This window comes from Corapipo altera, unplaced genomic scaffold, assembly GCF_003945725.1.
Source record: "Corapipo altera isolate COAL_440 unplaced genomic scaffold, ASM394572v1 22, whole genome shotgun sequence".
Classification (NCBI taxonomy): Eukaryota; Metazoa; Chordata; class Aves; order Passeriformes; family Pipridae; genus Corapipo; species Corapipo altera.
Window position 1 is genome coordinate 50,960 of NW_020884886.1, and position 71,681 is coordinate 122,640.

The following is a 71,681-nucleotide window of genomic DNA, read 5'->3' on the forward strand; positions in this document are numbered from 1 at the left end:
TGTTAGCAGCATGACAACTCATTCCATGAAGCAGTCATTCCTGATGTTCAGTAATTTTGTCTTGGCTTCTTGTGACATTTAGTGGGTAACTAAACCTCCCACTGTTTTTGTCTCTGCTTTTGTAACATTTCTGACTGCTTTTAGCTTGGCCACTCAGTTCCTGCATGTTTCAATGTGATGGCTCATGCATTTCTCATTAACACTGTCTTGAATGTAAAGAAGGTAAATGTACTCCCTTAATAATGTTGGATAAACTTACCTTTTTATTAATTTTCAAAAAAAATATAAAATTTTAGCTGCAGATACCAGTTTCATTCTGAGCTCTCTTACTGGTTTCTTGGTTTTTGAATACATATGCATACCAAAAACCAATGGACCTCCAGACTGGAGGAAATCTTTTCTTGGTCAAGAAGACTTGTTTTAATTAAAAAAACCTTCATTTTTTTCACTTTTTGGAAGGTGTCTCAATAAAAAGAGGTAACTTGTTCCACATCAGCATTTTTGCTCCCATAATTTTAGATCTGAGATGCTCGGCTTGCATATGAGGGGTTTGTTTTCTTAAGTACCTACTCTGGAAACATAGCATAGGGGGTATGTAGGAGAAGTTGTGTGGTTTCTTGTTTGTATTTGCTTTAGCAATTATTTGAAATTATTTTTTTGCCTTTGAAAAAAGCTAGCTGAAGACAATGGCTTTGCAGTAATCCCCTTGTCTCTAAACTGAGCAATTGGTAATACTGTGGGTGTATAAATCTGAAGGGTGCTCTTTTGTACTGAAGAAGGCTCCAGTCAGAGTTTATGGTTTGATGGCAGGGCAGAAATATTTTCTGACCTCTGTCAATACAACAAACAAGACGTGGGGGGGTCCTATGTTAAACAGACCACTTTTTATCATGGTCTTTAGAGAAGTATTAGAGATATTAATATCTGACAGCAGTGGGTGGAAAACTGGAGGGCAAAAAGAGGTTAGCAAAAACATGTGGAAGGTGGAACAGAGGCGTGAGGTAAAATGATATCTGAAATCCTGGAGCTCAACCGCTGCTCAAGAAGGAGGAAAGTAAAGAATAATATAATTGACTTTATTTCCACTTTCCCACTGTTTTTAATCTAATGCTTTTTCTTCAAGTTGGTGTGATCTAGGGCTCTTCATTGTCACGGGCTTGAATTTGTGTGTTGTCTTAACTTTACTCTTGATTTAATATCTTCAGATAATGCTCTATGAGAACAGTTGGGGCTTGTAAAAGTCACTTCACTGCTGCCTGGTGTGGTCTCTGTAACACTGGAGTAGAGGAGATCTGGGAGATTTCTGTTGGAGTTATAACCTGGGGCAGGAAGGAAGCTGCTGCAGTGGAATAGCTGAGTGGCTTTTGGAGGCTTGCTGTGGAATACTCTTCCTGGTTAATACTGCATATTTTTCTGAGTAGCATTGTATTCAACTTTCAAAAGACAAAAATCTTTTAATTGTTTCAATTCACAGTAGAAGTTTAAAAGCTAATTACAAACAATCAAATGCTGAAGGAAAAACGTAATTTTGCTTATGAATTTTCTGTGTTCCTGTATCAATTCTTTCACCTCAAAGTTGCTACTGGAAGAGCTACTGTGCAAAAGTTTAAAATCCATAAATTGCAAAATTTACATCTGTAGAACTTCTGTTACAAAAGAAAAGGAGTTTTCCATTTCTGCAATTTTTTAGTCATTGAAGTTTCAAAAGCTGTTTTATCAACCCTCGAATACAGGGGAAGTTTTTGTGTCATTTTTGTAACAGTCTTCTAGCATTAAACTCAGCTATTGTCACCAACCCATTATTGATTTTTTCCAGGTTTCACTAAATGGTACACAGTTTACAGACAGTACTGTTGGATCAGAGTTCACAGGTGTTTCTCAGGTAAGTACAGGCAAATTTTGTGGGTGTATATGATTGCAGAATTATTTACTAATGGGAAAAGATACCAAACAGTATTAAACATACTAGAACAAACTCTTCAGAAAGAATTCTGTTTGAGATTGGGACTTTGCCAACTGAAGTTAGTTTCTGATAATTTCAGTAATCAAACTTTAAAAAGCAGTGAAAGCTTTTTTTAAAAAAAAAGTAAAATTTTATTGTTATAATATGCTTGAAATTGCACACGGATGATAAAAAAAAAATCTGTGTGGTTTTATGGTAATAAAGTTATTCTTGGAAATAAATCTAAATACATAGCAGAGATGCAGTTATTTCTGTTCCAATTTGTCCTACTTCCAGCTTTCATTTATGAATGTTATATCTGAACATGTTTCAGAGAGAAAGTGAGACTGGGTGTTTTCTTCTAGAGAGGCAGCCCACATTTTTTGAAGCTTGACTAGTGGAAAAATATCTCGCTTTTCTCAAAATGTACACTTTGCTCTCATTGCACTGAAGACACATACAAATGTGTATGTGACCTAATTCCAAGCTCATCTAATCCAGGAAGAGTTTACTGCCCCTGCTCCTGGTGAAATGATCACATGAACAGTCACTGCATTCATCATCTTTTAAATAACTAAGAAACTGCAATTCATAGCTTCATTTTAGTATGAAAGAGCTATAGCAGGTATCTGAGATGCTTATGATCTAGATTTTGTCAAAGTTCCAACTGTCAATTTTGTTAGGAATAAACTACTTAAGTTTCATTCATGATGTGCATTGTGCTCTAGGAACCAAGTGCTTTAGTTTAAACTTCATATCTGTCATAAATATGGGCCCAGTGGGGAAATAGTTAGGGTTTTCCTGAGTCTGTGAGTTGGTCAGAATGGAGATTGTTGTTCCTTCTGTGTTTGCCATGGCTTTTATAATAATTGTGGTGCAGCTTTAAGCAAATTATACACCATCATCTTAACTTCTAGGAGTCCTTGCAGTATGTCTGGGGTGCATTTGCCATGACCTTAACCTTTGCAAAAGAGTGTCAGGTTGTCTCAGCTTGTGAACTTTCATGTTTTGTCCTCTGCTGTTCCTGCTTGTTGGAAGATGTCCTTGGATGATGTTCATAAGGGTTTGCCTGCGATAGCTATAACCATCATTCCAACAGGGACTTAATTTGGCTTCAAAAAAAATTTAGGAAGGAAACTTTCAGGGTTTTCATGAGCAACCATGGCCTCCTGCATGCAGGGTTTTTAGGCATTAATAAGATCTGCAGTTGAGTGCAGGGCAACCAAGAGGAATGTTTAACTTGAGAAATCTGTTCGTGCTTGTAGAGCCAACAAAGGATTTGGTCAGTCCTAGCCTTTCAGGAGGCAGAGTGAATGTTCCCAAATAAGGTGGTTTTCTGCAAACCTGCAGGAGACTCCTGGAGAGATTGTGTTCTTTTTCCTGCCCTAGGTGTGAATTCTAGGAGTGGCATCAATAAGTAAAGGGATTAGCTGTTTTTACTAAGTCTGTTAAATTTCTCATGAACTTCTGAAAGATAGGAGGATACTTGTGGAGATGAATTCAGTGTGTCTTTTTTTATGTCTAGAATCATTAGTTTTTCTTTCCATATTGCCGAGTCTGTCAGTTTTACAAATGTGAAGAACACAAAAATCAGAGTTTGTAGTGCTCTGCCGTTTTTCATTAGATGTCAGCAATAGGGAATTGATTTGTTGTTGCTGTGAAGAAGAGAGGTGGTGATTTAATTCTCTTTTAGCTTGAACTAGTCCTTTGACCTAAAGAGAACTGTTCACCTGTGCTTGTGCAGTTCAGCCCTACAAGATCTTTAAAGCAATATTTTTGTTAGTATTAAGGTTTGAGCAGTATTGAGAAGGATGTTTGAATTACTTATTTAAATTTTGCTTTATCTTTGAGAAAGAATTTAATAATGTTGAGGCTTACACAGATGATGTAATTAAGGCAGAGCTGGTAGCTGCAATATAATGGGACAAATCTGTGATTCTGCCACTTTTTTATTCCTTTCATCTCAGTTTCACTTATGTCCAGTAAAGTTGGGTTCTCTTTGTCTTGAGCAGCCCAACTTGATTTCACTGTCAGTCTTGGTGGATAATCAGCATTTCATGGCTGAACTACAGAGAGACAGAGAGAGAGTTTAGGTTTTGAACTGTCTCTGTCCCCCTGAGTTACTGAGTCTACTCTATTCAATAGATGATAGTGGATTTTAAGATCCTCCTGATTGGTTTTGTTTAAACTGATTTATACTTTTATTTTGTAAAAAGCGTAGCTGAAAGTGTCTCTTTTCACATAGTATTAGGAAGGAGGTTACACAGAACTTCAAAGAGCAGTTATTTTTCTTTTTATCTGTAATGATGACAACAGTAAAAGGAATTGTACTATCCCTTTTTAATTTCACTTACTAGATTATTGCATCTAGGCTGAATTGTTTTAGAGGGAAAGGCTGTGGTCCATGCTCCCTGAAAACAATGAATATATTCATAGTCTGACTTCTTTGCCTCATGGATATTGAGACTGATGTGTTTGATCTTGGGACACACTAAATATTCACCATTTAATAATGACTAGCAAAATATGTGCATTGTTCTTGGGGGGGGGGCTGTTTGTTTGTTTCAAATCTGAGAATAAGTTTTTCTGGTGTGTATTCTCTCAATAACCAGTTACCTATCAACATATTTGTTTGCAGACACCATTTACCTTTGGCTTGGGCCAAAGGGCACCATATACAACTGGCGAGCATTGTCTTCTTTGTAGAAGTGAACGAAAAGATACTTCGCTTTCAGAGAGCGGAATAAAAAATTCTAGCAAAACAGCACTTTCCACATCTCCTAAAGCAAACAATATGCTGCATCTTCCACTGTGGGTGTGTCCAGACTGTCGAAGAACAGTTGAAAAGGAGGAGAGGCACGCTACAATAGAGCAATCTCTTGTGGTAAGTTCAAGTACTTCCGTTCCTTCGACTGAGATGATGTGTTGTTGTGGGCTGAATGGCGCTTTGTGCGTTGGAATCACTTAAACTGTAAACGCTCAGGAAGCATTCTAGGAGATCTTGAGTTGGTTTTCCTGTGAGGTAAACTGAACCAGCTAGGTGTTTCAGAAATGAGGAGTTCTGAATCTGAGTTTTGGATTTTCGAGTAGAGCAAGGTTTAGATCTGTTTCTTACTGGGTTTTTTGCCTTTTAATTCGCCAGATCTTGAACTTTGTCCTTACTCCCTTTAATTAAATTCATCTTCTTCTACTCTTACAAGTGTGACCTTAGTCATTACACTCTTTTCTATACTGTCTGCTCATGGTGTGCTTTTCCCTCTGTGTGAGGTAAAGTATCTGAGTTTTCCTTATTCTTTTAGCAGTGTTCTGGAGTCACTATACTTGCACTGACACTTCCCTGTGTCTCTGAGTTTTACAGTCTTTTCTTTCCTGTATTGTTTTAATAAGGAAGCACAACTTCGCCTAGTATGCATATAACAATTTCTTAACTGCAAACACCAATTTAATACATGGTGCTAATATTTCAAGTCGTGAATTCAGCCTCATGTGAGAACTGTGCTCAGTGTAGCAGAAAGATACTAAAAGTTCATTGACAGGTCCAGCAAAACGTCATTAGAAGTAAACTATGGTATACTGCAGAACCAAATCATCTGGCTGATGTGGGAAGCCACACACTTGGGATAATTGGAAGTATTATAGATTCCAGCTGACATCTCCTTGCAGAGAACTAACAGGCTGTGCACATGCCCATAGGCACATACAGATTTTTATTTCAGTAAATCAACGTGAAGAAAGATTGTCTTTGTATAGTATATGTTGTTAAGCTCATGTTAAAAGCACACTTAACATAGTTTTTTGTGAGGAAAAGTTAAGAGTATGTTTAACAGATATCCTTGCTATTAGCAAGGGTAGTAAAATTAACCAAGAGATTATATCTGAGAAAATTATGCTGGTAGTAAGATGGTAAACACATCCTAGAGAGTTCAAAGCACAGCAAGACTGAGGCACATTATTGTTCAATTTAGTCAAAATTTTTGACTTATTTAAGCTCTGCTAGTGAATTAGTAAAGAAATTAAGTGTTCTACAAGTACAGGAAAAGCAGGAATTGCTTCCTAAACATTTTAAGTTATAGATACTCCAGATGAAATAAAAATCTAAGGCATTTTTTTTTAATTTGGTGACTGTTTTCTTTTTTAAAGAGGAATTTTTAAAAGCAAACAGCAAAAGTGGTTTCTAAGTATGGAAGCTTGACTTAAAAAAGACCCAAGTGGATTTGGTAACTAGCCAAATTTGAGAAACCAGCTGGGAAAAAAAGCCAAAATTATCTAAAAAAAAATTTGTTAGCAGTCACTGCAGGCCAGAGTACAGGTGGTTTGCTATAGATGCTCCTGTGTTCAGGTTGCTGTTGCTCTCCTTACCTTGCTTGGTAGCAAATGCGTGCAGGTTTGTTTTAACTCGTCTGCATCCCAATCCAGGCTCCGGGGTACAAAAATACCTCTTCAGTCATGCTACGCCTGTGGCAGAGGTCCCTGCCTGGTGCCACAGAAAGCTTGTGGCAACCTTGGGAGGGTGCAGGAGGGAAGGATGGCATGTGCTGGGGCTGGAGCACAGAGAAGGGAGAGAAACTGGTGACAAAAATACCAGCGGTCTCGGGCGAGAGGTCTGTGTCATCTGCTGGTACTGAGCAGTGCTGGGCGCAGGAGGTCACATCCATTCCCGGTGACAGCAGCTTTCTAACATCCATTACCATGAAATGCTATGTCTGGCTGCTACAAGCAAGGAGATTCAATGATTTTTTGCTAGAAGGGATTCTTAAACTCCAAAAGTCAAACATACTGTTAAATGGAGACTGCGGAGATACTACTGGTTTATGGTTAAGCGTGGATGATGCAAGCCTTCCTTTAGCTTAGTTCATTGTTTATGCTGAAGTACATAAAGGTGATAATTATAACCAACATACCTTTGGTTATTAGAAATGAAACTCTGTTTGTATAGTTGTTTTTCTCAGTCCATCTCTTGCATTTATTAGGCTTTTCATAGATAAATTCTTTGTGTCTGTTTGAGTGTCCTCCCAAAATATCTGCAGCACTAAGAATTACCACTTTAATATTTGTCCACCTCTTAACATATCAGACCTCACAAACAGAAGGCTACCTGTTTGGTTGTTTTTTTTTCCTTCAGAGCCAAGATTTTCTTTTGCACATGCCTCTTGGAAACAGTGGATCACAGCAGGAATCTGTAGGAGGAGGAAGAATAACTGTGGGTGCGCAGACAGTGCCTGCTGCAGATCTTAGCAATTCCTCTCCTTCAGACATAGCATGCAACTGTGAGGCCTGTAATGAGCGCAGGTAAGAACTGAATTCAAACTCAGCAGCGTGGTGGCTGTGGTCAGACTGTGGGCACTGTTGTGGCTTGTTTGTAGGTGTGTTCTTAAACTCCTTTATACGGGTTGTCTGACAATAACAGTAATTTACGAATGGCAACATTTATCCAGTTTCTTACCTTATTGTAGGCATTTTCAGATGTATTTTGGGGTTTTTTTCCAGAATAGTAGGAATCAATACACCTATGTGATGTGTACAAGTAGAGGGTAATTATTTTTGTCTTTATTTGCAGAGAAAATTCAGCAGAGCCTGAACGTGAACCTCAGCAGCTTCAAAATTACTGGTCAGAAGTCAGATACATGGTTCGGTGTATATATCGCCAAGCTGGGACCCCTTTGGCAGATGACCAAGACCAGTCGTTGGTACCAGATAAAGAAGGAATGAAGGAGCTGGTGGATAGGTATATATCACTTTGAAGAATATTAATTCTATTTTGTGCAGGATTTTTCAATGCTAGTTTGAATGGACAGGAAGCTGTTATATTTGTGTGCTGTTTGCAATAGGAATATAAATGTCTAATTGTGGAAGGGTCCCAAAATCTTATTCTTCAAAAGACCTTCAGATGATGATTATTTACAAGACACTGTTAACTTTGAATTGTCCCATGTGAAAATCTTACTTATTGAACTAACCTGAGTTATAAAAGTGCTTGCACTTTACTGCAGTTTTAACAGCTGGAAGAGACTTCATAAAAATGGAAAAAAATAATATTCATTGATCATTAGATGAGGTGGATTCTAAGAACTTTTTCCCATTTTAGAAGTCAAAAGTTGTAGCTTTTCTGGGTGTGAAGTTGAAGATGGGCTTAATGATGGGCTCAGTGGTGGGTTTTTTGCTTTTGAGAAAAGTGTGGCAGTCGCTAAAGTGCTCCAGGAGGATTATCTCTGTTTCTAACTCAGTGTGTGGTCAAGGAATAGTTGTTCTCCTTGGGTCTGTATGTGCTTAATATGCTGAGCTCTGACCAACTGTAGTTTGTATGTGGAATTTCTAGTTGAAGCTGAATTCTGGTGAAGTAAAGAAATTTTGAAAGGTTATAGTCATCTAGCAGTGCTCTTTATATGATTGTACACCTGAACCAGCATTAATAGATAATGAAATAATCTTCTTGCGCTTTGGTTATATAAAAACTGAGTGTTTGGTTTTGAATATGAGTTCTGAACAAGCAGGGTAGTATAGTGTGCCTCTGTATTAGTCACTCTTTGTTTATTTAAGTGATCCAAACACACAGCATAGGCTTTGAAATCGAAGGTGTTTAAATGTTGCTTGGTGTGTAGGTAATTAAAATTGAATCACAGCTAAAATGGTGGTTGATTTGATGCGTTTTCTCTTTAATGGAAACATTTTGGAAATTAGAACATATACTGTGTACCTTTGTTATGTACTCAGGAACTTCGATTGCTCTAGAACTGTTTTTCACTTTGGAGAGAGATTATTCAAAATATAAAGGCAGAAACAGGATCTCAGAGAAGGAATCCCTAAATGTCAGTAGAATTATTTTTCACTCAAGTTCCTTATGGTCTCTGAAGTATGAAATAAAACTGGGATACAGTTTGTGCAGGCACCAGTGTGTCCAGTCTGTGCTGCTAATGTCATGCAGAACTTTTTAACAAAGCTAGTCAATGTAGGTGTTGGAAGTTTAAAAAAAAACAAAAACAAAACACAAAACCATTTAGGTAACACACCAAAGACCATGCTGTGACCAAGTAACTCTGTGTTTAAAAGGCAGAAATTCCTAATTTCATGCTCGACTCTGTTAGATACAGCTGGCAAGAAATGGAGTGTGTGGTCTTCTTAGTTGGAATACATAGTGGTGCCAAGTAATGTCCCTACTGTATATTGGAGTACTTGATGGCAGTATGATAGGACTGTTCTGTGAGTGGTGAGGGAAGAGCATGGACTAGTAGCTGCAAACTTTTATTCATCTAACTCTTAAGAAAGGGATTAGGTAACTGCTTCTTCCCCACCTCCCTGTGCTGTAAAAACACTGAGGTGAGTGCTTAAACTCCGTGCACAGGACTTTAGAGTGAAATTGAATTACTTAAAGTGCTTCAAAGCAGGCTTCGTGTTTAATTCTCTTTGGTAGACACAAATGTGTCATGTGTAAGGACAGGGAGAAGTTGTGAAGGACCTTGTCTGAAGAGTCTGGGTGCCTGTAGGGTTGTATGCAAATTGAGTTCAGATTTTTGAGCTCACAGGTTGAAGTGAAATAGTAAGGTCCTAAATCAATCTGTTCCTCAGATGTGTAGGCATCCTAGTCCTAGAGCTACACTAGAGCTCAGTTTCCACAGTGTAGAAGTAGGGGACTGGAGTGTGTTTCTGGGATTTAAGGTAGTTCTCTAAACCCTAGCCATTGAGGTTATTTTTGATGATGATAATGGTAGCTGGTAAAAGTTTCTAGGAAAATGAAACTGTTGATTATATTCTCTCTTTTGTGTGGTTTTGTTTGTTTGTTTGTTTCTTTTTTGTCACAAATATTCTAAAAATACAGGCTTTGTGAAAGAGATCCATACCAGCTCTACCAACGGTTGGAACAGCAAGCTAGAGAATATGTGCTTGAAATGAAGGTTCGTCTGCTCAGACACTTGTCACTGGGATCTAAAGTTGCATCAACATTAGTGACAGAAGGGCCACCCCAGGCACAGCAGTTCATCTCACTCCTACTTGAAGAATACAGTGCACTCTGTCAGGCAGCGTGTACAATCAGCGCCTTCCTAGTTACTCTGGTAAGACTGAAGAAACAGCCTGTGTGCTTCTGGGGTAATGCTGCCAGAGTTGTTCTGGGCTCTTTCAGGAGTCTTCTGTGGTTATAAAATGTCAGGTTCTTTTTGTGTGCATCCTTGGAGACAGGGAAATTCTGAAAATGCAAATTTAGGTATTCGGAAGTGTAGAGTAGGCACCTCTTACAGTGACTTAATAAAATTGGGTTTTGTTTGTAAAGAAAGAGGTGGGATGCTGTGTGTAGCACTTATTCTGAACCAAGTATTTAAGCAGATTTACAAAATATTAGTTAATGCCTCTGAAAATGTGGGAAACACTTCTCTGTTAATCCTAAATGGTCTGTTGACAACCATGTTTAAACAACACAAACTTTTATGAGTAGCACTAACTGAAATTGTTTCAGTGTTCAGTTTTTCTTTTCACTTATAATCAAGGATGGCTACTTGAAAAGATTTTCTATTGCCTTGAAACTAATCTGCTATTATTTCCAAAGTTCTTTCTTAAATGCTTGTTTTATCAACTGACAGTGATATTAGACTTGGGATTATATTGTCAGCTATAAATTAAGCAATAGCCTTAAAACTTTCTTCTTGTGTAGTTGTCCATCATGAGTGAGTAATACAGTAAACAAATTCCATAATTCTATTTGTTTAAGGCCTGAGAAGGTTATTAATCCTGTTTGGTTAATAATCCTTTCTTGTGCATCTTTTGTAAATGTTCTTATCCTTTGCCATCCTTTTCTTGTGCAAACTTGGTGCAAGTAGGAAAAAAAAGGTGGATAAACTGGTGAATTTGGCCTTTATTGCCAATTAGCTGAAAGTGACTGTCTACCTTTATAAAGAGAGATAAAAATAGATTGTGGTGGCCACAGGTGAGGATATAAAATGGAGGGGAAGCAGACTGTCATTGCTGAGGTAGGGCTGTTACCCAAAATTGAGTTGTCAAAGCAGGAAGATATTTCTGTTTAGAAGCTTGAGCGTATCTGATGCTTTTTTCTGCTCTCAGTGCTGTGTATTTGCTATTGTCTGTATTATCTTCCCCGGCTTTATCACTTAGATACAGATTTGAGGTCACTGCCATCTCCTGTTTATTGTCTGCTTTTAATAGTCATTAAGTTTCTAATAAGGTGCTTGAGAGAAGATTACTCTTCAGGTTGATTTGCATTCCAACTTGTTCAACTGAAAAGTGAATTGTTTACAGTACAGATGTTAGCTTTCTCAAAGTGGATCTGCCAATAACTATCCCATTAGTGCCAGCTAATCAGAAAATAACCATTTGATAATTTTTGCCTGGCAGTTATTGTGAACTAGTAGTCATGAAAACTTGGTAGGTGTGAGAGATTCAGATAACAACCATGAAAAGAAGATGCTTGAACTATCTAATCTACCCCTTTTCTGATAAAATTCAAAGTAAAATAAAATTCCTATTTTAAAAAACAAAGCATAGGAAAACACAAAATATGCCAGATTTTTCTTGTCCTTTTCATCCTGCAACCCAGTAAGTACTAAAAACTTCTTTCTGCTAAGCTGTGACAGTCAGAAACTGAACTGTGAGAATGTAGGATACTGTCTTGTCATATATTTATTAGATTTATTAAATAACCTCTTTATTAAATGGAGTATGTCCCAGCTTTCAGTACAGGTAGTAGCGTCACAAGCTGTTCCAGTGTGCGTGGGTATTTCCTCTCAAGATACCAGTGCACTATGGAGGAAGGAATCTTCTCAGCTGAAATACATAAAAGGCAGCCAAGACCTCTAAACTTAGTGCAGCCTTCCTTTTAAAGATAAAAGCTTTGCACGTAGTGTACTGTACAAAGGCATATAATGCCTTGAACCTCCACCTGTGAGGAACTAACTTCTCAATGAAATTATGAACAGTTGTCCTTCCTTTCAAAGGAATCCATCTGATTTCAAGAGCAGGAACTAAAGCCTTGTGCCCCACCAGGGAATGAGAGATTGTACTGACAGCAAGTACTGTGGTCAGTACTGAAGAGCCCTCAAGTACAGGGTATAGCAGACTAGAGAGGAAAACTTCCTGGTATTTCTTTGTGTAAACTGATAGACAGGATTTTGTAGATAACCGTTGATGGTTTTGTTCACAGCATAATATGGAAATTCCCTAAGAAATCAACCTGTCGCAGTGACTCTTGAGAAATTATTAGCAATTTATAGACATTTTGAATATTTTGAAGACATAATAGTAAAGAGGTACAGGTATCATATGCTACTCAAAAACAACACCACCCATCCTTCTTAAATAATAATAAAACTTAAAAGTCAATTCTCTTTTTGAATTCCAGTAGTCTGTCTTTAGGTCTGATATAAAAACATTTGTGTTTGGTTTGGTTTTCTTAACCCACTATACTTAACAAAACTTAAAAGTTCCAGAGTATTCTGGTGTTTCTGGGTACTAGAGGTTATATTTCACAGGGCTCACTTGCTTATCTGAGAGCCAGAACAGTTGAATTTAATTCTGCTGTGTGGGTGAGTCCTGGTATAGAAAATCTGTGTACTGCTGGTTATATGTGGGAAAACTTGCTGACTTGAAAAATATATTATACCTGTCTTGGATTCTTGTGTTTTTATGATAAGAGTTTTAAGTTTTAGGCCTTGAAGTTACATATAATTATGTGTTAAATAACCTCAAATACAAAAATGTTATTCTTACTAGGGAAGTAAGCTGTTGATCTCTTGTCTGTTTAGAAAACTTAGTTTTTTAAGCTGTACTTGGAAGAACTGTTTACTTGTTTTTATGTCAGTTTTGAATAAAGATTATAGGTTGTCATTGGATATGTGTCTTACTAGATAAGTTCAAAGAACTGAAAAATAATCAGAGATAGACAATTTTTTGACAAGAAAACCTGAGAATTACAGGTTCAGATCATAAAATACATCTTTCAGTGCTGAAATTAATGGAAGCTTTGAACAATATAGCCTGATTTTTGTAGGGTTTTTTTCTTCCTAATTCATTACAATTTAGAAAAACAAGGAATTAAGCTATGTTATTTAAGTAATTAAAAATGGCTTAAATTCTGAGTTTCTGGATATTAAAACTGCATTATTAACTGAGCTGGTTAATCCTGCCAGTAGGTTGGAAAGAAGACTTTTTGAAAAGATTCTTGCCTTGGACAGAATTCTTTATTTTTTTCCTAACCTAGCTTATTTCTGGTTGTTTTATCGTTATAGGAAAATGAACATTTGAAGAAATTTCAGGTGACATGGGAATTGCACAACAAGCATCTGTTTGAAAATCTGGTATTTTCTGAGCCACTCTTGCAGAATAGCTTGCCAACGTTGGTGTCACAGCTAAGGTAGAGTTTAACTTTTGTTTTGTAATTTAAAGGAGAAATGAAAAAAAATGTTTGCAACCACAGCTTTTAAAAAAAAATTCTGCTGCTACAATTGAATAGGTAAAAAAATCCTTGTGGATCTGTCTTGAAAACAGTGTTGTTGATTGAGCTGGCTGCTGTCATAACTTGCTTGACAGAAGAATTACAACCCTAATCTACTTATTTGTAGGTTACCCTGTAAAATGACAGCATCCCATGAAAATGCTGATAGTGTGACTGAATAGTACTGTTTTCACTTATCATCAGGCATTGCTGCTATCTGTACAGCTCTACAGGAAAACTAAAACCTCATTGCCTTCTGCTTCCCATGGTGCACAAATAATTTAGTTTTAAGCAGTTTTAAGCAGTCTTTTCATTGGAGAAAGCAATATGTTTGTAGATCTCAGGACTTCACTGCTTCTGAGGCTTTAAATTGTATATTTTCCTAGTAGGATTTCTCTGCTTGTAATTTGTGTACTGGCAAAGTGTTTGGGTTTCCTGAGAAAGAGGTATTAATTAATAGAAATTTTATTCTTTATCCTAAGTCTGAACATTTTTGCAGTACAGTCATGGATAGTTCATGCTGACCTCTCAGTCTTGTTTCTGATGAAGATGCATTTATGCTCTGTGTACATGTGTTTTAAAGGTATTGTCTTGGGTAATTTTCCATGGTATAAGAGCAGTTTGATTAAGTCTGTCAGAAGAGATGTTGTGAATAAGGAAAATTTCTGATGAGTTCTCCTTTTGCTGATAGGTAATAGAAAGGAAAACAAGAAAAGGCAAGAAAGCTTAATTGTTGCTGAGCTCAGCTAGATGTCTAAGGTCCCTCATAAGTTATTCAGTTCATTTACATGAGACTGGGTTGGCACTAAAAGCTTTCCCTCTCCAGACAGCTAATTGTGTTGCTGTGTTCAACATCATGTTGTTCAGTTGCACTTTTTTTCAGTGATCTGTATCTTCTTTTGTGGCCATTCTACAGTCATGTCCATGCTTTCTGACAGGGCTTCTCTCCGTCTCTGTACTCCAGCAATCCTGGCTACATCAAGACTACTTTATATTGCCTTCATCTGAAGAGCTGAGAATGATCTCAGTGAAGTTTATGGTCTTTTCTTAACAAAAGCATTGGATTTGTTTTCATTTACCTGTTGTGCTACTGCAAATAAACTCTGAGCAACAGAGGTTGTTTCTCTGTTGTCACTGTAGTGACAGCTCCATTCAGACCTTACATATGATGAAGTCAGAATCTCTTCTTGTAGGAATTGCTTTTCCAGTGCATTTGTGTTCACTAAGTAGTTTATGTGAAACACCCTTAAACTTACAGTTTTGCCTAGACTGGTTCACATGAGCATTTTTGAAAGGAGAGGTTCAGTACAAGCTTCCTGTTCCATGGTTTCTAGGTTTATATGGTGTATGTCTTGTTTTTCTTTGATTGTGTCTGTTTTCATAGACTCCCTGGATTTTACTTCTGAGTTCTCTGGATCTTGAAGTGAGAGAATTGGGTATCCTTCCCTGAGAAATCTTTCTGGAGGGTAATCTGCCTTCCATTGGAAATTGGTGGAGAAATGTTCCATCACAGAGGCCTCACATGGAGAAGCAGGGATCAGGCTAGTCCTCTAATCATTTGGTCAACAGAGAATCATCTGTGTGCAGTAGAGAAGGTGTTGCCAGTTTCTTTACAAAAGAACATTGGCCTCATTACTTTCTCTTCCCGAAGAACAGAAATGTGAAATGGCATTTTGGCATCTCAGCTTCGCTTAGATTTTGGGTGTTAACCCTTTCTTTCATCCCTTACACAAAAAATTCAGTGATTTAAGTATCTCTAGCTTTTTCAAAATATGTAGTTGGTGTGCTATGGTTAGTTCCAAGGGTGTTTATCAGATGTCAGACTAGAAAAGATGTTCACATAGGGAGGTTCAGACAGCAGTCTTGTGGGAATGGAGGTTATAAACTGATGATCAGCTGTGCCAGTGTTTCACATCTGAAACTGGTCATCTGCTCAGGGTAAACTACCAGGGTCTTAATGTGTTAGATCTTGTTTGGCTACCCAGTCAACATCCGTGGCTGGTGTAGGAGGCACACTCAGCTGCACAGTGTGCAGACCAGCTGTGAGAGCTGTCCATAGCTTAGCAAGAGTTGATTAATCAGCGGGGTTTCTAGGTCAGACACAGCATTTCATAAGGCTGTATTTTCATAATCAGTATTTAAGGAAATCCAGTCCTTTCAAAGATAAGTTTCCAGTACTTTTGATGGTGGTGTCGATATGAAGAGTTTCTTAGAGGTTAAATATCTTGCTTGGTCAAGATGCTTTTGATTCCATGCAACCGTTGACGTGCCTCCTACATCCAACAGACTGTTTTATTGGGGTTTGGTAATGAAGCAACTGATACCTGGAGCTTCTCTACCTGCTTTGCTTTCCCACTGTGGGATGGGACAGTGTTCAGGATGTTTGCACAGCTTCAGTTAAATGCTGTTGTCCAGAAAATCATGTGTTCCTAATCAAAATATGTAGGTATACAGTAAGACCTGTGTCAACAGGTACCACTTGTAAGATTCAGTTACTTTAAACTGAGCAACTCCTGTTAAGTTTTATGTATGTGTTATTCTTTTTATCACTTTTTTTTACTGCAGTCCAGAAATACATTCCACCTCTGTGTACAGAATGGAAATATTACCTAGATTGTTGCTTTATACTTGCCTTGGGAGGGGAGACTGTATTTACTAATAGCCTGTTAACCTTTACTCAGAATCACAATAAAAAATGACAGTGTAAATGCTGTTCTTTTGCATTCTAACTTAATACATTCTTTTGCTTCTAACTTAAGAGCATATTTTAAAAAATAATTTGTGCACAAGTGTTTGAAAGAATAGTGCTGCACAGCAGCAGTTACAAGAACAAATTCTTGATTTCTGTACAGTAGGGGTCCTATTTTCACATAATTGCATGATATCAGAAAGACTTCAGAAAAGCAGTAAATTGTGGTCTAGTAACGTGAATTGACAGTGTTTGCACTGACAGTAAGGGAGGGTCACTGTATGCCTTGAAATGTCTTTCTACTCTTCCAATTGTAGACTTCCCAAGTTTTATTGTGCAGAATTGCTTATGCACCTTTCTTAAGTGGTTGCGTTGCAGGTTCTGGGAAGAACAACAAAATGAAACAAATTTGAATTTATTGGTGAAGTCACACTAACAGCTGTAACTTGGTGCTTACTGAGTTGTCTGTATGATTAGGTCTTCATTATACTTAATTGTCGAGTTAAAATTAAGGGATTAGTTCTTTACCAGGTGACAAAGAAGACTGTGTGGTTCTTAGGCTGGGTTAACATCCTGCTACAGTGAAAAATCTGTAACAAACTTCCCTCAAATGCTGGAACTGGGCTTAAATATCACATTTTGAGATGCTTCAATTTTGGTTTTTTAGTACTGACGTTGACTTGCCATGCAACCTCTGTGCCTAATTAACTACCACCCAGTTTCTCCTTAATTACTTTGAGTAATAGAAATGTTATAAAGCTTCAGTTTGTGTCAGGTGACTAGTCATTATTCAGTGTACTTTAAACACATGTAGAATTTTGTCTTTTATTATTTCTAAAGTCAGCATATTGTGAGTTTGCATAGTTACTCAAGAAGCATTTTGATGATGCTGTGCAAAGATGTAGAAAAGGATGTAAGTCTCCTATTTCTGAGACTCCTCACAGAGACAGTCATCAGTGAATGGCATAATCATGTTTTTAATTCAGTGCTGCTCAAGTGATAGTGAATAACTGCTTATATCTCACTTCCCTCCTTCTGCAGCACATTTCCCACCTGGAACTCCAACTCGTCTAGTAATCTTTTTAGCATTGGTCATGAGAGTTCTGCTTAACAAGCTTCTGCCTTTATTTTTATTATGTAGCTCTTCACTAAATAGTCAACATGTATATTTAGCCCATAGAATTTTGAAGGATAAATATATCAAGCAACAAAATTTGCATGAATACGGCTCAGTATTTGTCATCTGGTTGCTCATGGAAAAGAGACTCTAGCAATGTGGCACTTCCCACATTCTTGCTATTGGAATAAGCAGTTCTGGGATATTTTTTTAAAAACTACTAAAAATAGTACTCAGCTTTGAGATACTAGCAGCTCTGTGGGCCTGGGTGTGTCAATAACTGCACTGTAACACCACTTTTTTTGGCTGGCAGAACTTAAAAGCGTGATTCTTCAGTGAAATGTCTCTTCTGTAACAAGTGCTGTTTGGACTTTTAGGCTTGGAACAACACACGATTCCTGTAGTGAAGATATGTATAGTACCTTGCTACAAAGGTATCATCAGCTGGAACAGGAAATGGGCCAAGTTGCTGAAGCATGGCTTGAATGCCAGAAAAGAATAGATGATTATGTTGATGAGCAGGTAAGAGTCACGCAGTCTCGAGACTGATTATGTAGGGAGCAGTCCATTCAGGTCTGTGCCTTCAGTGAGGAATAATTTCTTTGTTATTTTTATCCAGAGCTTTGAAGCAACAAAATGTAACTTTTTTAATTTATGTCATTCTTTCCCAATAGAAAAGAATGCTAACATTCCAATACTTAATGCTGATTGTACAATAACTTCCTTAAATTGTTGAAGCAGATTGTATTGTCGTTGTTTAGAGATGGTCTTTGAACATTTTTTAGTTACTTTAGCCAGTAAATAGCCATAGGGAGAAAAAACCCAACTTATCCCACAGAACCCCCTAAGCTTCCAAAATAATAACTGCATTAAATGAAGCCAGAGGAAGATATTGCTTTTAAAAACTGTTGCATGTTGCATAGTGTGATGATGATCGTTGTACTGTTCTCAAAAAAGGAACTCCAATTTGTCTCCATACACAAATATTTGAGACCTCTGAAGTTGTCTTTTTATAAAGTATATAATCTGATAACTGGTTTTTTTCAATTTGTGCTACATTACAGAAAATAATCATGTTGTGCTGACTCCTGCATTTTTTCAGAAAAATAACTGTTTATTTTGGAAGTGTTTGTTCATATTCTTCAAAGAAAATTTCTCATGCTTTTTGTTTCATGCTTAAAGAACCTGATTTTCCTAAAACACCTCAGGATAAGGCTTTGAATTTAGTTCAATCTTAAGTGGTCTGGAAGAAAGAATGTCTTGGAAATATCTGAAGATAAAGAATTTTATAGAACTTTTCTTCTGTTTTGAAGTTTTATGAGCACTAGGAATATGGACATCCAATTTGAGATTCAGTAATGTGATGTTACTTCTTATAGATAACAAGCATATTTTAGTCTTATTGTACATTGTAAATGTCCTTCAGAAGCTGTTCCCTGTGCTGAAGATTTAAGTGAACTTATACCGTTAGTACCTTCAAGATGGAGACAAGACATAACTAATTTTATTTTTAGAGATTGTTCTATATTTGGGGACTGCATCTGTGAGCTATCAGTTACAAAGTTTTGTCTTGGCCTGGCAGATTTTGTGCACCTAAATATTTGATTGCAGCTCAGTAAAATTTGATCATCTCACATTTTTCACTACTAAAAGTGATTTTCGCCATAGTCTCAGGGTGTCATGGCTGTCTGATGCCTCTCTAGTAAGAAAAGAAACCCAGTTCATTTTGCATTATTCACTTATTTTTTTTTAAAAGTGGCATTTCTGTAGAGTCACTTTCATATCAGGCTTCTGACTGCTGGTTCTGCATCATGCCAAAATAAAGTTCTTAACTGATTTTTTTCTCTATTTCTTCATATCAAGTGACCATGCAACTGCCACAAGTGCTGTCTTGTATAATTTTTTAATTTGCTCAGTGAAACCTGTATCCTGGTGCAAACAGACACCGTTCTCCTATAGGGAAAACTATGGCTTATTTCCTAATGACCAAAAATACCTGCAAGTGCAGGTAGGTAGAGGAAACAATTAAAAAACTTAAACCAGCAAATTTTAAAGAAGATATTGGTATTTATATGTAGAAAAAAGCATTTTCACAATCATACCTTAAACCCCATGTTGATGATAACTTGGGGTTTTACTTTCTTGATCAAAAATACATCATGCAATATGACCATCATTCCTGAATTTGCAGTGATATTTTTGTCAACAGGGTAGAAATCAGAAAGCCCTGCTGCTATAGAAACTCTGGATCTTAATAATGAATGTGCATTCATTGTTTGCTTGCCTCTTGACTTAACAGACTTGTGAGGTTTTATTGCTGGTATTTGAAAGGTTGGAGGGGAAAGAAAATATAAGAATGGTTCTCATTTATCTATTGTGGAACTATACCCAAAACTGTAGACAAGGCATCAGCAGAGATAAGTAGTGTATGTTATGTTACTTGTTCATGGGAAACAAAGTTAATAGTTTTTGCAAGTGATTAAAATACTAGTTTAAGACAGTGTATGACAGCTGTGTCACACACAGACGTGTAACTTAATACACTGCTGTACCACGTGTGTACGCTGTAATACAATTTAGAATAAGGATTCTTTCATATCAGTGCCTGTGTTCATCACTTGTTATGTCTGAGGAAGATCTTTGGAGTATCTGGCATTTGAATTTATCTTCCACTCCCTAGAAGAGTTCTTGGGCACAATGCATGTGGTTTGTATTGCAGCTGCCCTGCTCTGCTGAAATAAATACTCATTGGGGAAAAGAAAGAGGGGAGAGAAGTGATTTTCTATTATTTATGGAATCAATAACTTAAGATACTTGCATCCGTGGAATACTGGAAAGGCTGCTAAGTCAGAAGTAGGAAATCTTGCGTGTCAGCCCCTGTTCCCGTTAATAGCAGAGTGCCAACACTTGTACCATGCTGTTTGCTTTGACAGCTTCTTGGCAGGCTGAGTAGGCAGCTCCCAGTTAATGCACTGGCTGTTTTAAACGTCGTTCTCTGGCATTAAAAGTCTTCTCTTATAATGTATATTGAATGTAGGTAACTGTCTGATGGTGAGGATTCAGCTAGGTGGCAGGGCAACTAAACCAGTGAGTGTTGCTCGGTTTAAATATAGCTCAGGGATTCTCAGAAGCTGGTATTGCACCCAGGATGAAATTTCTGATGTTGCTGGCCGCAGGCTCTGCAGTACCTCTTTTTTTTAAACACACATGGACCTGATAAACTCATTTTTTGGTGTTAACATAACCTCGCTGGAGCAAGGGAAATCAAAATCTATAGTAGTAGTTAGAATATGATGCTGATCCTTTCAGAAATTAATTAGGCAAAATGTTACCACTTAATGCTGTTCCAGATCCCCAGCTTAAAATTTCATTTTCCTAAGTTAAATAATGATAATAGCAATAATATACTTAGCTTAGTTGTTAGACTTTAAATTTTTGATCAAGTATGAATTCCTGGAGGCATGCTTTTGAAGAAAAAAGAGATTTCTAGTGGTATAACTAATGGCTCACTAACCTATTTTTATGAAGCAATTTACTATATTCTATAAGGTAGTAGATTTATTTTTTTTTAATTAGGTAAATGAAAAAAAGAAGAACTGTAAAAGATAACCTTAGGTAGTTGTTTCCTCACCGATGAAGTAGTGCTGTTAAAATGTTGTAAGGTACAACAGGAGGAGCTTTGTTCCTGCATTTTACTGTGTTAAAATTCATGAAAGTTTTTGCGTCCTGTCAGAGACAATTTATTTGCTAAACCGGAAAAATATCATTTGTGTACAAAAAGTTAAGGGCTCTGTGTGCATTTATGGTGATATGATTCAAGAGACAAGTAATTATAAAGTATTTTTCCAGCCTTAGCTAAATCAAGGAACATGAAAAACTTTGAGGAATAAATGGGCCAAATAGTGTTAGTCTAGTTGATTCTTTTGACTCTTGGGGTGATTAGTTCCACATGTGGTACATCAGGCTTTGCACTTGAGCCTGCGCTGAGGCCTTGCCATAAGTCCTTTATCTCTAGATTTTAGTGGATTTTAATGGATCTGAGATGCTGAGTATTTAATGCCAGTCACGTTTTATTGAAAATGTTATGCACGTATTTAATGAAAAGAAATATTAACATAAGGAGTAACAGTGGGAAAGTCTAAAAAGTAGTGTTAATGAATATGAACTCTTACGTTTAAGTAAATCTAATCAAATTATTAGCAAATAAAGTACACTTCATATTGACTAAGTAAGTACTTGCAAAATAGTATAGATAAGCTAGGTTTAATGAAACTTAGATCAATTGACAATAATTTAGGTTTTCTATTGTTAAGTCAATGAGTTTTCCTTAAATTCTGTTTTAGATGGCAATGAAAACAAAACAACGCATGCTAAAGGAAGACTGGGAATTTTTTAAGCAGAGGCGTTTTATTGAAGAGCAGGTAGGATTTTTTTTTTTGTTATACCATTCTAAGTTATAATAATGCTACACATATATTTGTAAGATGCAAACAATGAGTGTAGTATATTGTACCAGTTCTGTGCAATCTAATTCTGCAGCTATGCCAGGCATGAAATTTGATCAGCTAAAATACAAGATCCAAGAGTAAGTAAAAGTATGTAGTCTCACTTACTACAAGATAAAAAGATAAACCCATAGTCTTAGGATTAAATACCAGATCTTTAAAATCTTTGTACAAAAGAAGGGGAATTTTTGCTGCCTTAGAGTGGAATCCAAAACAGCCAATACATTGAGTGTGGAGCTGTCTTGATTTGCATGATAGGGAATAGTGTGTTCAAGAGTTTGACAAATTCCTATGTGTGTGCAGGACTGTGAGCTACAGTAGCAGGACAGGTGATTCCATCCCTCGGGACTTTGGGGATGGCTCCTGCATCTGTTTTGTGGGGGAAAAGGCTGAGCAGAACTATATTTCTTTTTTTAAACTGTAACCAGACAAGGGCCAGTAGAAGTTGCTCACTTATTATAAAACTACTTTTTAGGACTCAGTACTCTCTTCTCCAGCCTGGAAGTGCTCAAGTGTGCATCATGCTTTCCATTAGAGTACAGTGGGCTTTGGGTAGAGTCGACTCTGGATGGAGAACCTCTCCATTCCTGTACCATGCAGCAAGAAACACTAGTCCTGAGCCACAGAGAGTATGGCAGTACATTTTAATAAACTTAAACTTAAGCTTAAATTGGCAATGTCTCAAAGCAGTCATCAGTAAGTACTTTTTCCTGAAAGGAACATAAGCCTATGTTAACAATGTTTTTAGAACATCTGGTATACAGGTCTTCTCAGAGGACTTGAGGAAAGAATCCTCTTTTTTCTTGGTCCTAATCGGCCTTAAGTGAGCTCTAAGACCATGGCTGCTTAGGTAAGGATCAGATCTGGGCATTCATAGAGGTGGGAGCTTAGACACATCCTTGTTTAACCTAAGGTTTGTAGATATCTAATGAAATTAGGTGCTTTCAGGATTAGGCCTCTACCAGGTGGAGGTTATTTGGATTTTATTTTTTCACTAGTGCAGTCAGGTCCTGTCTTGGGCAGCTGCTTTGTTTCTTGACTCTATCCCATTGTGGCTACAAAATTAGTGCTAATTCTTCTTTGCCAGCTAAGGGTGAGTTTGCTTTCTCCGTTTGTCAGCAGTGTCCTTTTGTGCATACCATGAAACAAGACAAGAACTGCTCAAGTTCAGAATGCGTCAGCAGAAATACCGTGCAAGATGTACGTACAAATGAGTCAAGGAGATGGACTTGTCCACTTTGCTATTTCATAGTAGAAACATACTTTATTTAAAGAGTCTCAGTGCCAGATGTTTGTTGTTTGTAACTTTGAACTTTTTCCTTTTTCACTCATGATCAAAGTGCCACCTTCATGAAATTATTCTGAATTATCTGCTTTTAAAGTATTTTGCCCAAAGAACCCCTTTTGATTTTGTAACTTGTCATTATGTGCCATTGAATTTTTAATGGAAAGACTTGCACTACTAAAACACTGCCTTTACCATTTACTTCAGCTTAATAACAAGAAAGCACTAGCTGGGGAGAACAACTTCACAGACACAATGAGACACATGCTGTCATCACGTTTGAGCATGCCTGACTGTCCCAACTGTAATTATAGAAGAAGGTGAGCTGATGTTTTCAGTTTGGAATCATAATAAAGCATAACTTTCTCGTTCAAGGAAAAAAGAAATGCATTACTGGAACAAAGAATGTGGTTACTTTAAGTCTTTGCTACTTAAACAAGGTCATAGAAACATGTAATCTTAATTCTTGAACAGATGTACTTGTGATGACTGCAGCCTTTCACACATTTTAACGTGTGGCATCATGGATTCTCCTATAACGGATGATATCCACATTAACCAGTTACCACTACAAATTGATTCTGCTCCGGATTATCTGTCTGAGATCCGCCCACCCAGTATGTCTTCAGCAAGTTCAGGATCAGGTTCCAGCTCACCTATCACAATTCAGCAACATCCCAGACTGATCCTCGCAGATAATGGTTCTGCACCAACTTTGTAAGTTCTTTTTTCTGTTCTCAGTTTTTGTAGTGAATTGGACTTGAGCAGGCAAGTGGCATTGGCAGGCTGTTGTTATGTAATGTTAGTTTTGCCTCTGAAAATTATTTAATAACAGTACTGTATTCAGCCAACCACAACTCCGGTGCTATATGTGCGCTAACATATATATATAAAAAAATCCTGTGAAGTTCTTAAAAATTTCTGAAGATATTGACTTAACAATATTGCTAGAAGTGTGTGTAGTGTGTACTTTCCTGGTTTGCAATTACAAGGACATCAGATACATATCTAATTTAGAGGATCATTTTAAAATGTCACATTTTCCTGGACTGAGCAAAGGAACTGGTGTTCTTTTCTTTGGGAGACTGTAATTTCATATGAGTCAGTTTACTTCCAAGAAAGCCTTTTTTAGAAGGATTGTTGAAGTTGTGTTAACCTGAGTCATTAAAAATTATTGTCTCTATCAGAAGTATCTGCCACCCCCTTTCTTATACTCTCATCACAATGACCATCAGATTTGAGGATTAGTCTAATGTAAACTCCCATGACTTCATAATTCTGAAGGGTTAGAGTTGCTTGGTGGGCTGGCTTTTGTATTGGGTATGTGTACAGCTAACCAAGAGTCTCCTCTGTCATGTGATATTCTAAAAGAATACTTTAAAAAAAAAACACCCAACTTTGGGACTGGTGGGAACACTGATGAAATACTTGCTGTAGGTACAGTCAAGGAAATTTGCATTAGTGTTCCATGTTGATATGGTGTGATGAACGAGGAGAGTGCCGATGTGTGAGGTGTTTCTGATGACTGTCACTCACTAAGTTCCATTTCCTCTAAAAGTTTATCTACAAACATCAATGATTTAATCTTCCGTAACAGGACATTAGTTTCTGATCCCATTCGGGGAACACTTGAAAACAGATTTTGTGGTGGTATGTTTAACTGTGTATTCTTAAGTGTGTGCTTTGCCATTTCCATAAACTCTCACTAGTTTTTTGGTGCTGAAATGTCAAAAACTGTTCAGTTTGTCTCTTCACAAGCTAGTTCAGTTGAATCCAAGTATTATTTACTGTCAGAAGCCTATTTTTAGGGAAGTACCACTGCTCCCTGGGGAGGTGCCATCTTGTGTCTCGTACTATCTGCTGTGTTTTATTTCTTCATTGCACATTTGAAATATGCCTGATGGTGCCGTCATGTAATTAGATTTTGGCACAGTATTTTATGGAATGCAACAAGATAAAGTGTACAGTTTAGGAGCTCTTCTAAGAGCTCTGGATTGTTGTAGCAACACAAACTAGCCAATCTTTGCAACATATCCCTGGAGTGAGTAATTAAACGTGCAGGTTCTTTTACTAGCTATCTGTATGGCAAAAAATTCCATTAAGTATTTTAGAGCAAATTCTGAAAAGCAGACATGGGGTTGTCTACCAGCTAGTTGCTGTTGAGAAATTCAAGAGTTACTGTGGTGTGTTCAGTGTTCCCTACTTACTGGTTTGACATTTAATATGTGGAAAAACTTGAATTTTATATTGTCTTTTCTTCCACATTACAATTTCTGTAAATGAAATCATTGGCATGAGGCTCTTTTCATCAAATTAAAGGTCATCCGTATCCTGTGATTATTAATTCCATAGATTCTTGCTCAGAAAGCAGGGGCAGGAAAAAGTTTTACTAAAAACCAGCAGAGAATCACATTTTTGATCAAGTCTGTCGTTCAGACACGCGACTGCTACATTCAGTAGGATTTGTGTGGCAGTTTGCTTGATTTTACTTGCTTGACAGTGTAGGTTCAGTTGAACAACTTGAGAGACCATCCTTTGATTCCTAATCAGAACATTTATACAAGGGATACTTTCAACTTCATTTCATTTTGGTGTTGTAACTGCTTTCACTGTAAGTGAGTTTACTGAGCACTGTGATTTATTGAAGCCTCTTTTCCCCTCAGTGGTAGTGATGATGAAGATGTTGCACCATTATCAGCAAAATTTGCTGATATCTACCCACTGAATAACTACGATGATGCAGAGGTTGTAGCCAACATGAATGGAATTCACAGTGAGCTGAACGGCGGAGGTGAAAACATGGCATTGAAAGATGAGGTACAGCATTTCCAGCATCCTGTCTTTTTCTGGCAGTTGGATGTGCTCACTGGGGAAGGACCTGTCCTTCACTCCCGTGTTAATGACTTGATGTTGTCCAGTCTCCTCAGGTGAGCAGTACGAGCAGCAGTTCTTCAGAAGCAGATGATGAAGAAGCAGATGGGGAGAGCAGTGGTGAACCACCAGGGACTCAAAAGGAGGAAATATCTCTAGGAAAAAGGGCTTTAAGGAAAGATGAAACAAAAATGGATAGTCCACCACCCTCTTACCCCAGTCAGCAGGTACAGTCATCTAAAAGCAACCCTTGTAGTAATTTAATTTCTGAAATGTGGCTGCTTGAATGAGAAGACATGTATCATCAATTATTTCCTTAACTTTTAAAATATTAAGTTATCAGTGGGTAAGTATGACATGTAAAATATTTTTCGACTAATGGTTATATTGTCATGGCAAATATCTTCCTGTAGTCAAAACCTGAAAAATGTTAAGTCATATTGAAGGTGGCTTCAGTTAAAAGGGTAAAAAACTTATTCCTACCTGTATGAATGAGAGACATAAACTAAGGAGCATTTCTGTTTGGAAGTTTGACCTTTGTCTTTGCTAAATAATAATGTTATGTTATTTGAAATTAATTGGGGGATGTTACAAGTACTTAGTTAACACTAAGTATTTTTTAATATTATATTTGAGGATTAACTTTCCCCACTGAAAAACCCTGGGTATTTAAATCCATTGCATGATTTACGTCATGGGTCTTGGTGTGTGTGATTTTGTTTGTTTTTAATGGTTTAAGACTATTAAGCTCTCGACTGTAAGGTCACCAGACCACCGAGAGAACCATACCTAGAATATCTGCTCAGCCAGGAGTGGTGTTTAGTTTAACAGCTGAGCGCCAAGGCAAAGTATCTGATGGATTTGCTTTTGTAGTTGTGTGGCTTTTAATCTGAGTTACCCCACAGCTATGACACAGACTCACTGCTTTGAGGGAAAATGTTACTTTTATTTCTTACTGTACAGAAGAATCCACATTGGTGCACCTTTGATAGCTTAGACAACAGTCATCTCCCAGTAGGTGTTCTCCTGTGGTTAGGATGTTTGTAAGACCTTCCACTGAAAGTATTTTCTCATGTGTTAAGAGTAAACTGATTTTCTTTCAGCAAGTATGTAGAGGGTTTTTTCTGTGTATGGTTGACCAGTGCCATACTTACATGGGGTGAGACCTCTGTCAAACTAGTTTGAAACCAGTGAAGAGATTCTGCATTTGTTGTGGAAAATCAAATGAGATTATGTAAGTCTACTTGCCTTAGGGGAAGCAAACTAAAATGCAAAATAAAAAGATGTATTTAGCCTTTCACTTTTTTGTTTTCTTTATGGAAAAGGGATTTTCTCAGAATTATTCTGGGGAACTCTTAGTGATTTTCTTTTTTTAGTCTGATCTTCTAATCAGAGCTGAGTGAGTATAGTGTTGTATTTAAGGGATTAATTTCACTGGTACATGTCATGTGCATTTGAGATTTTTTGGCATTGTCTCTTGGGATTGCTCGTTTATTCAGTATCTCTGTCTCTCTTCGGATTCCTTTTCAGTACACAAAGGTTTGTCAGAATTGGGTTTTGAGTCTCATCATTCTGTTTGACTTCTTTTTTCCATTTTTAATTTTTAGTAGGTTAGTGTTGGTTTCTCAGTAATACTATTTCTTTTTGAGAGAGTTGGGTTTTTTTCTTCTTTATACACCAGATTAGTTTAATCATTGTATTTGGTTTATAGAATCTTTGGTTCTTAAAATATACCTCATCTTAAAGGCTGTAGTGCTTTTAGGTGGTAATGAAGAATTCCTTGCTTCTCAGAGGAAGGCATATTTAAGAAGAATATCACCTGTCAGTTCTTTTTTAGAAATATAATTAGCTAACATTACATTTTTGGAAAAATGTGTACTTCCATATTGCTGGGAAAAAGAGCAGTTGGGAAGTGGTCCTGCTGTTGCTTCTGATAAAATTATCTTTCAGTGAAATATCAGGTGACAGTGGCACTAAAAAGTACTGAGCTGAGAGAGGTAAATGGAGTCCTTTTGAGACAACAGAGGCTGATAATACCTTGAGATGAGTAAAAGTTTCTAAGAAGGTGTGGTTGGTGGGATTATGACATTTTTCATGAGAAATGTCAGCTTCACACGATCACAGAACAGTTGAATTTGGAAGGGACTTCCAGAGCTAATCTAGACCAGCCTTCCTGCTCAAAGCAAGATCATCTAGAGAAGGTTGATCAACACTGTGTCCAGTTGTGTTTTGAGTATCATCAAAGATGAAGGCTCCAGAACTGCTGTGGGTAAATATGTTCCAGTGTTCAACCACTCTCACACATCAGTGGGTTGGGTGGAATTTCCTGTATTTAGCTCTCTGCCCATTTCCTCTTGTCCTTTCATGGGATACCACTGAGAGGAGTCAGGCTTCGTTCTCTCTACTTGTCTCTTCCCCACCCAGTCAGCGAACATACATGGATAAGATCCCCAAGTCTTCTTTGTTGAGGCTGAACAATCCTAGTGATCTCATTCTCTCCTCATTTGACAGATGCTTCAAGGCCTAAATCATCTTTGTGGTCCTTCACTGGCCTCACTGCAGTGTGTCCATGTCTCTCTCATACTAGGGAGCCTAGAGCTGAACCTGTTCTCACCAGTGCTAACCAGAGTGGAAAGATTGCTTCCCTTGACAGATTCTGGCCATGCTCTGCCTAATGCAGCTTAGGACTACTTCCAACTTTATCAGCAAATCAACCTTTATCACTACTTCCTACATGTACTTTTTTCCATATGCTTGGAAAATTGTGGAAAATATTAATCCAATTCAACTTTTTCTTTGTATACTGGGGTAATTAATTTCCTAGTAATGATCAAACACTGTCAAGGCTTGTATCAGTATTTTGTATGAGTGTATTGCTTGTTGTCACTGATCATGGACATTAAATGTCTGTATAGTATGAAGTGCTGTCAGTTTTAGGGTATTCTTAAGTAAGATAAAGATCCTTCATTAATGCTTTTACTTTACTACAAGGCTTTTCCATTGGTATTAGACAAAATAATTTTGTGCATGCTCTGAAAATATAAATTGATGTATGCATAATGAAATAATGATTACTAAGTTTTTACTCTCTGTTGAGTAGATTGAATTTTTTAATTGGTTCTTTTTTTGGTTATGGTTTTGGGTTGTTTTTTTTTACAGGCTGATCAAGGTCCAAATGCTTGTGAATGTCACGTTTGCAAACAAGAAGCCTCAGGACTAACAGCCCCTGCACTTGCAACTGGAAGGCTGCCTGCTGGCCACCAGTTTATGAATCCTGAAAAACCTGCACATCCTGCACTTCATCTTTATCCTCACATCCATGGGCATATACCATTGCATACAATTCCTCATCTGCCTCGTCCACTTATTCATCCCACCTTGTATACTGCTTCTCCCTTCACACACAACAAGGTAAGCCTGATGAAGGACAGGGATGCATCCTCATCCCAGGAAAAATGCTGTACATCTGAACAAACCAGTGTGACTACCAGTCAACAGTGAAAATTGCTTTACATTGTGGTTTGTTTATAGTATTCCTTTTGTGAGGAATAGTGAGGGGTGGGGAATAAGACAGATTCAGGACTGGTGGAAGATTTGTTACAGAAGGGCTAAGGTTAGTTTTTGTCAGGAAGACTGATAATGTCTTTACTGTGATTAGAAAGTGTATTGAGTCAAATGAGTCTTGAATGGTGGAAAGAGTGATGGGACTTTAGTCAGTGTAATAGGACTAATTAGATATTAGTTTCATTTATATCATTTAGGTCAAAATTTAGCATTCCATTTTGGCAATAATATTCTGAGATTTGTAGTTCAAAATGTTAGTGATATTTTCTTTTTTCTTTTTGAGAAAGCAGAGGCATAGGAGCCTTATTTGTAAGTTTTGTTGTGCTGTGAGAGAACTTGCATTTTTGCAGGTTCTGCAAAATTCTTTTGACCTTAAACTTGTAATAAACAAGAGAAAGATATAGAACAAGAACCGGGACCAGGTGGCAGGTTTTGAGAAGTAAGAGTCAAAAACCAGAGTGACTATTAATGGGATGTTGTTTCACACACTATTTGAATGAGTTGAACTGTGAGTGCTGCTGAAAAGGACAAAGCCTTTGTCATTAGATACATATTCTTATTGTCTCCCTTTGGTCTGATCCAGTGATCCTGTGGTTGCAAGGAGAGTAAATTAGCTCACCAAGGTGACTGTTACTGACTCTTACTGTCCTCCTTAACATCCACTTGTTTTCTTTTTTTCCTGTCTTATCAGTGTCCCTTCCTTTGTTGCAGTGTACCAGCAACAACTGCTACTGTACTTCTGAAACCCCATTAAGTGTTTTTTTGTACTCATGTATATGAATTTTCTTTAATGCAGGTTATTCCAGCCCCTCCCACCTTCCCCATTAGTCAGATAATGAAAATTCTTCTGTATAAAGAAACGAGACTGGGTATATAAGTAATTTGTTTGACCATGAGTGTTTAGGCTTTCACGTCTGAAATGTCATTGGACTCAACTGGTATTTTTAATATCTTTATCTACTTCTGCATAGCTTTTCATTGCATCAAATCTAGTGCAAAAATAGAATAAACTTGCTTTTCCTTGCCTTTTTTTAAAGCAGGCAGTAGTTGAATATAATGTTTGAATTGCATAAGGTCTGTAGGAGAAATTACATTTTAGAATGTGAATAAACAATTTCAACCAGAAGAAATGGGGTGAACCAGAACAACTTGCCTCTATAGGAGAAGAAAGTGTATGACTCCCCCTTTTTTTTTCCAGTTGCTTCTTAAAATGAAAAGGTTTATTCTTTGCCTGTAATTTTAAGTCAGGAACCTGTTAGTACTTGGAGACGAAAAAAGCGGAAGAAAATAATCAACTTTTTTATGTTTTATGTGTTTTATGTCTTTTTCTCTTGCCCTTATTTTCAATGCTGAAGTGTTTGTAATCCCTTTTTCACAATTGTCTAATGTGGTAATGATTGGTGTGTCAGAGAGGATTGGTTTAGGCAGCTTGGGCTTTGAAAGGTAATAATTACTGACAAGTTCTACATTCATACAAATACTGTTTTTAATTACCTATTAACACAAATATTTTTGGAGATTTGGATGTTTATATTCATCATTTAGCTGTATCTAAAAGCAGTGGTTTTGAGTGTAAAACATATACATTACATACAATCTGTAATATATTATTTGCATTAATAATCAACAAATCGGGGTTTTTTATCATTCTTGGAAATTTTGTTTATTATGCTTTTTATAATGCTTTTCACAGTTAAAACACTGTGATTTGAATATTGCTGTTGGAGTGACTGTGTAAGCAAACAGAATATTAATGAGGAAAATACTCTTTATTTTTGTAGGCATTACCACCAGCTCCAGTTCAGAATCATACAAACAAGCATCAAGTATTCAATGCATCTCTCCAAGATCATATTTATCCAAGCTGTTTTGGGAGCACTCCAGATTGGAATAGCTCTAAATTTATAAGTCTTTGGGGTTCAGAGATGATGAATGACAAGAACTGGAATTCTGCTACATTTTTGCCTGACACAATTCCTGGTGAGGGTTTGTTACTACTTCACACTGACTAGTTAAAAACCTTGTGGTTTATAGGGGTTTTTTTCAGGAGTGCTTGGTTTCATCATTGTGGTTTTATAAGATGAGATTCTGGCAGATTTGCTGCCACTTCTACTACGGTGGGGCTGAAAATTGAAAAATAAATTCTTATGTACTGGGGAGAAGATGGTAAAGGCAGAAGAATAGCATGCTGTTTTTCATCTATGGTCATTGTAAAGTTATAGTTGTCTTCAGAAGTTTAGGACTGTAGAGAAATGGGAAGTAAGGAGAAAGTTAAATAACCTCTAGAATTCTACCACAAAGGCCTGCCTTATTTTTACAGGCTAGTAAGAACACTGGTAACATGGTACTACATCCTCCTTCTTATAATGCACAGAGATAACTGCATTGTCATTCAAAAAGACAGAGACATAAATCAAGAAAAAGATTAATTTAAGCCAGGAAGCCTTTGCAAACACTAATGATGAAAGAGAATAAAAGAGAAATTACAGAGAGAAAGAAAACTTTCCAGTCGCATCACAGCAAATATTAAAATGCCTTTTTTATTTCATTTGACTCGTATGAAAAGGGAAGTGTGGGGTTGTGTTTTGGCTTTTTTTTTCAGGCTGATCTGCTGCTAACTTGTCTCAGGTTACTACAGTGATATTTAAAAAGAAAGACATTAAAAACATCCAGAAAACTTCCTCCATAGGATAGCTCATCCATTTACAAATGTAGTCATGGGTAGCTTTCCAGCAGATGGGTGGTGGCACATTTGGGTGGAAGGTCTATCACAAAGGTGTTACTGTAGTTAACTGGAATGTCAAATAAATAAAGATAAGATTTATCATGTTGTACTGATAAAAGGATATGTTCTTTGTGATTATAATTATTGCATGGCTAACCTGGACTTCAGATATTAAGATTATATACTTAGCATGTAAAATGGTGTCCAATTTTAATTTTTAAATTCTTAATGGATGAAGATATCTGTAGCATCTTTGCTGCTTGTTAACACATATTTGGTAGTCTTCTTACAATTGTAACTTTAAGGTTTGTGATTTCTGCTCTGTGACTTCACAGCACTTTTTGTTACATCTCCTTTATCTGGGGAGGAGGAACGGGGAAAGGAGAATTCCCTTCACTAATCATACTAAGCCAACCCTAACAAAATATATCTTTGCTTGTCTGCTTCTAAATTAATGAATGCTTAATTCTAAATCCCATGAAGACAATTCTGTAATTCTGTGATTCTGAATTACTATGTGTGTTTCAATTGAAGGGAGTGATATATTAGCACCAGCACTCTCAGAAATAAGACCCGAAGCACTTCCTACTACATCTAGCAATGAAACAACAGCAGTTACTGACAGCAAAGAGAAAAAAAACGCTGCAAAGAAGAAATGTCTGTACAATTTCCAGGATGCCTTTATGGAAGCTAATAAAGTTGTCATGGCAACCTCTTCTGCCACTTCTTCTGTCTCCTGTACAGCAACTACGGTGCAGTCAAGCAGCAACCAATTCAAAGTATCATCCAAGAGACCTTCATCAATAGGTAGGCATGTGTAATTCACATACAGCTTTAGTAACTGGCTCGAGTACCTTTAGCTAACGATGAATATTTATGTATGTGTTTCTTTTGGTAATATTATATCTTGATGATTTTCGCTAATGACTGTTGTTATTACTCCTGAGTTAGTCTCTGTAATCCTGGATTAAAGAACTTTGTGAAAGACCTTGATGTTAGGGTTTGAAACTGGTAAGAGAAATGTGTTGAAATACTTCTGATTTTTAGAGAAGCTGAGAACATCCAACACTTCATATGATTGTTTGGGTAGTTAATGGAGACCTGTTAATTATTTTTAATTGTGTTTTCTTTTTCCCCCCAATTCAGGTGAAGTGTTCCACAATATTAATAAAGAGGACCATAGACATTCTGCACCAGTTGCACCACGAAATAGTCCTACCAGTTTAGCATCCCTTCCTTCACTGTCTCCTGCTGCACTGTCTCCAGCCTCTACACCACATCTTCCAAACCTTGCTGCTCCTCCTTTCCCCAAAACTGCTGCAACAGCCCCTGGATTTGTGGATCCTCATTCAGGTCTTTGTCCTACTACAGTTGCACCTCCTACTTCAACCACAGACAGCTCTGCAAGTGCCCCACCAAGTGTCTGCAGGTAAGTTTGGTGTGATTATTCTTGTTGTTTTTTACAGAAGGGAAATGAAAATACAGATACCTCTTCTCCTTTGCCACTGATTGTAGTGTGAAAGAAAGCTGTCTGTCTGTTCAGCAGGTGAAACTGAGCACAGATACTTAGTATACAACTTGGTGTGAGACTTCACAAATAGGATTTCTGTTGCAGAGTGTGGTTACTGAATTTAGAGTCCTAAAAACAAATGTTTGCTCACTTTTAGAAATGTTACCTGGGGATATACAAGTCAAACTCTACTTTTTTTTTTGACTCTGTCATTGCCATGATTGCTGCTGCTGAGACACAAACCTGTTGTATAACGTACCAGTTTTCTTTCATTTTGGCACTCTGTGGCAAGTGGGAATGAAAAGCCATGAAAACTTATGGAGTCTGTAATTTAGCTCAAAATATGGTAAGGTCATATGTGGTCTTGAAACCAGCCACATGGTAGCACATTTTCCTGACCACACTCAAGACTTCTTAGGTATCAGTCCTGCCATTTATACAGTGGTTATAGCGTGGAAGGATGTGATTTATAAAGGTTGTCAGAGGTCTGGGAGGTTCGGAGGAGTTTGGTGAAGCTGTCTTCTGGTAGTGTTCTGTATTATGGAAGACTGACAGTGGTGCCAGCTATTTGATAAGTCTGGAGGGTGGAGGCAGAAAAGCAGCTGAGTCATTGCTCTAAGGGCTCTGTGACCTGTAGAGCTGTGATCATGGATGCTGTGAATGTAGCCTTCTGGCTACTATAGGTTTTCAGAGGAAGATGCAAGGTTTAGGTGGAGTTTGGTAACTGCACACCTAAAGTGCTTCTAAAAATGCCCTTATTTCTGTTATCAACTGGTTTCATTGGTGGTGTCACAAAATAAGTAACTGTTGTTTCATACATGAGAATTTATTGCAATTTTGTAAAGAAATTTTCTGGTGCAGGGAGATAACTGAATATGGGCAGTTGAACACAATAGCCAACTGTTCTCATCATCTCCAGGTGCTAACTTGATATTTTTAGTTTGTAAAAGAATGAACTGGGAGACAACCCAGAAGCAGTGATTGCATTCTGGGTAAGGGGAGTGAGGTTAGAAGATTTATATATATTTGGTAGGCAAGACAGATTATGGCCTGTTTTCACCTTTCTAACATAAACAAGGAAATGCTAGTCCTAGACAAGTGAGGGTTTTTTTTAATACTGCTTTCTTATGAAGAAAAATCACATCAGTTTTAGAAGAACTGGACAGTAGATATTTTGGGTGCACAGTTATACAGAGCTCTGGAGGAAATCAACTGCCATGTAAATGCTTATTGAAGAGACATGCTAGTATTTCCTCTTCAAAATAAAGTTGCAAACAGGGTAATGGTAACATTTCGGTTTTAGCTGACCTTGGGTTTTTTATTTAAGTCAAGAACTTGCAAATCAATCTAAAACTAGGGAATTTGCAACTGCACAGCTTTCTTCAGACCACAAGTGATGAGATGGGCAGCAGTTTCGAAAGCATTACTTTAAAATATCTAGAATCACTACTTCTGAAATACTTTACCTGTTGAAAGCCAGGAAGAACAGTTCCAAAACTTATTCTTACTTCTACTTGTTCAGTGAGTCACTAGATTAATTTTTTTATAAACCTCTTTCCCAAGTATCAGTTTACCTTCTGCTTGGTTTGGAATGTCTCCATTTGCAAGCTAGTGGATGAAGGCTTTTGGGTTGGGTACAATATTGGTACCTGATATCCCAATTTGAGAATCATTGTTCCTAGTAGATGTACATATAAATGTATATGGTTGGTGGTTTTTTGGTTTGTTGTTTTTTTTTTTTTTTCAAATACCTTATTTATTATCAGTAGAGTTTTTATAAGCTTTTTTTTAATTTAATATAGTGATCCTGATTGTGAGGGCCATCGCTGTGAGAACAGTAACACTTATGATCATCAACAGTATGATGGAGAGGAGAGCCAAGATGAAGATAGTTGTTCAGAGCATAGCTCCAGTACCTCAACATCCACAAATCAGAAGGAAGGAAAATACTGTGACTGCTGTTACTGTGAGTTCTTCGGCCATGGAGGAGTAAGTTGTTGTATTTTAAATTGCTTTTGTTTGGTCTTTTGTCACTCACTCATCATTGATTGCATGTGATTTATCAGACTGCAACAAAGGGGGTGGCATTGGAACTTACTCAAGAGAAGTTGTAAAAGGAGTTAGAAAGTAATTTTCCTTTGAAATGAAGAATTGAAACAAACCTTTCCAGTTGAAAGCATTCAAGAGCTATAAAAATGACTAAAAGATGTAGGAAGCAACTGACTTGGATAATAGATACCATGTTTGACTGAAACTGCAAACAGGGTTATTGAGCCATTTCAATAACTTTACAAAATTCATGCACTCATCTGTAGTACTGTAATTATAATAAATGTGATGAGTTTGGGTAAAAGTACACTTTATATAGGATATTAGTTTACATCTTTGTGGCAACTTATGAGCCATTACATCTTTGTGGCAGTTTATGAGCCATTCTCCCATCTGTAAAAATACCAATCCTTGAAGTATTCGCTTAAACTTGATTCAAAAAAAAAAAGAAAAGGAAAACCACCTATTCTTACCTAGAACATAGGCCATGGAAGTTTGAATTATATTTTTATCCAAGGAAAACCCAAACTGCATTTTCACTGTTTTCAGAGTTACGAACCGTTTTCTTTACTGGTGTATTTTGATAGGCACTGACTTGTATTTGTATTTAAAGGATGTTTTGAAGAAATTATGAAGTTCTAATGCATGCAGGTTATACAGAATCTTTTACGTTCTTTATTTTAATACTTTAGACTTTATTTGAAGAATCCATAAGTTAACTTTATACCAGTAACATGTCTAGTGAAGTCTTGTAAACATATAATTTCAATTGCACAAATGAAATGCTAAAAGCTGTCAAGTTGCCATACGTAGTTTTTTCTTTAAATGTAAATCAGTGTATAATCTGTTTTAATAATCAGCTCAGTAGTAGAATTTGAGTCACTGGCATTTTTTCCATTTGAAATAAAAGCTCAGTTTGTAGGCCATGGATTGCATGAAATGCAATTTCATCTTGGTGCTTGAAGTGAATTAAAAACCCCTGTGGCTGAAATGGCAGGGAGGGGATACCATTTCTTTTTGCATGTTCCCACCATGTTCATGGTTTATCTGTGTTTGATAGTTACCTTTGTTTTGCTGGTTTAATGAGTTGAACTGGTGTAGCTGCAAATAGATGGGCACGAGGTCCAGTACAGGAGGGGAGAGGGTAAGGTGTCAGGAGGGGAGGAGGAATGAGGGAGTTGAGAGGCAGGAGCAGTGGGTGGGAATACAGATATAAAACATGATGCAAGGATTCCACTTTCAACAGTGTTAAGTTATTGATGTGACTCTGCTGTAGGGGATGCTGGCACAGAGCAGGATAATCAGCCCTTCACAGTTATAGCCCAGGGGACCGTGTAGCCCAAACTCTGAAACAGACTTCATAGAAAATAAAACCCAGCAAATGTCTGCTCCTTTCAAGTTCTCAGATATGGTTTACCAATCACAGAGGGATACAGAAATCTCTTTTCTTGCTTTTGAAATTTTCTTTGTCTTCTCACTCGTGATCCTCTTCAAGATCAGTCATTCTTTCAGTTGGAAAACATAGTTCACAAGCCCACACTAAGTCTGACAGGTCTGTTGCTGGTCAAATTCACTTTTAGGTGCACCTACAAACAATGAGGAGTTTGATAGTCAGGTTTGGACCTTCCACGTTATTTGAAGGTCTCAAAAATTCCAAAATCTCAAAAGTATTAGGTCAGTGAAATTTTTCCATTTGGTCACTACGTTTTTGTCTTGTGTCCTTCAGCCTCCGGCTGCACCAACCAGTAGAAATTATGCAGAGATGCGAGAAAAACTTCGTTTACGTTTAACAAAAAGGAAAGAAGAACAACCGAAGAAGCCAGATCAGATCTCTGAAAGGGAAAGTGTTGTTGACCATCGAAAGGTGGAGGACTTGCTACAATTTATAAACAGCTCTGAAACCAAACCAGTAAGCAGTTCTCGTGCAGCCAAGAGAGCCAGACATAAGCAAAGAAAGGTAAGACATAAAAGTACATTTATCCTAGACCCCATGTTTTTGAATCTGTGCAGTCTCTGTAAGTATGCCACTGTACACTGACTTTATAATAATGCTGTAAGTGTCTTCTGCATAGTTTATGGTAGACTGCCTGTTTGTTTCCACACAGCCAGCTTACCTGTTCTGATGCTACCTAAGGAGTTATGGTAGTTGGTGGGGAATATTCCTCACAATGTCATTTCCATGTGTTTTGGTGCAAGTCAGCTTTATACTGGAATTTCCCACGCTTAAGAAAGTTATTTCTGAGTGTCAGAAATTTTAAGAATTTTATTATTTTGTAGCAATGACATTTAAAAGTGGGGAAAGTTAGAAAGCCAGTGTTTCTGTATTGGGATAATGATTATGGTAAAGTATCTCTGTAGGAGGCCAGGGAACATAGGTCAGTGATTTTATGACAGAGGAAGAGTTGAAGTTTGATATTTTTAGAATGCTAGCACTGAGCACCTTGCTGTCCTGTCTGACAGAGGTTAACTGCTGTGCCAAATGATGACACAAAGGGTTATCCCAAGCTGGAGTGAAGTGGCAAGCTGCAGAGAGGGGGCAAAGAAGAAAAAATTACAGATTGCTTTCAAATGAGAATTAGCAAAAAAAGATTTCTAAACCCCTCCAGTATGTAACAGTGAAATTATTTTTTTTAAAACAGTATTTGCTGAGTTACTAGAGTAAGGTTTTTTTTTTAACTGGAACAAGCAGGGCATCTGCTTTTCTTACTGCAGTTCAGGTATCAGCCTTAGGTTTCAGTTCAAAGCACAATAAGATTGGTTGCTGAATGTTTTTTGAAGTCTGGTAAGCATGTTATGTGACCATGCTCTAAACATTTTCTTTTTTGTGGATTTCCTTCTGGCTCTACTTCTGCATTCTTTAAATGATTCCATGGGTTTGGAAAACCTAATGTTCACTAGTGAAATTCTTTAGGTTCGTGTTGTAGCACTATTCATCATCTTGAAGGCTTAGTGGATTATTTATAAATAAAATTAATTTTGTAAAACTCAGATGCAAAATTCACTTTGCTCTTGCAATGCACTTCAGGCATAAAAAGTGGAAGATTCTCACAGGGTTTTTTGCATGACTTCTGTAACTGAAAAAGTAATGCCATACAGGAACCTGTAAATGTGCAAGAAAATAAATGGTCATGATTGTTCTCAGTGTATGACTTTCATTCATTTTGCTAATGATGCAAGTTCAGTGCTGCACAGCAAAGTTTTAGGCATTAGCAGTATTGGCTGGAAAAAATCCCTTGTGCCTTTGCTTTGGTTAATGAACTTATGGATGACAATAGAAAACTTTGCTACCCTTAGTATTTTTGACAATTTTCAATGTAACTATTATGTGCTTAGTGTTTTGGTGCGTGTTTTTAATGATTGCTCTTCCTAAAGTTCCTGAGCAGGGAAACAGAGCAACTCTGCTGCCATAGGAAGAGAAAAGGTAAAAGATACAACCTGATGCAAACATGAGTTACCTTACTAATAAACACAGTCGTTGAGAAAGAAGCTGAATGTTTTGTTTTCAGCAGGTTTTTGTGGATATAGAAGGCTTTGATAGGAAGTTAGGCTTAGCAATAGCAAAGAGAAGATCAACAGTTGGTATTAACAACAGTCAGATGAGTCACAGAAACATAGAAAATGGAAATATAGAAAGGATTGTAGTGTGCTTAGAAGGGCAGATTTTGTGTAGTTATTTGCTTGCTCTGCAGACTTGTGGATTAAGTATGTTCATATGTTCACATCTTAGTATTTGTAAAGTTCATAGAAAAAGTTGTAATAATTCCTAAAACTCTGAATTTCCAAAATATCTGTCACTTTCCATAAACCTATTTTTAATTTGCAGCTTGAAGAAAAAGCTCGACTCGAAGCTGAAGCCAGAGAGAGGGAGCATCACCAGTTGCTTGAGGAACAGAGGCGGCGTGAGGAAGAGGAAGAAGAGAGGCTGAAACAGGAATTACAGCGGCTTCAAGAGCTTCAGCAGCTGCGGGCTGTAAAGAAAAAGAAGAAAGAACGAAGCAGTAAGGACTGCCAGAAGGTGGACATGCTCACTCGAAACTGCCAGGCAGTGAAGGAACCTGTCCCAAACGCCCCCGAAGACATTCAGAATGGTACACTTGAACAATCAGAAAAGATTGAAACCTCCTCCGGTTCACTGTCGAGACACGTGAATCACACAGAACAGAGGCCAGTTCTAGAGACGGGCTGTGAACTATCCAGTGTAAACACTAGAGACTCAAAGCTGCTCTATCAGAAAGAGGGCAGTGTAAAACAGCATGAGCCCCTCTCTTTTCTGCTCGATATTATGCATCAACATAAAGAAGGAAACAGCAAACAGAAACTAAAGCAGATAAACAAATCATGTGTTGAGCAAGTGAAAAAGCCTGTTGAATCCCCCAAAGCAGCTGAGATTCAGACTAAAACCAGAAACCAAATAGAATCCAAAGCAAAAGCAGCAGAGCTCCCAACACTTGCAGAACCTAAAAAGGATGAGAAGAAAATGAACAATAACAACAAAAAACAGTTGAACCATGTAAAGGAAGAGAAAGCACCCATAACAAGTGAATCCCCTTCACCAAGTGAACAGCAGCAAAATAATAAGCTAATACTTGCAGATTCTCCTCAACCAAAAGGCAAGAACAAGAAAAACAAGAAGAAAAAAGGGGACAAAGTCAACAATTCCATTGGTAAGATGGGTTGTTTTTATTGTTACCATTTAAATCCAGAAGTCTGACATCTTTATCTTCAGGCCTTTCTGCCAGTGAAAATTTGAGAAACTGGTGTCAGGAAAACTCAAGTCATCAGAACTGTAACAATTAAGAGATGGATAGTGTTCTAGTAAAGAGGTGTAGAGTATTCTCAAAAATAAAATAGCTAACAGGTTTTGTGTGGGGTTTTTGTCAGTTAAGAAAGCCAGTCTTCTGGAAAACCTGTCTTGCTTAAAATAAATATATAATTTAATTCAGTAGTATGCTGAAATCCATTTTGAATTTCTTCAAAAGTGAGGTTGTTTTTCATACGGCATAGTATAATATAGTATAAAGTTGATCTTATTCTTTAAGCAAGAGAAAAAAGGGGATTCTACAGTCAAAGAATGGTCATTCATGCATAAATATGCATTTTTTCAGTGGAAATAATTCCTTTCTTATATTCATTACATTAACAGGTAAGTAAATAAAAAAAACCTAATTTACTATTTTTGCCCAAGCGAAAAGTTGCAGTGGATTGTTAATTAGTTGATGATATTGTGTTCTCTATTGTGTCCTAGTAAACAGAATTTTTTTATTTATCTGATAGAAAGAATAAAACCATGGGACATTGAGTTGACTCAAGCAAGTTACACTTGAAAAATTTTATTTCCAGCTTATTCTTTGTTTGCCTGAACACATCCAAAAGCTAATATCAGAGCTGAGAAGCACATGCAGTGCTGGTTGGCTTTGTCAGCACACCTGTTAAACTGCCGTTCTCAGGCACCAGGTTATTCCTTATTCCTGCACATGCTTGGTCCCTGCTGGGACTGCCAGTCGGGATGGCAGTTCTGTGGGGTGGGCATCGGCCTGCTCAGAGCACTGGCTCATTCCCTTGGGATCACCTGGTGACTGAGTGGTAACGGTGCAGAAATGAGATGTGTGGCACTTCTTGCTGCCATTCTGACTGATAAGCACATCAGCATAGCAGACCTTAATCCTTCGGCAGTCTCTGCCAGTGTTTCGGAATATTTGTTTGTTAAGCTTTGTTACAAAAATGTAAACCTAATTCATGCTTGTTGGAAGTGCTAGGTGTAGAACCCAGCTTTGCTTTTTTTGTGGTTTCATGGTTGGGTTGGGTCAGCCCACCAGTCTTTCTTTTTAAATCTTATGTTTAATGTTTCCATTCCATGTCAGTGGAGCAGCAATACAGCATTAAACCACTGCATGAAACCATTTTCTCTGATACCTTTAGTTCTTGTGGTGTGTTTGGGGTTTGGCTTTTTTAATTTACCAAGAAGAATGTACTCCAGTGATTGGAGCAAGATAAAGCTCCAGAACTGGGAGCAGAAAGAGGAGACTGGAGACATTTGAAGGAGAAAATATTGAAGAGGGTGGTGGTGATGGAGGGCGTTTACTGTAGGAGAATGCAGGTACCTTCCTGCATCTTGTCCTCCTCCCTGCCCCCACTGTTGTTTTCTGCTGCTTAAATCAAGTACACTTACAATTTCTGAAAGTTAATGCTTAGGTGTGAAAAAACACAGGGACATGTTTCTGAGAGAATTGTGCTGCTCTCTCTGGAGTTGGGACTGGATTTCTACTTTAAGTTGTTCTGACTTTGGAGCTACAAGAAAGATACTGTAATATAAATTTTTTCATGTGGTTGTAATTCTTTTAAGACATAGGGTTGATGTACAAAATTGGCAAAGACACAAAAAATGAACTGAGAAAAAAAATGAGAAGTTGGGTAATTGAGAACATGAAGAGGGGGTAACAAAGCCAAGGGGTTTTAACTGGGTTTTAAAATGAACTGTTAAAGCAGTGAACGTTATTGCTTTTGGTGAGATCTCTGTTTCTTAAAAAAATGTATTCTGGCAGAGTATTTTAACTTCTTGTTATAAAGAGGCTGAAGAAAACTAGGAGTGCTAGGGAAGCCATGTGCTTATAGGGCCTTCTGCTTCTTCAGAGTAAGTTAAACAGCAAATACATGCACCTTTTAAACCACCAGGAGTGTCTTTAGAAGAGTATTGTCCATTCTCATAATCTCAAGGATTCTGGGGTCCAGGTGTGTATTTGGTGGTTTTGGTTAGTTTTTTTGTCTCAGCCTTTTTGGAATGTTTTGTGAAGCAGCTTCAGAAATGAGATTGGAGTATATATGTGGTCACAAAAGAAATTTCAAGAGGAAAATGTTCAAATTGATTTCTACAAAAAATTATGCTTTCTGATTTATTTCTTTTTAAAGTACAAAAGAGAACCATACACTGAGATAGTACAATATACCAAGAGACTTTTATGGTGACTTTTTTGCTATAGCTGAGACCTAAATTCAGGTCATAATGTGTTAAATGTGTTGGTTTTTTGGTTTTTTTTTAAAAAACAAACAAACAAACAAAAAAACCAAAAAAAAAACCCTAATGGTAGCTAGCATGACTTAAACTCTTTCAGACACAGCCTGATGATCATGTCCCAGAGGGAGTATGGCAGCTGTGGAAACCCAGAATTCTTAAAGTGTTTTTCTTTACAAATACTATTTTAAAAATATTTCCAAAGCTACCTTTTAAGTAATAAGATGAATGAATTTCAGACATTCAACAGGTATCTAATTCATTGAGCCCTTTGGATAATTTGACTGTTGTCATGCGTATTCCAAGTTTATGGTATCTTTTTGCAACCCATGAAATCAGTAAATTTACTGTTTAATCTCTTCCTTGTTCCCAGTGTAACTCCTTAAAGACTGGGCAGAGATACTAGTATAGGGGTTTTAAGAAGTGTCTTTTTAATTATAAATATGTATTATTAATTATTAATTCAGCTTAAATATGAATAATCAGTAGTCTACAAAGTTCAGTCAGTTCTCCAAAAACATCTTTAATGCAGCTTCTTCAAGAGTCTTCCTCTCTCCTTCCCCCCTCCCCATTGAATCTAACATAGTGTCATCCTTTTTCCTTTGTAGATGATGTGTTTCTACCCAAAGACATTGATCTAGACAGCGTGGAAATGGATGAAACAGAGAGAGAAGTGGAGTATTTTAAAAGGTAAAGTTCTGTAATCTCTACACATAAAACTGTTGTTGCTTCTTTCCATATGTCATGGTTGTAAAACAAACAAAAACAACTCCACCACAGCAACCCACAGTTTAATAACTAGCTCCTGGCAGAAAAGCCTGTGTTGCACTGTCGTGTAACATAGCAAATCCTGTTACAGCTGAATACTGTAACAGTCACCAGAGCTGTGATCTGTGGGCACAGCTCATAGCTGAATAGCACAAATACAGAAATGAGTGCCAAATTATCTTTGTGTCCCCAGGTTCTCATTGAGGCTTTCAGAATATTCTCCGCTACCTTTATTTTTTTTCAAAGTAAAGTTTGCATGAATATTTCCTTTATTTTCCACATAGACCAAATAACTGATTAGTGTTTAAGAAAAAAGAAAAGAAAAACCTAACATTATTTTAACTGCTGAGCAAATAAAACCTTACTGTTTAAATTTCCAAACAGATATTTCAGAAAGGTTTGTTCATTGTTTTCTTCCTTGTTCATAGGAGCTATTAATCAGAATTCTATACACAAAGTAGAGATGATATAACTATGGGATATTAATTTATGCAAATCATTAAGAAGGGATGCTTATCATAAAATCATAGAATGGCCTGGGTTGAAAGAGACCTTAAAGACCATCTAGTTACAACCCGCTGCCATGGGCAGGGACACCTTTCACTGGATCAGGTTACTCAGAGCTCCATCCAGCCTGGCCTATTACAGTGACAGTAAAAGAATAGCATGAACCTTTCCTTGTGAAAGCTTTTTCTTCTGTGCATTTTGGTGGATTTGGGGATTATGCATCGTATTGAGAGTTAGACTTGATCCTTGTGAGTCCTTTCCAACTCAGAATATTTTGTGATTCTCTGATATTAGTTACTTTTAAATTCCTCAAATATAAGGAGACAGCTCATGTTTAAATAGTGTAGCACATGTTCTCCTGTAGCACTGAAATCCACTCAATCCACACAATCACTCAGTTTGTGTTCTTTAATGTTGGCTGAGTGTGCTAATTTCCCCTTAATACATTTAGTGAACCTTTTAGCCAAATCTGAAAAGTTACAAATAACTCAGTTTGCTGACTTGAATAATTCAGGACTCAACAGCAGTATTTCACAAAGCAACAAAAGCTATTTGTTTAAAGGATGAGTTTTTTAAGCAAGGACTTTCAGCATTAATTTCTCTTCTAAATTTATATAGTTTTCATAGCCTTTGTGCCTGGGATGTAGTGTGTGTCTGGGTCTTGCAAAAGAACAGAATACAACTGCTGCTAAATATTACTGCAAAATGAGTGTATCTGATTACTTATGGAGCTACAATGTACAAGACAATGAAATTTTCACCAGTGCATGGTCTCTAGTCTCAAAAGTTATTTTTCTGAGTGGTACCAATTAAAGGATTTTTTTTTTAAATGGGAATGTAAGTTTTACAAGTGAAATACACCATGTATTAGATACTACTACTGTTGGTGTAGCATAAGCCTTTGTTATGGAATATTCTTAGCTTCATTCGAGTTTGCAATATCTGTAGCAAATAGAAAAGTTCTTTTCATCAGTTATTTACTCACAGTAGGACGAATGAATCAGTGTCTTGTATTTAAGAAGTGCAGTTGAATTTTGGAGATAAACTTGTCAAATGGGATTCCAGATAAAGAGTTAGCACTTTAAAGTGAACTGTTTTGTGTTCATTCAGTGATTGGTGTAATCTACTCCTTTACTGTCCTCTGTTAGGAATTGTGTATAACTGTCCATTTTTTTTGTGTATATCTGCTTAGAAAAGGTTTCTGAAAAGCCCTGATTGATTCTGTTTTAGGGGAGAAAAACGTACCTAATGCCATGAAGGTACTTTTAATATATAGGTTTCTCTATAATTTGATAATTCCCAGCATAATACTTTGAAGGCTAGTAACATGGCTTGTTTTAGTAACCTGCCATGGCAATGAGCTGCACAGGCCTACTGAATTCATAGTTTTTACTGATGGTTTGTTCATTCATCTTTTCTTCTTGACTTGTAGTGGCATAATAGATGGATACTTTAATTACATTCTGACATCAGGATTAATATTGCAAATTCCTTCTAACTTTAGCATAGAAAGAACAAAATAAGCCTAGTTTTAACCTTCCACTGTACCTGTTCTATTGTGGTCCTTCTGTCTGGTCCCCTTTTTTGGCTTTCAGTTATTATAGAAGCAGTAAAACTTTCAAGAGAGGTTTACACTACTTTAATGCAGTCATGCAGCCTTTAGCCTAAATCAGCTACACCTTGCCTCAGTAAATTTCTTCAGCATGAATTAACAGTCACTGAAAGGCTTGCATGTGGCAACCTTTTCTGGTGTTCTTCCATAAATTGTGTTCAGTGAAAGTGAATAAGTGGATTTTTGTTCTAAAGGTGTTTTTCCAGACATGTTGGGCTAGTTATCTACTGTATTATAGACAGGCCTCCTTTCCCTAGGTCTTTGTCTCACATGTAACTTCTCTGTGTTAAGGAGAGAAGCAGCAGTGTCCCATGCCATTGGTGATGCTGCTTTACACACTGCCTACCACTCATTCCAGTGGTAGCCTTTCAAAGGTTTTTGGTGAATACAGTGATGCCATCTCTGTTTCTGGTTAACTCACTTCTGTGCCGCTAAATACGCAGCATTTCTTGCTACCTCCTTCGCTTCCTCCTGATAATACAGTGGTGTTTAAAGTAACTGGTTTATGATGTATTTGAGTGATGGACAAGTGATTTTTTTCAGGTATGATTTTTTAAAGAGGTTATGTCTTTCTGAATGAGAGCAACTCTTCAAAAGAGGGATAACACAGGAGTTTTGATTTTGTGTATATTGATTTTAGTTTCTCACTTTCTTCTTTTCAGATTCTGCTTGGATTCTGCCAGACAGACAAGGCAGAGACTTTCCATCAACTGGTCCAATTTTAGCTTGAAAAAAACCACCTTTGCTGCACATTGAAATGACACAAGATGGGGAGGGAACCCTGCAGGAATCAATGAACGACAACTCCACTTATCTGTCCTGCTGTGCTGAGAGCTTATCTGGTCTTGAGCCAGTGCTGCCTTGCCTTGTCCCCAGTGCTGTGTGGATCTGCACTGAACCCTTTGGCCTGATAATTCTTGCAGACTGAAAAATTGCCACTTTCTACCTGAATTTGTTAGCTTGTGTGCTTGTAGTCTGTGAGTGAGACTTACTTGATTGTAGCTGTATGCCGTTGGAGTTGGAACAATAGCTCTTTTCCATCTCCTTCTGAATGCCTTGGCCTCAAAGACTTTAAATTGCTTAGGCTTGGGTGGAGGCCAAAATACTAGGTTGCGTCATCTGCAGTGGCTCCTGTCACTTCTGCATCTAGCTATGTTTTGTCATTCTGACTCCTGACAAAGGAATGGACCTAGTCAGTTGTGCTTTCATCTGCTCCAGAATTCTCCTGACATGACTTCATGAAAAAGAGGCTCTTATGGGACAAGTATTCCCTCAATTCTTTCACAATCTACTGTTTAAGAGTGTACAAGTTACGCTATTTGTGTTTTGATTTTTTTTCCTGACTTGTAGCCAGCTTGTGTAAGAATACTTGCAGAATGAGAAAATTTAAAAAAGAACAGTACTCACACTATCAAATCTGTTATAGAGTGTATAATTGTATTAACACTGAAGCCTAACTGGCTACTTTTTTAACATATTGTTAAGTAATATTAAAATCATGTCTTTCTTTTTGAAAGATGGAATACATTAGTATGGCAGACGACTTGTGTCTTGCTTTTTTCCTGCTTGGGTGGGGAAGGGGAAGAAAGAAACATACAAAAAAATGTTTTCTAAACTAAATTTCATTGTGTGTCAGAATTGGTCAGTGAATGCTAATTAACTTTTGCATATTCTTTGTTTGCCAACTCACATGATAGGAAAACTGCTGTCTGCTAGAATGAGAAAGGCTCCTGCTGAATGCTGGAATTAAGTTTCTGTGAATTACTTTAATATTTCTATTTCAGTGGATAATTGGTGATAAACAAGATAATACAGAAATTTCCAATTTATTTTCAGTGCAGAAGTGGGAAGTAGGTAGGCTCAGTGCTACTGTCATGTAAATAGTTAACAGTATAGTGATTTACAGTTGCATAGTATGCCCAGTGAGAAAGAAGATGGGTCATTTAGGAATTTGATCTGTGTAAAGACAGTGCACTTGTAGAAGTTTTTCTGATACTCTTTTCAGGATAAAGACTACAGAATCATTTTTACTTCTAGATGACCATACCATATTGTAAGGTGGTCATCTTCTTTTTTCTTTTTTTCTTTTTTCGTTTTTCTTTTTTTTTTTTTTTAAGAGAAAGGAACTTCCACTCAGCACGTATTTAAAAGTACAATACAGCTTCAAAGCCCATTAATATCCTTTTCCAAAACCATTCCACAGTTTTCTTTCTTCTACTTGTTAATGCATATTTTTCTGTGATCCACACAACTTCACATCCTTCTTTTTAATTCTGGAGCTCCTATCCCGTTGTGTGCTGCTGGTACAGAATATACTTGCTCAGCTTCTACCCAGCCATTGTAGGTCAATGAACCCTTAGTCTGTTCTTGTAGACATTTTGAGAACAATACTTCCTCTCAAAATGTAGTCCCAGGATATAAAAGGGACAACTTGTATTATTATTTTTCAGCTTGAAGTTGAATAGCTTAGCCTCACTCTTTTAGCAATGCAGTATTGTAGCCTGTGGACTTATTTGTTTGTGCTGGAGGAAGAGCAGGTCAAACCTAAAAGGTAGATACCTATACCACTTAGCACCAGCTGTCCCTGCAAAACTATGTGCTGTTGAAAATACCTGCACCAGTTAGTGAAGAATGAACTTTGTCCACTTTATTCCATGGGATTGTGGAGGCTTGCATCTGTTGCAGCCTGAGTTAGATCTTAGGTTTTTTTAATATATGTATATATATATATATATGTATATATATATATATTTATGTATGTATGTATATATATAAAAGACTTCTCATGAGAGGCTTCTCATGTAGCACAGTGACTGGGGAAAAAAACTGTTGTTAAAACAGTGGAAGCTGGATGTTTGTGAAACCCAACTTTTCAGACCTTTTCAGTTCTGAGCCATAACACAAGATGGCAGTGCATGCCATCACTAAGTCAAGGTTCTCAACAAATCAAGAGGTGGGATGGGAAAATTATTTGATGTCACATGAGTGAATATTGGTGCAGATCCCATCTTCTCTAGAGTTGGAATGCTTTGAAAGTACCAAGATTTTTAATGGTGCTAGAAAACTCATTTAGCATTTGTTTTCACTAGGAATTGGGTAAGAAAGTCAGTTTTATTCTCTACTAACAAAGCTGTTCAATGAGTGATAATAGGACTGCTTCTCTTTATTTTGAAATCCTGGGTTAAGACAAGAGAAGTAGTACTTTTGCATCTGAGGAATATATGTGTGTATTTGTAGTATCCTTCAAAGATATTTGCCTTGTGCTCCATCATGGAGTGTTAGTATAAGTGATGTGCTTCTACACAGTACACAGAAAGCACCAAGAATGAGTCTCCATGGATCTGTTGTTGTTGCACCTTGATGAGAAGTTAAAGGCAAATCATATTTTAATTAGTCTTGGGAGCCAGGAGATTTTAAAGGAAGTTGTAGTGAGGTGGGAGTCAGTCTCTTCTCCCAGGTAACAAGTGACAGGATGAGAGGAAATGGCCTCAGGTTGAGCCAGGGGAGGTTTAGGTTCAGTATTAGGAAAAATTTCTTCACTGAAAGGGTTGTCAAACATTGGAACAGGCTGGCCAAGGAAATGGTGGAATTACCGTCCCTGGAAGCGTTCAGAAAACATGTGGGTGTGGAACTTGTGAAAATACTTTAGTGGTAACACGGCAGTTGGTAGGATTGAGGTTGGACTTGATAATCCTAGAAGTCTTTTCCAACCTAAAGGATTCTGTGAATGTATTGGCTTCAATTCTACCACTTTAGTGGCCTTGGACAAATGAGTTAGTTACTGTGACTCCACTCATTAAATGGTTTCATTGAGGATTTGGTGAATTATGACCATGTTTCTTAATGCCTAAATTAAATAAGTAGTGATGTGAAGCCTGAGGTACAACCTATTGGAAGCTTTAATGTTCTACACTGATATTTGTGTGGTTCAGATCCTTTCAGTCCAGAAAAAATACGTTCAAAGCTAGCTCCAAGCAGAGGAGACAGCTATAAATAATACATCATGACTGAGTAGATTAGAGTTCTTCATAGGAGTTGGAAGAGGGAGTAATTCCAACATTGAGAGTGACCTGCTTTGATAGCTGTAGTGTAGCTTATCCCCCTATTCCTTACTCAACCTGTATGAAAGATGGATATCTAAGTTCTGGAGGTTACTGGTGGCACATCTACTTTATACCTGTCTGCTGATACCAGTGCTGCTGAATCTGAGGGTGTGGTACTGTCAGGCATTTCCTTAATGAAGGAGGGCATAATTGCACAAAATGTGTGTGTTTTGAGCAGTGTTGATTTTGGATGATCTAAGACAACTCTGAAACAGGGCTGTCTTATCTCTACTTGGCATTCACTGTTGCTGCTTCTGGAAGTAATGTAACTGAGAGTTCAAAAGTCTTCAGCACATTTTTTTTTGGTGTGGCATCATTGGTACTTAAAACTATGAAGCTGAGGTTCAGCATGCTGGCGACACAGATCTCACCATAGCCTGAGAAGAAGATTGATGTGTTAAAAATTAATTCACATAGTGACTGCTGAGTGTGTGGGCGTGTGGTGTGCTTGCTGCTGTTCAAAAACGCTTTGCAAGTTGCCTTCTGTTTCAGAGAAAGATTAGTTTACCTTTGCTTTAGTATAGATTCTGTTGTATCATAATAGAGAAATTGATGGTTCCTGGAATAAATGTTTACACTTAATAGTCAAAATTTCACACATTTTCCAGTACAAATGAAGGTGTGCAACTTGCAATTGCAGAAACTGTTCTAAAAAAAGAAAAAAAATTCTGCTTGCTCTGTTGTAACATACATCTCAGTAGGATTAGGTGTGTAGTATCTTTGTTGTCTTTGGCTCTTTCTCTCTAAACCTTCAGGAAATCTGAAGACTGAAACCTTTGATAGGGGAATTCTGTGAACTAAAGTCACCGAAGTGTTGATTTGTGATGTCTTTTCCTCTTCCTGTCCATCAGAACGGACTTTCAAAAAAATTCCAGTTTTTTTAAGTGCCTTCCTAATGGCCAACAACTTGTCTGTCTGCTGTTACCCTATTCGTTATTAACTGAAAATGTTAAATAATCATAAAAATGTTGTATTTTATACTGCTGCTACAGAGAGGTGATGTAAGTGAACTCACGCTGAAAGGAAGATGTTTTTCTCTTCTATTTTCCCACTGAATGAAGAAGTGACAATTCAACCCTTTGGGCCTCATTTCTGTTCTTCACAGGTCTGGGTATTAAGTTTCAGCTTTGCTGATGCTTTTAGCTGTGCAATTGGGCCTCTCCCAGCTCGGTGCTTAAGGGATATGAAAGAAACCTATTGATGCATTCTGGATCTACTGTTGAAAAACATGCCAGGTAAACCTGTGTTTTTCTCGGACTACTTTTGGGTTTTTACTGGTTTGCTTATAGACATGATAGGTACAAATGGGATTTTAAAATGGATGGTGTCCAATTCCTATCTCCATGAAAGACCAAAAGGGAAGAATGTATGTATTGATTGTGCCTTCTCTGATAAGTTTTTATCTAAGATTTTTTAAAACTTTCTACTAGTTTGAATGTCTCATTTTAGAATGGCTTGAAGTGTGTTTTTACACTTCAGTCCCAGGTCCGTAGCCTTTAACATTCTCTTTCACCAGAAATACATAGTTTTATTGTGTTGTTTGTGGCTCCTCAGGCAGAGTTGCAAGGAGAGCAGAGGATGTGTAGTCTGGATATGTGTTTAACCTAAATTTTCCTTCCAGGATGTCTGTGTTTCAGAAGTACAGTAGTCCACAGATCTGCATAGGTGCAAAGTGTCAAGAGGAATCTTCTGGACAGTTCTTTTCTAGAAATTGCCCAAAGAAGAACCTATGCCAGTAACGAGCATTCAGGAATTTCGTGTCAACTCTTAACCTCCATTTTCTTCACCATGTTTTTGTGGAAGCTGTACAGAAAAGTAAAATGAACGTCTCTGACAACGATGTAATACTCATAAACTGACAATTTCAGATTCATCAACTGGCAAGGAACATGTGACAAGGTAATATTTTTGCTGTAAATAATACTTAATGTCCAGCTTGCCATCGATGAAGAGAGGAGGCAGCAGGCGGGCGCTGTGAAGAGAGACAGTGTTAAATGGAAGAATAAATAAAAATCTATCTACTCATGCACTCACAAATGATTGTCACTCATATTGCATAAAGTAGTGCACATTCCACATGAAGTATGTCATTCAACCAGCCTACACAAGTTTGATTTTTCTGAGGGCAAGATGTCTGGACTTGTTTTCCAATCCTGGTTTCCCTTAAACAGCCTGTTGACACAAATCAAGTTGTTACTACAGTGGTTTGTGCTGGCTTAGGGGGAGGAGGGGAGTTGCATGCAAGAAACATGATGTTGTGTGAGGTTGTTTTGCTTGTGATTGAAATACAAGATTTGAATCCAGGGGTTTGGAGTAGAAAAGCTGCAATGCAGAATTCATCAGATCAGTTAAGTGCTGCTTCAACAGACTTCATGCTTCAATCCCCTCATCTGTGTCAGCTCATGGGAGAGTGGTTCAATATCAACTGGAAATATATAGTCAGCGAAGCCCTCTTCTTCCAAAAGGGGAAAAAAACCAGGAATCAAGTCACTTGAAGTCAGATAGTTGACCATACATACCTTGTCTAATACAGTCTGTCTTCAAGACCTTGTATAAGTTTTTGTCCAACTTTTGCTTTACCACTGAGTGAATTCTACAGTATTGCTAAGGGCAGTTAAATTGAGGTTTTCGGTTTTTTTGGTTTTTTGTTTTTTTTTTTTGGTCTGGTTTGTTTCCTATTAATTTAGGTCAAATTAGATGTAACCAGTTTGCAAGAGAAGTCCTCTTGGGACTATCTTAACAGAATGACAGGGAAAGACAAGTTTTAAGTAACATTACATCAGACTCTTCACTTACGGATGTTGTTTATATCAGGCTGTGAGCTCTTTGCTCTAGTGAGTGAAATCTCGAGGCTAGAAGGAGAAGCACAGTTGTGTAACCTTGCTGACTGTGAAAGGTGTGATTGCTAGAACTGTAGAAAGTGGGATGGGGAGAGTGCCATGGTACACCAGTACCTAACGTGGCAACAATACTGTTGCCTTTATCCTTTTGTGCAAGGTCACTTCTGAGATTTCTTAATTGGGTGTACTCTTACTATCTGTAACAGTCTGCAGGTAAAGTCTTTGTCTTCTAGTCAGCAAGTAAAAAAATTTTTCCATTTGAAGAGAGTAATGAAAGTGCCGTTTGCTACCATTTATCCTATGGGGGCTTCTACTTATTCCTCTCTGTGCCATCAATCTGTCTTGAAAGCTTTGAAAGGTGATGTCTCTTTCCTTCTTAGACTCAGAGTGCATGTTTGAAAAGTCCATTTGAAGAATTAATGAACCTTTTCAGTAATGTAGCTGTGGTGCATGTCACTTGCCCAAGCCATTTTGGTCTAAAGTGAAATTGGTTCATTGATTCATTCTCCCCAGCTGCCTCTGAGCCTTTTTTGTCATTTACATTGGTCATATTTAATATTTCACCAGGTGGGGAAGCTTTCAAAGGCGGTCTTGCAGAAAATCCGGTCCTTTCTGTATCATGAGTTATGCTCCTTGAGTCAAGAGGCATGAAATTGTGTATTGACTGTTTGGGGTTTCTTTTATTAAAATAACATAATAGTAAAAAATTCTGAGTCTGCCTGCAGTATTCAAGTGTCGCTCTGGGAGGAGCTGGTTTAATACCCGTGAGGATAAACTGAAGGCATAAGAAGAGAATGGTAAGGTAAAAGGCTTAAGTCTGCTATGTGATGCTCCTTATTCCTACTGAGAGCTTTTGTTTAACATGTAGCAAGGTAGTTCATTAACAGCCAGTCAGAGAAAGTTGTAAGTACATCACTCAGCTTCTCTGTACTGTGGTGTGCTGCTTTTTTAAATGGTATGAAAGCGTAATTGGTGGTTGAGCACTGGTGAAGCAGTTATGTAAATGCATATGTAAAGTCATAAGGGGTTTCAGATGTTTGTTAAATTTGCTGCTGAGCTACAGCTGGGGACATGATGCTAGATAGTGAGGTAAGTGGAAATGCAAGAATTAAGCAGGTCAGTGTAGTGATTATGCAGTGTGAGAAAGAATCATCTTGCCACATCAGGACTGATACTCTCTTGCAAGATACTTCTTCATTTAAGTTCATTCAGAGACCACCAATTTTGATCATTATTGTAATGGCTCTTCTGAAATCCATTTTTAGCCCATCTTAACAGTTGGTCAGTCCAGACTGGCCACAGCTGAGTTACTGGAGAGAGTTGGCATGTTCTCATGTAGTCTGAACTTTGTGTCTTGTTTGTGTCAGTGTTAACCAGTATAGCCTGATTGGTTTTCTCTTTCTTCATGCAGATGCCTTTTTGGATGCTAATCTACACTTGTGCAACAGGATTGTCATCTCTACGTGCCTTGGAACATCTTAGGCGTAGGAGTCAGGGGCTTGAATGGATTAGGCACTGGCAGAGACGTAGATTTTGGCAGTCCCTTGAACTAGGACTTGATAATCTGCATGATGCATGCAAGTAGAATAAACATGGAAGAGAAGTCTTAAAATGTTGAAGGCACTTCCATAGAAAGGTATGTTTCTCCTTGGGTTGGAATCCTTTAAATGATGTGGTGTAGGACAGGTAAGGTCTGGCACAACCTGCTGCCAGTTCCCTTTTCTCTTCCAGCAGTGTATGGGCATGACGTGGTCTGATGTTGTGAGCCAAGCATTTATTAAAAACAGCTGGAACCCAAACACAGTTGCAGATCGAAGTCTCCAGGCTGGCTGGCTGACTTTGTTTATTGCACAGTTTCTTTAAATAAAAAAATAAACCCAATGCCTCTTATATATTTACACTGGGAGATTATCATCTATACTTTGGATTTGGTTTTGATGTCAATTGACATTTCATGTTTAGCTGTTGGCAGCTTAAGCAATCTTGAATGTTCTTGCCGTAGTACAGAATCACCCAAACAAAAGTCACCCAATGAGGAAACAGCACAGCTGGTTGAGAAATTGTGGAAGTGATAGTGTTTTGAAATGACTGGGAGGAAAAAAAAAAACCACCACCACAAACCTATTTCTTTTTGGGTATAGCCTGGAAGGCATTCTGTGTATTAGATTGCAGGAGATAATGCAGCATAAGTATGAAAAACAAGCATGCTACTTTATTTACATGTGCAAATATGAATGCCCTGTTTTAATGTATAATGATCTAAAATGGTATTGGTCTTAAACGTAATGTTTTAACTATGTACGGCTTAAACGTTGCAAGGAGATGACCTACTTCCTCTTTAATATTTTTTTGGTGTGTGGCAACATTTCATAGGTTTAAATGCTACAAGATATGCAATTTCACAGCCATGCGAACAATGTTGGGCTCTGCACAACTTCAGGTGTTGTATCGACAGCTGAAATTAGGTAGTTGAGGGTAAATGAAGAAGGAGAAAAAATAGCTATTTTGAAGTAGTTTAAAAAAAAAAAGATCTCTTTTTCTTCATCCTAGGGTCTTCAGCAATTCCTTTTTCCATTTCCACTTGATTTGTAAAGCATGTAAAAAAGATTGTTATAAATTTTAATACAAGGTTTTGTGTCTTTGACTCTTTGGAAATGTGTTACTTTCTTTTAATTACTTTTAATTCTGATTTAATTACTTTCTTAAATGGCTTTTGCCTTAACCAGCTGACAGTATTTCTGGTTTATTGTTCATGCAACTCAGTAGCTCATCACTGCACTGAGAATTGGTCTTTTCTAGGAGGATTATTGATGAGTATCTGAGCAGTGGTAAAGATCTTTCCAAGATGACACTGGTGTCCCACATTGGTGTACAACTGGAATAGATGAGACAAGAAAGACGTGGGACATCTACAGCTTGACTCCATTTTACAGAAGCATCAGCACAGAGATAAAGCAGCTTTGCCCCAGAGCTACAGTGCAAGTCTGAAATGGAGCTGGAAACTGAACCGTGACATCCAGAGACCTAAGTCTGTGGCTGAACTACAAGCCTGTCTTATGTCATGAGGATTTAGACAAGAACTGTCACTGGATAAAGAAGAGGAGAAGCACTGTGAAGCATTACACTCTTGCTTTGTGGTGATTTTTGCACTAAAAGTTCTCTTCCTTGTCTGTTTACCCACACCACCTCCCAGACCATCACATCCATCCTTCTTGTTCCTACAGACCTTGTGGCTGAGGTTCCCAGGTAGTACGTGAGCAGCAGTTGGGTTGTGTAAGCGGTGATGTCCTGAGGCTTTTTGAGAGCAGAACTTCCAAATTAATACTTTGGGGCTTAATTTGTTCAGTAAAACTGTTTCATGCATTCCTCATGCTGTAGCATTTCTTACCATGTGTGGACAATTGTATCACTGAGAACAGAACTCCTGCTTGTTCTCTAAACAGCATTGGATGAGAGAAAGAGGAGGGATCTGGTCTTTCTTTCTTAGTTCATTCATTGCTGCCACAGTAACAGCATGTCCTGCGCTGGAAGAGGCAGTCACTGGGATGGATAGGAGCTGGTGATACTTTTTTTGGTAAATTCTCATAAATCAGGAAGCATGTACCTCACAGTTGTGGCCAAACTGCAGTCCAGACCTTTAGTGTTCAGTTTTCTGTGGACTGATCTCACTTCTTGCTCCTGGCTTTAGTAAATCAGTCTTTTGTCTTATCGTATCAGGGTATCAGGTTAATCTTGTTGCTGTTTTCCATCACACGACCACATTTCCTGGTGGAAATAGGAATCATGAAGTGACCCTAAAACCAAGTATCACTTTTGTACTTCTAAAAGATGACAGTTGATATTAAATACTTCTTTTATAGCCCTGAAGGGTGCTTTGTCTTTAGATCATGGAATAGGCCTATGGGGAGAATTTTCATGTGAAAGATGTCATGCAGAAATTTAGCAGAAACTAATAAGTGAGGTGTTGGGAACATTAAATGGTGTAGGTTGCATTTTGAAATCAATATTGCGTGGACTGGCTACTGGTGCAGTGCCACCATCTGATGTATGAGGGAGTGAATCATCTGGCTTACATGTTTAGTACTTAAGAAACTAAAGGTAGTTCATGTAGCTCAGCTATGGTGTGAAGTGATCTCCAGCAGTGATCGCCAACTGTGTAGAATGGCAATGGTTTCTGCCCACTAGAAATGAATTTCCAGGAAAGCACATGACTTACGTTGTTCACCTTACTTTTGCTAATAGAAAGAAACTGAGAGCTTTCATCAGCGGTAACAGGTTTTGCATTGAGTGAGGATCCTTGTCTCATAGCAGATGTACTTATTTGCATAGGAATGAGATAGTTTCCAGTGGGTTCAGCTAATTCAGCTACTATGTGCCATTTCCTGATGAGGAGTGTAGAGGGAGCTGAAATGATCTGCTGTGCAAACACAGAGAGCAGGTATATGCAATGAGCTTGGCCAAGTATGTTTAAGCATCTTGAGCTGGTGGGGTAGCTTTATTCTGATAGAATGAAAAGTTGCCCTCTTAAAACTCTTTAATGAGAATTCACTATAAAATTTGACACTTTGTCTTAAAAAAAAAAAATGTTTTCCAGTGTCATGGTTTTCAGGTGAAAAAATAATCTTTCCTTTAACCAACAGGACAGGATAGTGGATGCTAGATTTCTGTAAGGAGTGTGGGATGCTTTTAGATCACTTAAGAGTTGCCTTTATCTCTTGCAGAAGATTATCAGTCATGTCGGTTGCTGTGTTTCAGCCAAAGTGGAGTTTGCCAAAATTGCAAGAGGTGTAACTTTTTTTTAGTGGTGATGAGACCCAAAGTTGAACCTAGGAAACTGAAGTGTCTTTCCAGGGTAATGTTCACCCAGCTGCCTTGGTTTGTCTTTGGTCTGTGTAACCAAGGCAGAAGCTTGGTTACATTGGAAACCCGGCTTTTAAAACATAGTAGATCTGAATTTCACTGGTTAGAAACACGAAAATAATATCTGTGGATCTTGTGCTAGCAGACTGTGGAAGTTATGAACTGTTTTTCCTCTAGAATGAGTTGCTGAAACAGTCCTGCTCCCTTTTATAGTGGCATTCTGCCCATCCCTTATTAGAGAAGCCACCCAGGGAAGGAAAAGCTCTGCCTGTAAGTGAGAGTGGTGTGGCAAGTACAGAAGTTTGTGCTTCATGGCTAATTGAGCTTCCTTTTTATGTTTACTGTCATCTTCCCCTGCTGTTTTCTGTTGCCAACACTAGATGTTTTTTTCATGTTTAGGAATCAGGAATATCTCAAATCTTACCCAAATTTTAAATAATTTCCAGTTCTTTGTCCCCAGTATCCCGTGGGTGAGATATGTCTGGGCATACCTCAAAGGACAGATGAGTTTTTTTGAGCAGAACTTGGCAACTGCACTGTCCAGGTGGGAAAAATAAAGTGGATTTTCATGTAACAATAAATGTACATAAGTAATTTGATAGTATTCTTGTCAAAATAAATGGTACAACCAGTGGGGCATCAAGGCAAGTTTCATCTGATTCATTAAGGCAATTAACCAGAGGTGCTGCTAGCCAGGAACTGATAAGAAAAACAGATGACAAACAGAGATTTCATTCTAAGAGTTTGGCTGAAATTTTAATTGCACTTCTCCCTGTGTTAGTCAAGAAAATTACTTTCAGTTTAGCAGTGAAGACTGATAACTCTAGAGAGAAGTCCTGATGCAGCATCCTGCCCCCACTGGCGGTGCTTTCAGAAGACACAAGGTGGCAGTCGGGGCAAGTCTGCACCCAGCAGAGGGCTGGCAACCAGTGATCAGGAAACAGGCATTTTGCAGGGGTTTTGGCTTCCCTTTCAAATTTTGAACTTGATTCTGTATGACTCAGTCTAGTTAGACACTTCAAGGAGATAGGCTGAGGCCATGCCTGTTGCAAGATGCCACTGCCCTGCCACCCTGCCTGCTGTGCTGATACATCAGCCCAATAACAGACATAAAGTGTGGGCTGTGAATTTCACAGTGATTGTGGTTTCTAGTGAGCCCTGAAATCTGGCAGGGTAGTGAAGTCTGGCACACGTTACAACCTGGGCATTCTTCTAGATGCTCTCTAGCCACACTCCCTGTGCTGTTTCAAGGGCTGTTGCTCAGCTCTCTGATGTGCTCTCAAAGCTGCTGCACCACCTGGCAATAGATGATCATGGTTCCATTTTACTGGGCTGGAGGGTTAATGACTTTCTCACTTCAATGCCATAAGGCTAGAAAGCCTGCCAAGGGAGTTTTAGTTCTGAAGCCTGCATGTGAACACATCTGTATTGCCAGGCTTGAAGAGATTCATAGTCTCTTTACCCACAGGCTGAACCCAGGAAGGCTGCATAGCAGGAATCTAAAACAGAATAATTCAGGTCAGAAGGGACTTAGGAAATTCTCCAGTTCAACCTCCTGCTCTAAGCATGGTCAGCTTTGAGATGAGATCGAGTTACTCCAGTCTTTATTTGGTTTGGCCCTGAAAATCTTCTAGGACAGAGAGTGAAACATCTCTGGGCAATCTGTTCATTGATTTATTGGTTGTAATAAATTGGCCTTCTGTTTGTTATTATTGTTCATTTACTTTCTAGCATTTAGGCTCATCTTTCATGTCTCCGTTTTTACCGGTAGAGACAGAAAGCTTATGCTCATGGCTTCTAAGCAAGTTCTGGGGAAGGAGTGGGTATAAACCCATGCATTTCAAGAATGCCAAAGTGAAACAGCACTGCCATTGTGAAGCACCTGGTTTACATCAGCCTGGTAGAGATCATGTTCTTGTGGCAGGTTTTTCCACTACATGACAATAATGGTGCCAGCATTGCAACAGTAGTGTTTGTTTGTGATGGAATAGTGTATAAACCTGGCATGCAATGGGATATGTTTGTTAATGCTGTCTCAAGATGGTTTTGTTGATGAGGAGCCTTGTTTCATTTTGGCTGCATCATGGTTGTCTCAGGCCTTTCCCTTTATAACCTACTCAGTCTGTGTAAGTTACATTAAGGAAATAATAAACAAATGCCAATGGACTTTCCCTGTCTGAAATTAGCTATTGACTTTAGACTACCATAAACTAAATCTAAAAAAGCCCCCGCTGCTTTTCCTGGTGGGCTTGCGGAAGCCTCTGAGTGGCTTTTTGTGAGTTAATGTTTGGTGGCGGTGGTGTGAATGTTATGTGTTTTGCTGCAGGAGCTGATGATTGCTTGAATGAATGGACTTCCTGATTCAGAGGTGAAGAATGAATGGTCTCTCCTCATAGTTTCAAATTTATTATAAAAGGTACTTTAGCAGCTCAGTGGTGTCTGCAGCCCCACGCAAGTGCTGCCTAGACAATTGTTTCCACTGCTTGAGAAAAAGTCCATCTGACGCACCAATGGGAAGTTGACACTTTCAGTTCATTAAAGCAAAGCATCTATGAGTGCATGTACTCAGCTGAGAATGTTTCAGCTTCTAAGAAAGGTCTGAAAAGGCTTGAACTTCAAAAGCTTCAGTTGTCTGAAGGCACAGGCTGTTACAGCTCAGCTCCCTCCTGCTGTAGCACAAGAACTAAGAGTGTAGTTGCTGTTTGATTGTTGCAGCATCCTTGCCTGACTTTGCTTTATTTAAAAATAATAATTAAAACTCTGGCTTTCTGTGTTTGCAAGATAACAGTGCATTTGGAACATGTAAAAGAAGTCACCTGGCTATTGGTTCATTAAAGAGATTTTTAGAGAGAACTGATGATACTCATGTTTTACTTATTTTCCTAATATTTGTCTGGTTTGTTCTCTTTGCAGAGCTAGTATACCTGTCTGTATTTTTCCTTCAAATTGGTTATTACTGTGCTCCACTGGAAGGTGGCCCTGAAGGGTTTTTTTCCACCCTATTTTTCTCTAATATTTGCTTTGACATTACATCAAAATACCACCACTTGACAATGCAGCAGCATACTGATGACCTCTGGGAAATATTTCGTAATTTGTTGGCAATTGCATCCTACAGACCAGACTTAAAGGAAGCTCAGATACTCCTGGAGAAGTTAGCAAATACAAACAGCAGGATAATGTGGCTTCCACATAGAAGTTGCTATTGCCTTTTCCATCTTAAATTAATTTACAGCTGTAGCAATGGACATGGTGTAAGGGCTTGGGAACTTTTTTATTAGAGTAATATAGAATTAAACCTCAGCCACCAAATCTCTGATGTCAGCAGTAATAGGGGGAGCAATGAAGTTAACAGTTTGTCTGATATGGTTCAGAGGGCAGCACTGTGTTTGGCCCCATCATGTTCTCACCTGAGATATTGGTGTATGAAAACATAACCAGAGATGTCAGCATCTGACAGTGTATATGGATAAGAACCGTTAGTGAAATTAAAATCACCATTTCAGGTATGCATTGTTATGTCTTCTGTCTTCAAATACAGCAGCTTTTTTTAGCTTTGGCACAGCTGTGGTTAAAATGATAGACTGAGATGACACTTCAACCTTGTTTTTTCTTTAGACAACAAAAGAGTTGATGGTGATCTCTGGGAATTTTAATCAAGACTAATTCAGGTTAGAAGGGACCTTTGCAGGTCATCTAGTCCAGCCTCCTGCTGCCTTTCATGATGCCTAGTTTGTTAAGTGGCCCCTAATCCACTTTTTCTGTATTCTGGGTCGTGTTTCACTTGCACAGACTCTGCTGATACCTTCAGGGACATCTGTGGGCAGACTTTCCCAGCCAGGACCTTGGTGGTTTTTTGTTCCCGTTGTCCTTGCTGCTGAAATACTTCTTGTTGTCTTCTGCACCCCTTCCATGTTTCAACACCTGCCAAACTTTTACTTTCCTGCCCTCATTTGTGCTCAGGCATTGTCTCTATATTCCTCCTAACTAGCCTGTCCCCACTTCCTTTTAGTGTTTGAGCTCAGTCAGGAATTCCCCCTTGGGCGGAGCTGGCCCCCTGCCACGTTTACTTGACTTCCTGCACATCAGAACAGTCTGTTCTGCTTTGAGTGGCGGTTGGAGAGTTGAGTTGGAGATCAACCAGCCTCCTAGGTCTCCTTGCCTCCGATGGGATCCTGCCTGCCAGTTCCCTGACCAGGTGTAGAACTGCACTTCTGAAGTGCAAAATCTCTATTCCACTACCTGCCTACCTCACCTCTTTCAGGATCTTTATATCACCCTCTTGTGATTGCTGCAGCCAAGACTGTGATCAACCTTCACAGCTGTAACTGGTTCATCTTTGTTAATGAGCAGCAGATTAAGCCAGGAGGCCTCTCCTAATTGACTTACCTATCACTTTTATCAAAAAGTTGTCTCTTTTAGATTATTTACACTCTTCCTTGTTGCCCTCCCAAGCAGATACTGGCATGGTGAAAACCGCCAGAGAGCATCATAGAATCATTAAGGTTAGAATAAAGACCTCCAGGATCGAGTCCAGCCTTTGACCAAGCACCACCATGTCAACTAAACCATAGCATTAAGTGCCATATCCAACTGCTTCTTGAACACTTCCAGGGATGGTGACTCCGCCACTTTCCTGGCCAACCTATTTCAATGCTTAACCACCCTTTCAGTGAAGAAATCCTTCCTGATGTCCAACCTGAGCCTGCGCTGGCACAGCATGAGGTTCTGTCCACTTGTCCTGTCACTGAGAGAAACAGGGCCTGTAATCAAAAGACTCCTCCCAGCTGATGACAGCTGATTTCATCAACTTTCTCTTGGTTTTGGTGGCCTGTTGCAGGCTCCTGTCACACTGCAGCGCTCATTGGTCTCCTCTCTCATCCTGACCCTTAAGCTTTTGATCAGACTGTCACCTATTGCTTTGCAGAGCTCTGCACGCTCAGGCTACTTCTTTGCAGAGAACACAGCCCTAAGCTCTCCTTCCTTCTCTCTTTTCCTTCCTGGAGACTTATCATCCATCCATCCATCCCAGGACTGCAGTCATGTAAATTATCCCACCTAATCTCTACTCCTAAAGATATCACTGCTTTGTGCCTGCACATGGACTTTTCTTCTGCTTTGCAGCATTTTTTTGTGTACAGGCCCTTCAGAGATGCCCAGTGTGATACACCTTGAGGATAGGGAGGGGGAGAGTCTTGGGAGAAGATTTGGGGCACTGGCTTCAAGATGTTCCCTAATTTTCCTTTTCCATGGAATGAGTTCTGGTGTCACAACATTAATCTTTTTGTGAAGCAAAGAAGCTGCTTTGCTTGTGTAGGAAATGTCAGAAATGTCACTCCTGTACTGTTAATCCTGTGAAAAAGCCTTTCATAATCCCTTCAGGGACCAAGTGAGTGATTACACAGTAGGAGATACAAGCATTTCTAATCTGCCTCTTTCATAGGCAACTTCTATGACATGGGGCAGTTTGTGTACCTATAGAATGATGCTGGTCTACCTCTTAGGGATTGGTCACTCTGACAGTTTCCAAACATGCTAAATTCCAGATGATTTATTTTAATACATTCTTTCACCTACTTAATGCACTTGCACAAACACACTCATCTGTTCTGTCTTTGTGGTAACTTCTCTTCAGCCTTCTTCAAGCACATTTTGCTTTTTTTCAGTGTTTTTCTATAGGGGGGACTCTGACTGTCCCACAGTGGATTTGAGATTTAGTCCCCAATGAGGAACAATGAAGAAGAAACATTTTCTTCTCTATCCAGTGTAAGGGAGCAGAATTAGCTGGCATTGGTCCTGAACTTGCTCCTCCTCTTCTCAGAAGCTGGAAGATTGTAGTTCCCTTCTCCCACATCCTCATCTTACTCAGATGTGTGCAGCCATTGATGATTAGAAGTAATTTTTTTGTCATATCCAGGGTTCTTCAGGTGAATTCCACCCAGGCTGTAATAGCTCCTAAACTGACTCTCTGAAGAGGAACTATCCTAGAACAATTGCTAGGAGCTCAGTGCACACTTCCCCTGAGCACTTCTCCGTAGCTGTAGAAGTTACAATGTGCTCAATGGCTGAGGTATCTTGGTTACTTCTCTTTGAGGAGGTGTTACTGTATGTAGTTTGAGAGACTCTTTCTTGTAGCCGTGCTGTGTCCCTGGGCTATGCAGCTGCTGTGAACAGATTGCTCAGTTTTATTGTCTCCTTTACTGTACCTGCCAGCAGAGCTTGTCTTGTGAGACTTGTTTGTGGTGAAAACATTGCAGTAAAGCAGATCAGAGACTGGTAGCAGCTGTAAAAGCTTGGGATGGAGCGCCTTGCTGTGTCATTTTATTGCATGTAGCCTGTCACTAGGCAGATGTGAAGATGGAAACAGCCTGTTATTAGTGGAATCCTTTTCAAGAAGGAGTAAAACTTTTCACATGCTTTGACAGTACAAGAATGTTACTGTAACTTCCTCAGAATACCATTTATCTGAGGATATGTATGTATATTTCGACAAAATCATAGTTACGTTTTTTTCTTGTTTCTGTTGTTAAAGATTAACAGAGCAGTGCTTTGGGTAAATTCATTTTCTGATCTATGGTGTAATGAGTGTTCTGTTCTTGTCTGTTTGTCCCATGTTCTGTATGGGCACTGAGGGTTTACATGCAAACCATTGTTTCCTTTCCTCTTCTTTGAGTAATGATTTTTCATCTATTTTATTAAACTTCTGGCTTCTTCCCACTTGTAGACTGCTTAAAACGTAATCTGACAAGTCACAGTGTACATTAATGGGGACTATATTGCAGTAACAGGGTATGTGGTCCAAAGTAACTTTAAATACTGAGATCTGTCAAAGCAAGCTGTCTGGCTCCATTCAGTTTGGGGAACATTTACCCTTCCACACCCACTGCTAAGTTAAGCTTTATCCCTCTCCACTGCCAATCCAGTTTCACCCCCCAAGCTACCCTGCACTCTCTGAGCCCCCAGTGCGTTGTCTGTACATCCTGTAGCTCGTACCTCCACTCCCACCTGGCACATCGGGCTCTGCAGAGGAGCACAGAGGAAGGGCTTTGCTTCTCAGTACACTGCTGCTTTGTCCTGTCTTGTGACACCCCTTCAGGGGCCAAGGGATCACAGCTGCCAGACAGCATATCTGTGCCATGGAAAGTAGACCTGAGCCACAGCGGGAGGCTAAAGGCAAACCCAGATGGCATCTTTGCTGCAGGCACAATATACCTGTGCTCTTGTATTTCTTGTATACAGAGCGATTGTATTTCAGGAGATAAAGGGTAGGGAATCACAGCGAAGGAGGAAGGATTTTTCTTAGGATTTCTTATTTCTTGCAGCATGCCTCCATATAAAGAATGCCTGCTGTACCAATGTCTCCTTCACTGCAGCAGTCTTGACCCCAGCTAGGTCCACTTACACCTCCAGTGAAGCAGGAGTCTCCTGGTGAGGATGTAATTATAAATATGCAGCCATAGCATGGATGTGAAAGAGCTGAACTGATGCTTTGCTGGAGAGAGTAATTTCTTAAGTTGAAGTGTGCTTATACTTGCACCCCTAATAACCTTTCAGTGTAGTTCATGCTAGTAAACAAGTACCAAAAAATAAGTGGTTGGATAAGATTATTTTTTCCTTAGATTGCACTTTTCATATATACGTTGAAGCTGAGGGAATGCATGACATTCATAAGGTCAGCAGGAGGGTAAACTGTGGAGTTAAATGACTTGCTGAAAACATTACAGTAAAGTCACTGTCAGAGCATGGAGCGTCCCTCCCTTATCAATGGGTTCCTCTTTGTGTCAAACCAGAGACCTATTTAAATGCAGACTAAATAATTTTGTACCAGTAGTGAAATACAGAAGTTTCTCATGCATCAAGTTAGTGGCGTCTGTGTTAGTATGGGCTAATATTAGTCTTAAGAAGGGTTTTCCTGTTATGAGGAAAAAAAAGGTACTTTTCCTTCTTTTCCCCATAACTTCATTGTTTCACTTGGAACAAAAGTTTTTTTTGAAAGGCAAACTTTGCTTTGCTACCATTAATACAGTTGGAAATACAAGTTTTAAAAAAACTTCATGCAATTCAAAATGTGAATCTATTTGAAACTACAGTCACTTGACTGAAAGCGTATAATGTTCAAAACATGTTAGGTAATATTTTAATTACGCTGAAGAGAGCTCTCTACTTTTCTTACAACATAGATCTGTCACCTACTACAGAGGACTTTTGCACTTAATATTTTGATTTTAACATTTAAGTGAGCTTTTCTCACTTAATATTTTGTCTTTCAACCTGATATCTCAGGTTTGGGGTTGGATTCTGCTCTAATTGTTAGCAGAACAATCTTCATTTGAAGCTTGTTTAGGTGCCTGTGGTTTTCAGCAGTGAAGTGTAATGTAAAACTGGAGTTCAGCCTAATGAATGCAGCATTCTGTGTTTTTTCACTGCTAGAAAATTAATTTGAATCATGAGGCACAGGCAGAGGTAAAGGTCAGTTCATGGTCATTTAACAGCCATTAGTCAGATATAAATGCTTTCCCTCTTCTAGCTGATCTTTTCTTGAAATGTTGCCCAGTTTTAAGTGTGGAAACCAAATGAGGCAGATAAGTCTTCAGGGTATGTGTTTCTCAATGACAGCTTTTGAGCCAGAGCAGATACAGAGCACCTCTGCTACAGGCAGGGCTGAGGCTAACCTCTGCTCTTGACCATGAGGATTCCAAACCCTTGTGGTGGTGGCTAGTACAGCTAATGATGCACAAACTGGTAACCCACTAGCAATTTCCACATCTCATTTGTCTTCCCTGCTATGCAGAAGACCTGCTTAAAATAACAGCATCCCTCAACCACAATCTGGTTGTGATGGCCTAATCCTGCAGTCACTCAAGCCAGCCTGGTAATTCCAGCACACCATTCATGGGTCGCTTGCTCATCTCAACAGGGGCATTCCCATGCATGGCCCCCATGCTGACAGTTGGTGTCTGTCTTTGTTCCTGTCTAGAAGGATTTTCATCCTTGTGCATGGCCCCAGCTCCACGAAGCTGCTGATGGAGTTCCTGTTGGCTTCAGTAGGGTTTGGCATTCCCCAGTCGTTCTTTCCTTTGTGCCTATGTTCATTCAGCATGAGTTCAGCTCTGGTTTCATGCTCAGCTCTCTTCTATAGCCCTTCCTCCTCCATTCTTGTCTCCTTAAAAGATGATTGAGGCACAGGAACAGCACTTTATGTAGTCTTCAGAGGGGTTATGTGGTTTCCTGGAGAGTCCAAGCTTGCGTCTAACTTACTTGTCAGTTTTTTGGCTTTCTTTTTTTTCTCCTCCTCTCTTTTGAAACTTAAATGCTGAAGGCTCAGCCTCACAGGAAACCATCTTTAACCAAACCACAGCAACAGAATTATCACATACCCCCCTCCCCAAAGCCATCTGAAAGATCACATAGGTGGCACAGTTTCACAGCCCTAAGAATGTCAGTGCTCTGCAGTGGGAATGCACAAGCTAGGTAGGAAATCCCAAGATGTTCCACTGTCTCTCCCTCAAAAGGCAAGTGCTCATTAGGCTCATATCAATTCCTCTTATGGTTTGAGGTGGGTGTTTTTTCTGGGGTGAGGAGAGAAGAGGTACTGCTTCTACCTTCATCACAGTGAACCTCAAAAGAGCCCGAGTTCTTTTTCAGGGTGTGTGTGTGCTGATGAGGTCACATGTCGACCATGCCAGGGTTTGACTCGAGCGGACAAAAATCCAGACACCAGCTGGTACCTTTTTGGAGTTACCAGTTTGTTGGCTACTGTCATCATCCTTTTCTTTGCCATACCTGATGACTTTTTATTTTTGCTAAAGATGTAAGCTCACCTAACATCAGTACAGAATCAGGGATTCCTTCACTTACTCTAGTGATGCACTGGTTTGAGAGTGTGCCTGGTATCTCTATTCATCTTTGTCCTCCACAAGCCCTTATGGTTGGATGTGTTTTTTTCTCCTGAAAGGCAGTGTTGGGCATTCTTTTAACATGGTGCTTCTGACTTTAGGTAATACTGTTATATTGACTAGTAATGTACTGAGCACAAATGAAAGATCACTGAAAATATCCTTCTCAATAATGGGGTTTCATATTTGATTGAACTATTTCATTTTAAATACTACTTTTTAACAAAAAGGCATTTGGCACTGCTGTTAAGTGGTAACTCTCCATGGGACCAGGAGAAAGAAAATTCTATCTTTTCCCTGTCCCTTAGCAAACACAAGTTGTGTTGTATTCACTTTTCAGGCTGTTAAAGGATGATAGTCACTCACTAGCTCCCTTTCGTGCTACAAGGACTCATTTGAACAAAACCCCAAAGCGGTACCATAGTAAGTTAGCACCAAGTCAGAACTGAAACTTGGAATTTGTGTTGAAAAGCTCAACCCTGACTTCTCCAGAAGTTAACAAGCATCTGAAGCTGTTCCTTTTTTTCTCTCTCACATTCAGGTATATTTGCACAGAAATTACAACATCCTCATGGAACAGTAACACAACTTTTTCTGATAATGAGATTTTCAGAAACTGGGTTTGTGTGACACTCCAGCTCATCCATTGGAAGGCTTTCTTCCTGTGCTGCCACTTTTGATTCATTTGGTCTTCTCAGAATTCTCAACTTTATCTGAATTTTCCAGCTTTCCTCTGATTTATCCAGCTTTCACAGTTCATTTTCTGAAGTAATGATACCCTCTCCTTTATTCTCAAAATCAGTAACAAGTCAGTGGAATGCCAAATTCTGCTTATTGTGTTAACCACATAAGAAATTACTTTTTCTACCCTTTTAAAATTAGTATTTATTTCCTATAATAAATAATACCTTTCCTATAATCTCTTTAGGTCTGGTCACTATACTGCATTTTTCCTAGCGTGCTTAATAAATTACATTTCCATGGAGGGGTTTGTTTCCCCTCCTCCATTGTCTGTTCTGTTGTTTCTCCATAGCTTCCTTGAAGCACCACTTCTTTCCTCTCATTCCAGGAGATGGGAAAGAAGCTCTGTGGGTGTTGTATGGCCTTTCCTACAGATGCCATGCTGGTGCTTGTCACAGGTGGAATTTTGAATGGGGCAGTGGCTCAGTTTGCCTTCCAAGGGCAGTGATGAGCAGTAATAAGCCATGAGTCCATGGACAGACCTTGCTGACCTGGAGGATGCTCTCCAGGCTCACTCTGTGAGGGCTTGGAGCACATTTGGAGATTGATGTTCTCTACACAGTGACTACAACCTCCCCTCCCCCTTGTGTCACCATGGCAGCAGATGGGAGCTCACCTTTATCTCATATCTGCTCTCTGGTCTCCACCACAGTTATCAGTCACTGTCTTCCACAAGCTCCAGTCTTATTCTCTCTTCTGCTGGTAAGGAAAAGGACCGAAACAACTGGATTTAACACTTGTGGAGCAAAGAAGCCTAAGTGCAGTGATACATGTAAGGAGAGAGAACACATTCTTTCCTATTTTTCTTTCTCTCATCCTTCCTCTTGGGTTTTTGCTGAATTGATGATTGTTACTGTGTACATCTATCTGTACTGGTGGGTCATGCCAGAGCGAGAAAGGAAACAGTTTGAAAGTAAGAGGAGCATCCTGAGGTAGGAGAAAGAACAGATTTGTGTGAAAGGAGGAGGATTTGGTGTAGTGAATGTAGCAGCCGTGGTCTGTCTTTTGTTCACGGAATGCCTCAACACTGTCCTGCATCTCTAAAGCCTTCACACCTCTGTCTCTGGGGCTCGCTCAGAAGGATGGTCTGAACGTGATCTCAGATGATCTGGATCCTGTTCGTGGTTCATACCTCTTCTGTATGTGGTCGTGCATTTTTCAGCAAGCAGTCCCTGGTCACAGAGGGTGGACAGGCAGCACCAGGAACCTGTTCAGGAGAGGTGACACAACTCACGTGGCCATGTGATGGGGCACACTGGCCACGTGACTGCAAGACAGTGTCTGGAACGTGGCAGCTCTGACCGCAGGTACATAGTTCAGTCGCTTATGGGGAGACTGGGGGGAAAACCCAGAAGAATTTAAAAATCTGCTTAAAAGTGAAAAAAAACCCTCCTGGCCCTCTGGCTGCATGCTGAACCAGAAAAAACCTGTACACATAACAGTTCAAGTAACAAGCCATAAAAGAGGCCACACTGTGAGATGAAAGATTTTTTTTTTCTTTTTTGACATGAGGTACCAATGATGAAAACTGCCAGAGGATGTCGCAGTTGATGACTTAAGGATGGAATTTCCACATTGCTTCTGGGTCCTCTTGGTTGTACGGAGTGACGCCAGCCCTTTGGGGTTACTTGGATGTTGATGGTTTTGTAACAGCTTTTAACATGCAGGGATTTTATTTTGAATGTCAACACTCCTATCTTGGGAGCGGATTTGAGTGACGTTCCATGTTCCTGTCTAGGAAATGTGGGAAATCCTCTCCTTCTCCTGTATAATCAGAGGGAGCTGGGTTAGCTCTCTGAATAAATGAAACTGCCCCTGCAGTGTTGCCTGGTGTGTTTAGAGATGCTCTTTGGAGTACTTCCAGAAGTGAACTTTATCTTCCAGAAATGAAGAGCTGTATAGGACCCTCTGTGTTTACAGTTCCCGGTAATGCTGCTGTGATTTTGCTTCTGATCTCTCTGAGCAGACATGAGCAGAGCTACTCAGCAATAGGTAGTGGGTTAATAACACAAGCAGTTGACATTTCTGCATGAGCTTCTTATGGATGGTAGTGTGCTTTTTAAAGGTGAACATCTCAAGACTCCCTCCTGCTCTCCTGATGTGCTACGCAGATGTGTTTAAAGTTGTTTAAATTAAAAAACCCACAAACAACCAACCCTTAGGTTTCCTCAGCCCAAATATCAGTATTTCAGTTCTTGATCTTATTGGTAGTTTCTCAAAGTCAACGCTGAGATACATCACCTGAAGCAATTCTTCTAATTTCTAGAAGGATTTTTTAACCTATTTAATAAAGACGTAATGTATGTCCTGCTTTAAAGCAACATGGAGGTATTATGGTATTGAAGTGACTAATGGGATTCTAGTGCTGCAGTTTCATTCCTGGGATGGTTTGAAAACCCATGGTCAAATAAAAGTTAAGCTATGGTGAGAGCTCCCTATTTCAGCAAGTTTTTGTGACATGAAGAGTTTAAAACCACAGTGTCATAGGAAAAGTTTGTAGCTGTGCCGGTTTGTAGCTGTCACCCCAGGCTTCGTGATAAATCTGTGTGTTCTACGTGCACGCACGTGCACGGCTGCTTGCAAAACTTGTTTGAATACATTAAAGTGTTTGTTGTGATTTCCCAGGCAGCCGCGCTGTCCTCTGGCTGTCGTTCGCAAGCTGCGCTTCTCTGCTTCCTGTGCCGAGCGCTCGGCTGCCGCAGCGCTGTGCCTGACGAAATCAGGGAATTTCAGTGAGCCCAACGAGGAAGTGACCGTTCTGTCCTCCGGCGTGTCACGGTCAAAAGTACCCGGGTGGAATTGGTGGGGCGAAGTGAGGTGAGGGCACGTTCAGGGAACTGCAGGAAGCCGCTCCTTTTCTCGAGCAAATAGATGGAAAGTCGCTGGATTTTCAGAAGTGTAAATCTCCAGCGGTGGAATTTTGTGAACGTGACACGGCGGTGGCGTCTCTGCGCCTTTTGGTTAAGGTTCACCCTGAAGCAAATGCCATGTTATACAGCTAACAGGTGGTTAACCAAAGGGAATTTCACTTAGCTGCAGAGATGGGAAGCCACAACATGTGTGTCTTCCTCCAGGTTATTAAGTGGGCATTCAGAGAAAAAATCCTGAGGGTGGAGGATGTGGGGAACATACCAAAAATTTCAAGTTTAGGTTCCCCTGGTCCATTCAGAGACTTTCCAACAGCTCTGTTGGGTGGGTGGAGAGGGATGTGTTGTGCCACAGATATCTCTAAGAGCTCTTCTTTTGTTAGAGATATCAAGATCACCAGAGATAGAGATATCACATCCACCAGAGAAGTGGTGGATGTCCCATCCCTGGCAGTGTTCAAGGCCAGGTTCGATGGGGCTTTGAGCAACCTGGTCTAGTGGAAGATCCATGACAGGGGGCTTAGAACTAGATGGTCTTTAAGGTCACTTCCAACCAAATTATTCTATGATAATCAGACTGTAGTCAAGGTATTCTTCTTGTAAAGGGCACTATTTCCAAGTACCCTCACCAAATGATGTATTTATAGTAAGGCTATCAAAATTAATTCCTGAAAGAGGTCCCTTTTAGAAGCAGCAATAGGAAACTAGAGTTTTTGGACTCCTTACTTTATGCTAACATTGCCAAAGACCACTCTTACTGAATGGCAAAAACTAAAATGATTTCTTC

The 71,681-nt window shown here is 38.7% G+C and overlaps 1 protein-coding gene and 1 long non-coding RNA gene across 5 annotated transcripts; both read left to right on the plus strand.

Annotated features, from left to right (window-relative positions):
* Positions 1–1,811: 1,811 nt before the first annotated feature.
* Positions 1,812–47,623, plus strand: FAM193A (family with sequence similarity 193 member A). 4 transcript variants are annotated; one of them, XM_027642933.1, is made up of 22 exons: positions 1,812–1,882; positions 4,581–4,826; positions 7,065–7,231; positions 7,500–7,667; positions 9,756–9,990; positions 13,171–13,295; positions 17,560–17,704; positions 21,526–21,603; positions 22,807–22,887; positions 23,180–23,292; positions 23,447–23,689; positions 25,636–25,789; positions 25,891–26,070; positions 29,003–29,254; positions 31,189–31,387; positions 32,667–32,939; positions 33,279–33,561; positions 35,445–35,631; positions 37,418–37,648; positions 39,515–40,355; positions 43,309–43,390; positions 46,250–47,623. In XM_027642933.1, exons 2-22 carry the CDS (start codon positions 4,737–4,739, stop codon positions 46,341–46,343), a joined length of 4,221 nt encoding a protein of 1,406 aa, XP_027498734.1. In that variant the 5' UTR covers positions 1,812–1,882; positions 4,581–4,736; the 3' UTR covers positions 46,344–47,623. The 4 variants fall into 4 exon arrangements, with proteins under 4 accessions (XP_027498734.1, XP_027498735.1, XP_027498732.1 ...); XM_027642934.1 differs by lacking the exon at positions 22,807–22,887; XM_027642931.1 differs by lacking the exon at positions 1,812–1,882 and having other exon boundaries at positions 4,624–4,826; positions 22,810–22,887.
* A 1,461-nt stretch (positions 47,624–49,084) lies between these two features.
* LOC113946959 lies at positions 49,085–58,665 on the plus strand. The gene is made up of 4 exons (XR_003527598.1): positions 49,085–50,925; positions 51,312–51,589; positions 53,942–54,166; positions 55,330–58,665. It is a non-coding gene; the product is annotated as an uncharacterized LOC113946959 (long non-coding RNA).
* The last annotated feature ends 13,016 nt before the right edge of the window (positions 58,666–71,681 follow it).

Coding starts and splice junctions, on each gene's coding strand:
- FAM193A (XM_027642933.1), top strand. CDS start 4,737: ATGCTGCATCTTCCACTGTGGGTGTGTCCAGACTGTCGAAGAACAGTT. Junction 22,888..23,179: donor GCAGAAATACCGTGCAAGAT/GTACGTACAAAT, acceptor CATTTACTTCAG/CTTAATAACAAGAAAGCACT. Junction 37,649..39,514: donor CCAGACATAAGCAAAGAAAG/GTAAGACATAAA, acceptor TTTAATTTGCAG/CTTGAAGAAAAAGCTCGACT.